Source organism: Lactuca serriola, chromosome 9 (genome assembly GCF_051521515.1).
Source record: "Lactuca serriola cultivar US96UC23 chromosome 9, Lser_US96UC23_V15, whole genome shotgun sequence".
In the NCBI taxonomy this organism is placed as follows: domain Eukaryota; kingdom Viridiplantae; phylum Streptophyta; class Magnoliopsida; order Asterales; family Asteraceae; genus Lactuca; species Lactuca serriola.
Window position 1 is genome coordinate 18,835,520 of NC_136416.1, and position 72,089 is coordinate 18,907,608.

The following is a 72,089-nucleotide window of genomic DNA, read 5'->3' on the forward strand; positions in this document are numbered from 1 at the left end:
CTATTTTCCGTATGACTTCAGAACCTGATCAGCAATCGTAGCTTTCAAAATCCGCTGTCAACTCTGATGTATGGGCCAGTTTTGAGAAGGTGGCCGTACAAGAAAGCATTTTTGACATCTAACTGACGTATGGGCCAGTTTTGAGAAACTGCAAGAGAAAGTACTGTACGGATGGTGGCCGGTTTAACAACCGGGCTAAAGGTCTGATCACAATCAATGCCAGGGCGCTGGGCTTTTCCATTAGCAACAAGTCGGGCTTTATACCTGGATAAGGAGCCATCTGCATGAAATTTCTTTCAAAATAGCCAAATACAATTAATAACATTAGCATGAGACGGTCTCGGGACTAAGGTCCAAGTTCCATTTGAAATAAGTGCTTTATATTCCTCTGTCATGGCATTACGCCGGTTGGGGTCCGAGAAAGCCTGAGAATAAGATTTGGGAAGAGGTGAAATAGAATCCACATGAAGGTTTAATTTGTTAACCTTCTTGACAATACCACGAGATGACCGAGTGGCCATGGGATGACACGAAGTGGTCGGGTGGGGGGCATGGGTTGTGGAGGTGTGTCAGTGACAGGAGGGGACGCAGAAGAGGGCATCTCGGGTGGTGTGGTCGGTCTTGATTCGGATATGGATGGGGAAACCTGAGTATTTGGTTGTGTGCGAGAGTGGAGGAAGCGATAGGATATAGCATTAGGAGCATCATCAATAATGTGATCAAGGAACTTGTAGGAAGGAGGCTGGTCCGGAGTCATGGAACCAAATGGGAAAGATGTCTCGTCAAAGGTTACATGACGAGAGATGATGATTTTGTTGGTGGCGAGGTTTAAGCATCGATACCCACGGTGTTGTGTCGAGTATCCCAAAAAGACACATGGTATGGTGCGAGGGGATAGTTTACGAGGAGTGACTATATGGGGGAAACAGAGGCATCCAAAAACTCGTAAATGATCATACTTGGGTGTTTGGTTAAATAGTTTCTGAAATGGGGAAATGTTGTGGAGAGTGGTGGAGGGTAGAATATTTATAATGTGAACTGCCATGTGTAATGCTTCAACCCAGTATTTTGGTGGAACATGAGCATGAAAGAGAAGGGTGCGTATGACATTATTGATGGTGCGTAGCATGCGTTCTGATTTGCCATTCTGTTGGGATGTATGAGGACATGAAAAACGAAGCTGAATACCGTGAGAATCGCAGAAGGTGTGAAAATTAGTATTATTGTATTCACCGCCATTATCGGTTTGAAAAGCTTGGATTTTAACACGGAACTGGGTTAAAACATATTGATAAAAGTGTTGAAATTTTCCATTCACATCAGACTTTTTATGCAAAGGATACACCCACAAAAAATGAGAGAAGCTATCTAAGAAAATAACATAATATTTGATTCCACTCAAACTAGTAATCGGGGATGTCCAAACATCGGAATGAATAATTTGGAAAGGAAATTCAACAACAAATTGAGACATTTGAAATGGTAATCTAACATGTTTTCCTAACTGACACGACTGACATAAACTATTTTTGGTTTTGTTGACACAAGGAATTAAAGAACGAGAAACTAAATGCTGAAACACATGATGACCAGGATGACCGAGTCTTTGATGCCAAAGTTGCGGTCCAAAAGAGAGGAGAGCTTAAGCAGAAGGCTTCGTGACCGGATAGAGATCGTCGGTACTGTCACATCGAAGGAGGGTGCGTTTGGTCTGAAAATCATGAGCAGAAAAACCAAACTCATCAAATTCAATAGAACATTTGTTGTCACGGGCAAGACGACGAACATACACAAGATTTTTAATGATATCGGGAGTTATTAACACACTATTTAAACGTAAAGGACGGAAAGAGTATGACCTAGGAAGAAAAGAGTCACTCGTGGCTTTTACCGGGATGCGGGACCCATTACCAATATAGACAGAGGAAGTAGGCAAATTATTTTTAACAGAACTTAGGATACCTTGGTTCGTGTGTAGATGAGCGGTGGCGCCGGTGTCCATATACCAATCGGCGTGGGTGGGGTCATTCAAAGTCATAGTGTTAAAGCTCTGAGGAAGAGTCGTGGCCTGATCCGAAGGGGCTTGTTGTGCCGAGTGCAAGGCTTGGTGAGTAGGTGGAGCGTGCCAGAACGGCTGTTGGCGATTTGGGCCAGGAGAAAAAGAGGAGCGTTGGTGGGCTTGAGCTCCTTGCGGTGTGGGCAGCAACCCATTTGAGCCATACGGTGGTCCGTTAACCACAAATTGGTGAGATGAGATATTATTTGGACCAAGAGAGCATGGCATTGGACCCCAGGGGGTATGTATAATTAATTGTTGACCATTTAAATGTTGACCAAAACCACTTGAAAAACTTTGTTTATGTCCGATACGTCCACCCCCACGTTGAAACCTACCTCCTCTATTAAATCTTCCACCGGTCCTACCACCACCACGTGATTGATTAGAAAAATTATTTCTATAATTTTGAGATTGATTAACATTCCCAGTGGCTTGAACCGAAAGAGCAGTTGGAGAAGAGGGATGATCGGTGTGTGTAACAGAAACGGGCTTGGATGCGTTGACCTTCATGAGTTTTTCTTCAATGGTAAGGGTGGAACGGACCTCCGCAAAAGTTGGAAACGGCTTGCTGTTGCAGATTAGAAGGGAGAGATTGTCATATTTAGTAGGTAAACCATTGAGTGTGTGTATGATCAGATTCCGATCAGTAAGTTTGGCTCCTAGATTCTCAAGCATATCCGCCAGTTTAGACACACGGTTGAGATACTCAAGCATGGAGGAATCCCCCATTGATAAGTTCCTGATTTCAGTGTCTAGCTCCATGAGTCGGTGGTCTTTGTTATCGTAAAAAAGATTTTCAAGGGTGATCCATACGTCATATGTTGTGGTATTTTTCTTTATAATGGAATTGAGTAAGGGTTGTGCAAGAGTACCGTAAATCCAAGCTTTCACAATAGCATCAATTTCCTCCCAATCGGCTGGTGGATCTATGGCAGCAGCTTTGTCTTTAGGTTGGTCGGCTGGGGTTGATGTCGATTCAGTGGTGGGTTTGGGAAGTAGATGAAGGTAAATGCCAAATCCCTTGCAATGATTCTGGAAGAGTTCACGCCATGAGTCATAGTTCTGATGTTCTTGATCAAGGATAAGTGGAACGTGGGTCTTGACGTTTGTGATGCCATATGGTTTCTCAGAATTAGAAGAAGACATGATAGAGCAGCGATCGACAAAAGAGTATCAGGTAAGATTAAATAGGAGAACGAGCTGGAAGAAAATAGTGGCGGCAAAGAGAAGGCGACGACCTGATCGGTACACACACGGGATTTTTACGTTATGAGATCTTGGGATTGATATATGTTATGAATTGAGTTTTAAACAATGATGGTTTTTATGAGTAATGAATGAATTATGTTTTTATAAAATGCGAAAAATTGTTTTGAAATTTACGGTGTTACATACACCCCCTCCCCAACTTTGAGTCTTGCATCGTCCTCGATGCATCCAAAGATAAATTCCTAACATAATAACAAACAAAAAAAACTACAAGCACACAAATCAAATCAAATAAAAATAAATCACACTAACTAGACCTCAATTTCCCTGGGGTCCACGATTGCATTTGGCACGAGCAACAAGCCTTTTAAAACCCTAGGTTACCCATAGTGGGCGAGTGAAGTCTCGTGAAGGTTTGCAATGAACACACCCACAAAGTACCAAAATTGCCAAGTGTAACGTCATTAGCGGGACCATTTACCTCGACCGATATCTATGGAGGATCATATGTTAGTTGGCTTCCCTGAAAGTCAGCCATGAGGTTGTTCACCTTACTTTGAGGAATCACATCATGTGGAATGCATTCTTTGACCTTATGTAAATAAACCATTTTGCATTTAATCTTTCCATGATGACGCTTAAACCTTGATTTGAACAGCCAAGCATAACTTTTACTAATAGACTTCTCGACTTGATGTTTGATATCATGAAACATCTTTATCTTTGATTTGTAGGCAAGTGTGCCATCATGTTTCATGGTCCGTAATTTTTCTTCACTCTAGACTGTCCCTACAAAAAAACAATAAAAGAGTGGAGATTCTGAACTAAAAATAAAACAAAACAAAAAATCAAAAAATGCGTTGACTACTTCAACACAATAGTTTAAGTGCACAATCTCCCCGGAAACGGCGCCAAATTTTGATCGAAGTCGTTGTATCAATCAAAAATAACCTCAAAAACCACTAGATAGCTAGGGTAAGTAAAGGTCGAATCCACAAGGAGTTTGTGGTCAAACTTTGTGCTATAGTAGTCAATGAAAAAGAACTAATACTTGCAATTGTCACGAAAAATATTAAACTAAGATTTAAAAAAAAAAAAAAAAAAAAAAAAAAAAAAACTAGAAACTTTATATTGCAAATGATTACCAATGAAAAAAAGGGTTATTTCAGGTTCAGTGTCGGATGATTAAGACTCACGTGTTTATCTTCCCGTAAATTCCAAATTAATTATGAAAACATAACTAAGGTTAATTAACATGCAATAAATAACTTTGGGCACACAATATGTTGTTCCTACTAATTGTCTTACTCCATGTGTCTAAATGGATTAGGAACAATGAGTGGCTTGACAATATTGTGTCTTGTGATTACCAATTACAATGTTTTGCATTTAAAATCACAAGTTTGAAATAGTATATGTTGATTCAACCGATCGTCTTAGTTCCTAAACTATATGCATTCAGCACGATTAGTGAATTGACAATAAACTATCTTAATTGTAAAATTAAACACATGAATAAAACCCAACTTCAAATATCATAGAAATCATAAATATAAGAACATATAATAACCAAAGTTAATTGGAATAGAAGTAATAATCAAAACATATTCATCAAATCATCCTAAACATTTCCGGAAGTAACCATAAATGGTTTAGCTTTTCATAACAATCAAAAAGCATACAACTTGGATAAAAACAAAGAAATCTGGTATAAAATCCATAAACAAACTAAAAATCATAAAACGAATGATATTTGATGATCAATAAATCATAGAACAATGGAACCTTAGAGAACAAGTAATAGAAGTTGGGTGTGTGTTTGATGGACGCAAGCGTATGATGGCAAAAAAAAAGGGCTAGACATATCTTTTGTTCTTTTCAGATGGGTCTTATCATCTGATTCGATAAGTGATTATTTTCAGATTCAAACCACATATTAAGTGGTAAACAAAGATTTTGAATTGTATAGATTTAGAGCTATCTTTTATTAAGACCTATATCTTTTATTAAGAGTTATTAAGTTGTAAACAAAGGGCCTAAGTAACCCTAACATAGAGTAGATAATTATTTTATAGATTAAAAAAATAGAAAAATGCTCTTTAATTTGATGCACACATGTTGCGCGACCTCAACTAAAATCAAATTTGTAGCTATCTACTTGGTATTAAAATCATAAATAAATAATAAAGTTGTGTGTTTCTACTTTCTAATTTACTTTAATACTAACAAAGTATAAATTTTAAATGTCAATGGTAGGCTTTTCAACGCCTTAAAACATATCTCAATTTGATGCACACATGTTGCTGGATCTCATTTAAAAAACATATTTATATGAACTACTTGGTATTAAAAACAATGATAAATAAATAGTAAAGAAATATGTATTTAATTTATATGGCAATGGTAGTTTCTTCGACACCTACGTCGACATATTAATTTTCCATAAATTTACATTATTACAACGCTCTCAAATAACTTTTTCTTTGAGAAAACTAAGATGATCGATCTTTTATAAGAATATTTAAATAATGATGAAATGTAGATCTGCCAAATTGTAAATCCCTGACTAGGTTTCTAAAGTCGTGGTCGAGTTTGAGTATAATATGAATATGTTGCAAAAACGTGAATAAAAAATTGGAGTCGCAATCCAAGTTGAGTTGAGGCGTCCTGTGTAATTCATACCCAAAACTAAGAACCAATCTAAACCACTCACTGATCAATGGGCGCCGTCCCACCTAACCCCGATCCAACCCAGCTTCTTTCCACCTACTCACTTTTTTCTTTTCTTTTTTTTTTTTTTTTTTTTTTTTTTTATTAGAGTAAATTACACGAATGGTCCCTGTCGTTTGAGATAATTTGTACGTTTGGTTCCTAACTTATTTATTTAAAACTTAGACGGTCCCTACTGTTTGTTTTGTTGAACACTTGGTCTCTATCTTATATAAAAAGACTATTATACCCTTATTAATTTCTTTTTTAATTAGTTTTATTACTTATGTATTTATCAGTGTTGCAGAAATCAGCTTTGGCGGCCGATTAATCGGTGACTAATCGTTTGATGTCCTTGAACCGATTACGATTAGAGTGATTGATGAAAATTTGTCAAACTCGGGCTTGGCGGTCATTGGCAGCCATTGGTGGTCCTCGACGATCATAGGTGGAAAATATTTAAAAAATTCAAATTTTTTAATTTTCAAATACTACACTAATATTTTAAGTTTTCAAATTTTAAAATATTATACTAAAACTTTCAAATTTTCAAAATTTTAAAATTTAAAATTTTTAAATACTTACTTTTTTAGGATATATTAATTTTTTAAATAATTTCATTAATAATTTACGGTCACCAATTAATCGTCGTGTAGTCCGATTAATCGTTTAATGCTTGTCGACCGCCGAACGATTTTCACAACCTTGGTATTTATATTAATTTATTATTGTATATGTATTATTTAAATTATTAAAAGGACCATGCTCTCTTCTCCGCTTTTAAACTAGGTATCTCTCTCTTCTAACCCAACACTAAATTATTGGAGTGACTTGGAAGATTACAGCCACAAAAAACCAAAATAATGTCGAAAACCTCCACAGCAGCCAGAAATCACCTTAGCCGCCCAAATTCTCCTCCATCAACGACCTCTCACCATCGCCTTCCAACGTATACTTCATCCTCTCGTTTCCATCCTTGCATCCAACCTCACCATCTTCCCCATCACATTCTTCCTTCGGTGATCAATAGTCGAAGGTTCTCCTTCCCTGATATCTTCTCATTTTCGTTCTTATAACTAATTTGTAAGTTCAATATGCATCTAGGGCTTTGATCGAAAGAGGGGTTTGATACCCATGTCTCATTCTTGTAAACCACCTGTTAAATGAAGTCTGGTGCGTCTGGTTCTTCAGACCAATCATCCGAAACTAAGATATAGGGTTTTGATTTCATGATGGCAACTTTAGGTGGTCTAGAAATCGTTGTTTGCACTTGAATCAGAATGAGGAAGGGAAGGTTAATATCTTGATGTCTTCTTTTCTGCATCTGGATGTTGAAAGGGAAAACGACGGAGCCACCACCATCAAATGTAAAATCCGATATGGTTCCTTCTTCTCCGTTTATGTGGTTCTAACTTCTTCTTTCCCCTTATTTCATTGGAGCCACCATCATGATTTTCTAGAATATGTTTCATGATTCTTCTTAATTTTGGTTTAATTCGGTGTTGATTTTGATTCATCAGGTTTGTTCTTGATTCTGGATTTGTTTTCAAGAATCCGACCATGGTTAGTGGTGGTTGATAGTGGATAGCGGTTGTTTAGTAGGAATGAAGGAGGAGGTGGTGATTTTTGGTTATTTTAGTGGTAGTGGGTGGGTTTAATATGATGTTGGCATGAAAGGTGGTAATTTACTACGATGTCATACTCCAACAAACAGGAATGGATGGAAGACTGGGTTTTGAGTTTTAGATTAATAATAAATATACAATATAAATTAATATATATTCATAAATAATAAAATTATTTAAAAAAGAAATTTACAAGGGCATAATAGTTTTTTTAGGTAAGACAGAAACTAAGCATGCAACAAAAACAAACAGTAGGGGCATTCAGAGTTAAAAAAATAAGTTAGGGACTAAACACGCAAATTACCCCAAACCATAGGGACCATACGTGTAATTTACTTTGCCATATTTTATCCACAATTTGTCATTAGGACGGTTAGGAGTTGTGTCGTCGTTGTCACATCAACTTTGCCATATTTTATCCATAATTTGTCATTTACATAGTATGGATTGTGAAACATTCCGTTAAAAATAAATAAATAAAATAAAATAAGATAATAAATAAATAATAACAATAATAATAATAATATAAATAAATAAATAAATAAATAAATAAATAATAAGCCCTAAAACCCCGAGATATATTTTATATTTTATTTTATTTTAGCCCTAAATTCGTGATAATTTATTAGTGATACCCATGAGGAGTTAAATGATATATTTTTCAGAATTTGGGGTCTATATTGTAACATTAGGTGTTGAAATGTAAAGAATTTAGTGAAGCAAGGGTTGTTAGGTAAATAATGAATTTGATATGAAAATGAATAGAACCCTGGGCCGGAAGTGTAAACTCGCCATAGTTGGAGTTGGAGATGGGTTAAGACCAGTCACCCCTCTCTTTTCCTCTTGTTGCATACTCACCCGAAGAAAATCCTAACCCTAAAAACCTTGCAACCGCCACCTTATCTCCCCCTCATCTCCAGTCGTCGTCGTCAACCACGTCGCCATCGCAAGTCGCCCGGTACCTTCATTTCTACTTTCATTGTCGCCGCCGCCGACGAACCGTGGTTGTCGTTGCTGTCGTTCGTGGTTAAGGGCGTACAAAGCTCTCCCCTCTCCTTCTCTGTTTTTTTTTCGATGCTACATCGCCCCTGCCGCTCCAATGGCTGTTCCATTTCCACCATTTCGTCCGACTCCCACACGTCACCGCAAGGGTGGCTAAGATTGGGTGCGTATTCGTTAATAGATGCTCATGTTTTGGTGTTGTGTGTGTGATTTTCGTGCATATGGATGCGTGTTTCAGTCGATGGGTGGGTGTAGATGGCCGAAATATGTGAATAACCACCATGGCAGCCAACCATGGTGGTTGCCGCCATGTTACCTTCTTCTGTCGCCACCAGCCACCGTGATAGGTGATTATGTGTGTGTGTGATATGGTGTAAATATGTGTGTATTGGCATGATGTTGTAGGAACGATTATTGGCTCGAAAATCAAGGAAAACCCCCACCACCACCGTGAGATGGTGGCTGCCACCTCATGCTTCCGTTCTACCACTACCAGCCGCCACCTTGGGTGGTTGTGTGCGTATGTATGTGTTTGGACCTAAAACCTTATTACCCCCACCATAACAATGGTGGTTGCCGCCTCCTACCGCCATGGACCGTCGCCGACCACCACTGTCGAGGTGGTAGTGGGTGGTGCCCAGCTTATTAAATGCTAATTAACCTTAAAGCCTAACCTGTAACCTAGTTGGCTAGTAATTGGGTTGGAAACCCTAATTAGGGTTTAGAAAATCCTAATATCAAGAAACCCTTATTTTGGAGTTCATGAGGACCCACATAAAACTATTAATTAAACTTAAATAATACTTAATAATGCCCCTACAATTAAATTAATTCAATATTGGACTTAATGGATTAAGTCCTTAAGAGATTAAGTGTGGAACACTTACCCTAGTTATCATTTTATGTGAAACCCTAATCGTCATTTCATGTGAGGTGGTCACTGTTGCAAGTGACTGTGACCTGGGATTGGGTATTGACTCAAGTATCTTCCTGTAGGTGTTTGGAAGTGAGTTGAAGTTAGTAGAGTCCTTCATTGCTACAGTGGTTATCTACATGCATATCAAGGTGAGTTTCGCCTTACTGTACTCGTGGGTCGAAGGCACCAATGTCGGCCCACTAGTTTTGGTTATTTGTTAGTAGAGGATGCCCTAAGGACTGTATATAGTCATGTAGGATAGACTAAGGACTCTTGTTCTAATCTCTCTTACTTGTTCCTTGTCTGGTTGTGGTTCTAGAGTAGGATCACCTGTCTGGGTGATTGTCTCGCCTCTGAGTACATATGCCATGCATTCCTTGGATTGTTGAAATTTAGTATGTTGCTATGTTGTAGTGATTTGTTAGATTTGTGTTCTGTTATTGAGTATGCTGCTATGTTGTAATGATCTGTTAGATCTGTGTTTTGGTATCGGGTATGTTGTTATGATGTAGTGATCAGTTAGATCTATCTCCTGGTATTAAGTAAGTTGTTTTATGGTAATAATTTGTAGAATTGTATGTTATCTGTGCTTGTTGGTTATCATCTATGGAGTGCTCTTAAGGATTGTCGGTGGTCATGTAGGATAGCCTGAGAACTCTTGGTATAGGCTCTCTTTCCTGTTCCTTGTTTGGTTGTGGCTCTAGAGTAGGAGCATCTGTTCAGGTGGCTATCTCACCTCTGGTTACTTATGGTTACGCATTCTATAGGGGTTAGCTGGTAGTGGGATTGTATATTGTGAGAGAATTAGTAGGCAGTAGTGAGATGTATGATTGTTGTTTGCATGTATTATGTGCCTACTTGATCTTGATTGTTTATATGTCGACATATTGTGTTTAGTTTGGATTGAGGCGGTCCTGCTTTGTGTGGTAGGCCAAGATACCCGGTGTGGGCAGACTGTAAGTCGTAGGCATGGAGGCTCAGGAAGAGCGGTAGGGTTAAGGCGGTAGGCCAACAAACCCGGAGTATTCCAGCCCGATGGCTGGTTGGACCTGTTGTATATTGGCATTCCAACCTGGGGTATTCTATCCTGAGGATGAATGGACCCAGAGATTGACTAGGCCTGGGGTATTCCAACCCAATGGTTGACTGGACCCGATATGTTTGATTGTATTTATGATATGTTTATATGGGGGTATTTTGGGGAAAAACTCACTAAGCTATGCTTACCTAGTTGTTTATGGTTCCAGGTATCATCGGTTATTACTGGAATGCGAAGGCGGGAGTGTGCACACTCATCAACAACATTTAAGATTCCTTGTTTATATAATACTCTGATTTTTAAATGAATGCAACTCAGAATGAATGGCTTTCTTAATTAATAGACTAATAAATTGGGAAGTTTTTATCTTAATAAAAATAGAAAATTTTGGTTGTAAAAATTGGTCGTTACAGATTGTCACACTTGTCATGCTATTTTTTTTTGTAAAATAAATTAATATATAAAATGAACATTTCAAACATATTATTTTGTTTTTTAAATCTTAAATTTCATAAAACTTAAAAAAAATTACAACACACCAAAAAGAACAAGAATTTCAAATTACAAACCTAGAAATTTAAATAACGAAACCATGAAAATAAAATAACGGAACCAATATGTTATATTTTTTTCACGACGTCCTATTTTTCTTTTATCAACACTTCTTTTTCACGTCTGGTGAGAGTGCTAATGTCTCTCGTTAAGATCGCTATGGCATGGTTTTTTTTTCTTTCTCTTGTGCAACCATCAAATATTGTTCCAAAGACGACTTCAAGTTGTTCATTTTGCTTGTTAGTTGGTCGATGTCACTCGAACCACTTGCCGCCGCTTTTCCCTTTCGTTTGGCTCGGTCTCTTCCCATGGGACGAGTGACTCTTGGAGCCTCAAAATGCTCCTCCTCATTGAGGTCAATACCGATATGTGCATCAAACGATTGATTATGCGTCGTTCCGGATGTTTTAGTTCTTTTAAAAGAACCACCCGTAAAGACCTTTTGTCATTTTTTTAACAATTCCAAAATATTCCAAACATGTAGAAAATTGAAATTGACCTCTTTTTTATTCTGGTACACTTCAAGAGCTTTTTGCAAAATAGTTTTGTCGTTTGCACTACTTCACCATTGTCATTTGACACTCGAAAACGCCCCATTAAACTTTGTCACCACTTTGTTTACATTTCTCTACTTCGAATAAATTTGGTCTTTTTCCGATACTCTCCAAGATTCATCTCTGTGAGAAAACGCCATGTAATTTTTTTGGGAAAAAAAAGTTGGACAATCTTGGTTGTTTCCAACCACCGGATCTTCAGAAACATCCACCCACGCACGAGCTAATGCCTTTTATTTGAAAAATGTTCATTGCTTGCCGCCCTTCCACTTTTTTTGGGTTATGGTCGATTCTCTTCTGGCTCCAATTCCATTTTAGAGACGACTTCGGCTTCCCCTTGAGTTTGGAAATCATTGGGGAGTCGGGAAGATCATCAAATAGATTGAAGTCATTTTCCATTTGGGATGGGAAGTTTATTTGTGGCTAGTTTTGAAATTGGAGTTGTCTTTGAAGTTGTGGTTGGCTTTGGTATTAAGGTTGGTTTTGGTATTGTGCTTGATTTTGGTATTGGGGTTGGTTTTTGTTTTGAAATGGGTAGTAAACACCACCAAAGTGTAAATTTGGTGGAGAATAAATTGGCGATCACTTTGATTTTGAACGAAATTTGGTGAAAATGTGTGATGTGTTGGGTTTTGAGTGTTTCTTTTGGTATTTTTTTTTTGAGCTTTTGGGTTGGAAAGGGAAGCCATTTTTCTCACAAAATTGTGTTGTTTTGAGTGAAAAAATGAAGATAGTGAAGTGTGATAAAATATCATATGTAGTCGTATTTATATAGGGTAAAAATGGAGGATTTTTTGAAGAAAAAAAAAACAATCACAAAGACCCTTCCAACGTTCAAATCATTCAAACCCCCACACACTCCTCGGCCATGTGTTTGTCGGGTTAGCCGAGACAACTCTCGAGTCCACTTCGAGAAGCCTTACCTCACTAAAAGTGATTGGTATTGCATTTCAACAAAAAAAATACTCATGAGGTTGGGATGTGGCCTCGACACACACCTTCATGTGGCTTCAACATGTCGAGCAAAGACATCCTCTATGGCAAGTGGCTGCAGAGTCTCCATCTTCTCTCCTCTCTTTTACTTTATTTTTCTTCTTCTTTTCAACTTAATCTACCTCTTTTAAAAAATAAGTTAAATGTAACATCCAAAAAATCAAGGTAAATTTTTCATTTTTAAAACCAAGCCAAAAACCATAAATGTTTACAACACATAGTTTCCAAAAATTATAATCACGAATCAGAGTATCCCAAAATCAAATATCATAAAATCTGAAGGATGTGCACGATCAAGCCTTTGCCTTGCCCTTGTCCTCAGAAGCACCTGAAATCATACCCATCAAACTGCAAGCCAAAGCTTAGTGATTTCACCCAAAGTACCACACACAACCATACAGATACACCATGCATATATAAGCCATCAGCTTGACTGGATCGCCTCGCAGGGCCTACAACCTATCTTGATCGCTCTCTGGGCCTTTGGCCTGACTGGACCACCTCTCGGGCCTTCAGTTTATCCGGACCGCCCTAGGTATCTTGGCCTTCAGCACAAAGTAGGACCGCCTCAACCCAACAAACCATAATATGTCTACATAGACAATAACAATCATTAACCAACAAGTATATGTAATCATACAAATCTACCATTCTAACACATACTCAGTGAATGCAGCTAATCATATAGATCTACCAGTCTATCATATAACCATCATAACATCAATCCAATATACCAAGATACATAATTCAGTGGGCCGACATTGATGCCTTCGACCCATAAGTACAATGAGGAAGACTTACCTCATAGTCTGAAACGTAGTTGAATAGGTCACAACTCCAACTGCTAACTCTACAGGTTACCTATACATCAAACAGTGACCTAATCTCAAACTACTTCTCAAAATAACCAAAATACCCCTAAGTCAAAATCTTGGTCAAAGCCAAGGTAAAAAAGTCAAAGGTCCCACCTAAGTTGAGTACGCCCTGCGTACTCCCCTTTACTCCCAACGTAGAGGGTGCCTTCTAAATTACATGCTCCAAACATGGTATGTGTAACGTGCCTCCAAGTTCGCCCAGTGTACCATCGATGAATCTACATCTCATCAGTAAGTCCTTAATTCAATAAGACAAAGCACCAAACTTCAGATCTAGGTAATAAGGAACGTCTTAATGGATAAAGTAAACCCTTGGTCCAAAAGTCATCCAAGGCTCCAAAACTTTTGCATGGCTTAATGAGAGTGTCCAAGCTCTCATTTCTATGAATCTATGGGCTCAAAATTACAGAAAACTACATTTCAAGGACCTGGAGTAGCTCATACTCCACTAGACCAAAACTATGGGACCAAAAATGTACACAAACTCTAGACTATCAAGATCTAAGCAAATAACTCATCAAGTTCCAATATTTATACCTTCAAAGGATACTTGAGGGTGAGATACTTCTAGATCTAGGTTGCATTGAGCTTATGATTCCATAATCTTCTCCTTCCTTCAAGAACACAAAATACACACTCTCAAGCTCAAAAATGCTCACATAATGAATTAGGATTTGCAAGGGACGATTTGGGAGATGGAGGCTGATGAAGGAAAGGGTTTTGAGGGGATAAGGATGTTTAAATAGGGCTCAAACCTTAACAATTAAGGTTTGTTTCTCATATAAACATGTGTTCCACTTAAAAGAGCTACGCCAAGCATACGCCCCAAGTCCGCTTAGCGTAAGGACTAACTTTGCAACAAAATAAATACTTAGGGTCAAAATGGAAAATACCTGACGACTAGGTGTTACATTAAACATGTAGTGTAACAAAATCAGTATGATAATAACATTGCAGACAATAAGTTAAGATCACAAGGCACCAAATATAACATCACTCACTTCATCCCAAGGTTATAGGAAATCGTAGCTACAAAGTCAACAACATCCTATTTCGCAAGGGATGCCGCTCCGCACCCACTACATTGATGAGAGATATCAATTCATCAATTCAACCCAATAAAACATGGAACTTTATATCTCCTCAACTTTTCTTCCTATATTCAATGGCTTTCTCTCACGTCAAACTCTTTATCATTATGTTTTTTATTTTTTTGAAAAAATAAAATTTATGGATGGTACGAATAACATTACTTCCTAAATCAAGTATTAAATGTAATAAATTGACAACATCTTAGGTGATAACTACATGAAAGATAATGTTTGAGACATAAAATATCACCAGCCTAAGCAATTATTAACTATATGTTAACCTTTTTAGTATAGTATAAACTTTGGGAATTGATAATTAAAATAAACTCTAAAATAAATATGTTTTCTATTTGAACAAATTACAGAAATCGTCCCCGTGGTTTGTTGAAAATTACGCGTTCGGTCCCTATGTTTTTTTTGCACTCGGATCGTCGTAGGTTTTGATTTTATTGTGTTTTTCATCCCTTGCACAAATAAAAAGACTATATTGCCCTTTTTTTTCTTTTTCATTTTTTTATTATTCATTTGTTATTAAATAAGACAAATTATCAAATAAGCTTGAAATAGGACCCACCCAAAACCCTACACCCCACACTCATGTTCTCTCTCATTTCAATTCATCTGAAGAGCACTGTTACCGCCTCATAGCCACTCCCACTGGAAACACCGCCTCCCCTGAAACCACCTCTCCCCCATCGCCTGAAAATCGCAACTGAACACCGAAATCTTCCAGATATGCTTTTCACTGCCGCCCTGAAGCCACCACCGCCACAGTACCATGAAATCATCACCATCGGATCCACCACACAATGACAAGAAGGGAGGAAAACGGACAAGAGAGAATCACCGACACCCCTTCACCGAAATCTTCCAGAGGAAAACCCTTTTACAAACCCATGAAGGCAGCGGTTACCTTCACCGTCGTCGCAGGGGACGATTCCACAAATACTTATTCATGTAGATGTCGTAGAGGGAAGAACGAGGAGGGAGCAGATACATTCGATGACCGAGCCTCTCAGTGGACTGATGAGCCATATCTTCTTCCTACACTACTTCATATTTTCTTCCAACGGTGGAGAATGTGATGGTATTGGTTCCTAACGGCTTCTAGCAGTGTCCGGTGGTACATATCGATGGTTAATGATACAGACTGATGTGAGTGATATCATTTTCGGTGAGTTTTCCGACGAGTTATATCATTTCTTATATGTTCGTCGGAGATTTGTGCTTTTCAGAGCTGATAAAAAAGAGACAATTTCATGGTGGTGGTTGCTTTGTGCCTTCCACTGCCTCCCCTAAGTTGATGTTCCAGATTTGTAGTTGATTGAGCATCGATAAGTTTTCATAGGATTTAGTTTTGATTTGTGGTTTGATTTGGTTTAGTTAACAGATTGCAAGTTTTGATTTTATAAAGAGTGGTAGGGTAGTAGTTGATGGTGGAGGTTGGTGGTGGTTGTCGGAGGTGAACCGGGGATGAACCATGGTTGAACGAAGATGATGTCGGAGGTGAGCTGTGGTGGTTGAACAAAGGTTGTCAAAGATGGATGATGGAGGTGGAAGGTAGAGGGGAAGGGGAAGGGAGAAGGGTAGTTGGACCTATTTATTTATAACTTACTTATAATTTATTTTTTTGATTAATAAATAATTTATAAATATAGAAAAAATGAAAAAGAAAATGTCAAGGGCAATATAGTCTTTTTATCTTTATAAGGGACTGTAAACGCAACAAAATGGTATGTTAGGGACGGTCCGAATGCAAAAAAAAAAAGGTTAGGCTCCAACATGCAATTTTACCCAAACCATAGAGACGATTTCAGTAATTTGTTCTTTCTATTTTTATTGGTTTGTATTATATATTAACTAAAATAGAGAACGGAATTATCTAATATTGTTCTAAAATTTGATCATTATTTAAGTATAAATAGTATTACGTCAATTTTAGACATGTATTCTTGAATTAATATTATGTATTGACTTTTGGTTGGGTAATTTGCTATTCTTGTTATAAAATCAAGTTTATATTGTCACGGAGTGGGAAGAAGAATTTGCTAGATTTGCCGTCAAATTTGGCTAACGCCGTCAATCGTGTGTTATTGACCAACTCCACGTCTACCTACCCCCTTCTAGCTATCTATCCTCTATATAATAACCTTTCTCCCCACCAGACTCATAACTACAAAATTGCCTGATAAACACCACCACCATTCACCGGCATCGGCCACCAAGAACCACCATGGATCTTCTCCTCGTAGAGAAAGCTCTCATAGCTCTTTTTGCAGCCATTATCGGCGCAATCTTTATCTCTAAGCTACGTGGCAAGAAATTCAAACTTCCTCCGGGACCCATTCCAGTTCCCATTTTTGGTAACTGGCTCCAAGTTGGTGATGATCTCAACCACCGGAACTTAACTGATCTAGCCAAAAAATTCGGTGAGATCTTCCTCCTTCGCATGGGACAGCGCAACCTCGTTGTAGTGTCGTCGCCTGACCTCGCCAAAGAGGTACTCCATACCCAGGGCGTTGAGTTCGGGTCTCGAACACGAAACGTCGTGTTCGATATATTCACCGGAAAAGGGCAGGACATGGTGTTTACAGTCTACGGCGAGCACTGGCGCAAGATGCGACGGATCATGACGGTGCCGTTCTTCACCAACAAAGTTGTGCAGCAGTACAGGCACGGATGGGAGGCTGAGGCGGCTGCGGTTGTGGAGGATGTGAAGAAGAATCCAGCGTCTGCAACGGAAGGTATTGTGATCAGGAGACGGTTACAGCTCATGATGTACAACAACATGTTTAGAATCATGTTCGATAGGAGATTCGAAAGCGAAGATGATCCGTTGTTTTTGAAGCTGAAGGCATTGAATGGTGAGAGGAGTCGATTGGCACAGAGCTTCGAGTATAACTATGGCGATTTCATCCCTATTCTGAGGCCGTTTTTGAGAAGCTATTTGAAATTGTGCAAGGAAGTGAAAGAGAAAAGGCTTCAGCTCTTCAAGGACTACTTTGTTGATGAAAGGAAGTAAGTATTTCTTCTTCTTCGACTCTAATTGCTTCGTGATTTGGTCACTTTCAGAATTCAAGAACACACATGACACATCTGTGATCAAATTTAATATTACAGATTCAATCACTCAATGATTCAATTTCGAGTGATTTGATATTCAATTCGATTCAAACACTGATTCTAATCCAAACTACCATGATTCAATTACGGATCCTTTGATTATTAATTGCTTGTGGCATAGATTCTGTCATCTAGACTCGTGGAGCTAATTAGTGTTCAATTTTTGGGGGTAATACAGGAAGCTTGGAAGCACGAAGAAATTGGAGAACAATCAACTGAAATGCGCCATTGATCACATTCTTGAAGCTAAGGACAAGGGAGAGATTAACGAAGACAATGTTCTTTACATTGTTGAAAACATCAATGTTGCTGGTATGCCTATTTAGTCTCTAGTCTCTTTCATCATCTAAATGTCATAATTATATTCATTAAACATTAATTTATCGGAAAAACATTAGTTCAACTTTCTAAAACCTTCTATTAATAGATATCATGGTAAAGAAAAAAGTTATTTTACTACAGTAATATTTCTTTTTTCGAATTAATAACTAAATAAAAGATTGTGGATATATTAATTAGCCCATTTTAAACGACTCCTTTATACTTTTTGTTTTAGTCGACTTTTTTATAATACGAAGTTAACTGAATCAAATTGTCACTTTAAAGTGTCCCCAATGACAGAAAGTTCATGGCTTTTTATTGACAACTTTTATAGATGCGACATAAATAAACGTCAACATCGGAATTAATGATACATATATTTTATTATCACAAGTGGTCTTGTACCTAACACCTCTTGAAAGCCGTGCCATCTTGAAGTGGATCCAATCTTGGATTCCACTTTGACTATTTCATATTAAAAGCCAAAATTAAAATTCATGTTTAATTTACTTCACCATTTTGTTTATAAAACAGCAATCGAAACTACTCTATGGTCAATCGAATGGGGAATCGCCGAGCTCGTGAACCACCCTGACATTCAGTCAAAGCTCAGGCACGAGCTCGACACGAAACTTGGGCCGGGTGTTCAGATCACCGAGCCTGATGTTCAGAACCTCCCTTACCTCCAAGCAGTCGTCAAAGAAACCCTACGTCTCCGCATGGCGATCCCACTCCTGGTCCCACACATGAACCTCCACGATGCCAAGCTGGCGGGCCATGACATTCCGGCCGAAAGCAAGATCTTGGTCAATGCGTGGTGGCTAGCCAACAACCCTGAACAATGGAAAAAGCCCGAGGAGTTTAGGCCCGAGAGGTTTTTGGAAGAGGAAGCAAAGGTTGAGGCTAACGGGAACGATTTCAGATACTTACCTTTTGGAGTTGGGCGTAGGAGCTGTCCTGGGATTATACTGGCGTTACCAATTCTTGGTATTACAATCGGGCGTTTGATACAGAACTTTGAGTTGTTGCCACCTCCCGGACAGACTAAGATTGATACGAGTGAGAAAGGTGGACAATTTAGTTTGCATATCTTGAAGCACTCTACTGTCGTTGCTAAGCCACGGTCCTTTTAATGAATTTTGTTTATGTTTTTTGTTTTGTTAACCACGTGTTAGAGTGTTGTTGTGTGATGTGGAGATTTTGAATTTGATTTGTATATCGTTTTCTTTACTTTGTATTTGTAATCATGATATACTAATAAGTCGTCACACACACGTTTTATGTATTCCGGGTTCTCACAAACACTTGAAAAATGAAAAACGTTGATAACAAGTAAATGTGTGAAATGAGTGGGTCGAAGAAAATGGATTTCACCGGATGATCATGTTACTTATAACAATTGGTACAAGAAAATTCTATAATAACCCAATCTATTACTATTATTAAGAGCGCAAAATCATGGTGTTTTTATTTTATAAAACCATTTTATGTTATGATCAATGCTTAAAGTGATTCTTCATACGACAAACCCTAAAGAGCTCATTAAAGCATTCGCAATAGGAAATTTTCCACTACAAAAAACTCATAAAACTTGAAAAAGCTAATTGAAGAGTTTTTTCAAACTTAAAACTTTTCAATGAGTTTGTTAATTAATATGTTTTTGGTATAAGCTTTTCTAATGATTCAGTAGGTTCCATAGGTTTCAACAAATTACAACTTACACAAGAATCCTTAAATTATTAGTTGAAAAAGCTCGGCTAGTGTGGTTATAAAATGAACTATTTTATTTTAAACTTTTTCTCATTAAAAAACTCTATTAAAAATCTCTTTATATTATGGAAAAATTTCAAAAAAACCCAACGTATTTTTATCAAATGTTAAAAAAAAAACCATTATTATTTTTTAATGTACTAAAATCCTTATATTTTCTGAAGTTCTTGTTTAATATTTTTTGACCATAGAAAAACATAATCTATTTTCATGAAATGATTAAAAAAATCAATATATATATATATATATATATATATATATATATATATATATATATATATATATATATATTAGTTCATTTAAACTCTCATATTTTTTGAAAATTTTTAATATAATGAGTTATAACAATCAAAACGTTGAAAATCGATTACCTAGCATTTTCGGCTATCTAAACGTTACCGAGCTCAATGCTTTAAATGATATATATATATATATATATATATATATATATATATATATATGGTTTTTATAAGATTTTTCCTTTTATTATAGATGCTATTATCTTACCTATGATATTTTAGAAAAAGTCAACTTGTTGTCCTCCTATACGTTAAAAACCATTATGAATTTATTTACAGTAAATTACACAAATGGTTCATATGGTTTGGGATAATTTCTACATTTGGTCCCTAACTTATTTTTTTAACTCGGAATGTCCCTACAGTTTGTTTTTGTTGCGCGGTTGGTCCTTGTCTTACCTAAAAAGACTATTTTGCCCTTGATTTTTTTAATTTATTTAAATAAGGTGGAGTAAGTAAGGTGAGGTAATGTGGGGTGGAAGTGGGGTTAAGGTGTGTTTATTTAAATAAATTAAAAAATCAAGGGCAAACTAGTCTTTTTAGGTAAGACAAGGACCAAGATAGCAACAAAAACAAACTGTAGGGATTTTTTGAGTTAAAAAAATAAATTAGGGATCAAACGTGCAAATTACCCCAAATCATAGAGACCATTCGTGTAATTTACTCATTTATTTAACACACACAAAAAAAAACTATTTTATGTTCTAATCACGTCTAAAATAATATTTTATAACGGGCAAACCATTAAGAACCGATTACTTATCAGGTGGAGACCATCTAGCTATTCATTAAGAAATGCTTGCTTTAAGCCTCGTACGAAAACCCCACACGCACCTTTCACCCCTCGAAAATACCCTGATAATGAAAGTCAGCGCCCTTTGAATGGACAATGGGGGATGGTTTGAAATATTGTACCGGTCGAGCTTTTTTCGATTGTTCCTCCTGGTTCGAATACAAAATTTTGTGGTATATCGTATAATAAAATCAAGGTTGCACGTAAATCTGACATGACATTATTAATGTCGTTTATAAGCTTACGTGAAAATCAGAGGTCAAATTCTAGTATACCACCAACTAGCCATTGACAAGACTTTCTTTAAGTGTTTAGAAAGCACTATAGTTTTATTGTAGTTAGATCTAAGCTAGACCTGTCCCATAGGTTTGGCAACAGGAACGATCGTCCAGTCTTAGTCTTTTATTAGGGTCTAAATTTTTTAAGGAATTCATTATATATATATATATATATATATATATATATATATATATATATATATATATATAGGGTTAAGTTATTTTGTTTTTAGTAACTATTGTGTGCCAGAATGCACAGATCTGGATCATTGGATGGAATATAATCAAAGGTCATGATCTGAGGGTCTATGATAATAGAATAGAATAACATGTACCATATAATCACACAAATTTGAGCATAAGGGCATTCTAGTCAATTAACCTATATTAAAAAAGGAAATTTTCGGATTTTTAGGGATAATTAATTCTTTTATTTTTAAAAATCTAAATATTTTAAATTAATTTAAAATTAAAAATCCAATTTTTATTCTGTCATAATGATAGAATTTTAACCATAAAGTAGTAACCATATTTTTCGATTTTATTCTGTCATAATGACAGAATGTCAACCATAAACTAGTAAATATATTCTGAAAAAATACACAAAATCGATTCTTGAACTAATAATATACCAAATAATTACATTGTACGATTGTGATTCATTGAATTATAACAAACATTCTGAAAGAATAACAAATATAATTCTTAAAAAATAACAACATTCTAAATGTCTTGTGTATGTTTGACCTCTAAGCCAATTCAAAATATGCTAGCATTCTATGAGATTGACATTTTGTGACATTGACATTCTGTCAGAATTGTATTGCATGAGAATGATTTTATACAAGGAGTCTTTCCCATCAGGTCTTCAAGCCATTCTTCAAGCCATTTCTATCACAAATTCATTGCCAAATACTTTATAGTGATACACTTGTAACAACTGCACATTAAACATATAATTAATTAACTACAAATTCTATCAGAATAAAACAATAATATTCTTATATAATAAACTATTCTTTCAGAATGGAAATATTATAAAAAGGTAAACAAGGTAAAAGCTATGATCAGCCCATATGTCTGTTTGCTTCAACATCATAAACATAAGGAAAAGTCAGTTTGCTTCAACATCAAATCTATGATCATGATAGATGTTTGCTTCAACATCATAAACATAGATTGAATCATCAATACTTCCCGCTACAAGTTCTCTGCCATCAAAAAATGGTAATTTCTGGAAAAAAAATTACAAAAACCCGACTCAAAAAACTTAATCAAAGATCAATAAAGTTCATGTAATGAAGATAGATGCAAACTTTTCTTCGGCGGAATGATGGTGTGTGTGAACGGCAGCGGCGACGATAAATAATTTTTTTGGTGAATAGTTTCTTATGGTGAAATAATTATTAGATTTTATTATTAATAATATTAAATAATAAATTAACATTTTTAATAAAATATTTATGTTTATACCTTATATTTATATTGTCTGTTTATACTATTGATGTAAATTAATTAATATTTGTGTGTAAATAAATTTATATACTTGAATTTAATATTTTAAAATTTTTATTTTCTTCAAATTGAATTTCTTAATTAGTTTCCTTAATTCAGATATTAAAACTTTTGGCAAGTATTAATGATCTATTTATACATAATTGATTTGTGCACAAAGCTTTGTAACTTACACCTCTTAAAATTCGAGATATGATTAATATGCTTTATAATATAGTATAATATATATATACTAGTTTAAAACCCGTGGAAACCATGGTTATAAAATTAATTAAACTTTAATAGTGAGAACTCAAAATAATTAATCAGTTATTTTAAATAAATTATTAATTAACTGATATTTTTTTAGTTATATAAAATTTAATCGTTAATTTAAATAAATATATGAAATTCTATCACCTTATAATTTATATTAATTTTATTTTAATTTTTTTCTAGTGTTATTAATTTAATGTAATTAGAGTGAGAAATTTAAATTTTAAAATTTGAAATTAAGAATTAGTAAGTTGACAAGTGGCATACATTAATTATGAGGTATAATAGGATGACAAATGGCATAAGAAGAATAAAATCTACATTAATTATGAGGCTTAATATGATGACACATGTCAAAAGGAGATTAAAACTATTATGTTATTAGAATAGGGATATATATATATATATATATATATATATATATATATATATATATATTCAGATATTGAATTATTATAAAAAAAACTTGATGAAATTTGTGTATTTGAAGGTCTTTTTTTTCTCTTGTTTTGGACCCAAAATATGTTTGAAACGACTCTGATCTAAGCTAATGAACTTTATCAATTTTTAGTTGTAATATCTATTTTTCTTCATCGTGTACATATTGTTTATAAATTTCTTTTAACAAAATATTTTGTTGTACGCCGACAAGCACCGGTCAGACCTGGAGTTTCAGGTATGGGATATGGTTCTCCTGAAGGTGTCACCTTGGAAATGTGTCATCCGGTTCAGGAAGCGGGGTAAGCTGGGCCCCCGGTACATTGGTCCATTCAAGGTTTTGGCTCGGGTGGGCTGATTTGCGTATCGACTGGATCTGCCAGCCAAGCTTAGTCAGATCCACAACATTTTTCTTGTCTCCCAACTGCGGAACTGCTTAGTGGATGACTCTACAGTTGTGCCTTTAGAGGATATTCAGGTGGATGACCGCCTGAACTACGTTGAGAAGCCAGTGGCGATTCTGGATCGGAAGATAAAAACCTTGAGGAACAAGGTTGTGCAGTTAGTGAAGGTGTAGTGGCTGCACCGCAAGGGGTCAGAGTGGACATGGGAGCCAGAGGAGGAGACGGGGAGCATTATCCAGGATTATTTGAGACAACGGATTTCAAGGACGAAGTATGAGACAAGTGGGGGAGAATTGTAACACCTGGTTCCTGGTATGTATTTAACTTATAATTATGCATTTTTTATAGTAACTCAACGAGTTTGAGGCCCCAAGCTCGTTGAGTAGAGATGTTTTGGACCGCTCGTTTTGTTGACCAACTCGATGAGTTGGTAGGTCTTAACTCAACGAGTTGGCTAGGTAAAATGAACCCCTAATTCCAGGGTTTTGCACCCTATTTAAACACCTTAACCCCAAGGTGTTGGCCTCACTTCCAACCTCAACTGTCCTAACCCTAAATCCCAAAACCCTAAAGCTACTTTGAGTGATTGTGATCCATTTTGGGTGTTTTTGGTGTGTGTTGAAGCCTTTGGTAGAAGGAAAAGCTTGTAGATACAAGAGAGAGCTTATAGATGTAGAATCCTAGCCTCATCCATGACACTTTTCTGGTATAAAGCGTGAACCTTGCCTTGTAGTTGTTTAGATCTTCTTTTAGGGTTATTTTGTTTGGGTTTTGTCCAAATATCATGGTCTTTGGAAGTTGGACGTCCCAAATGGGTTAACACTTATAATATAGGGTCTTGAGGGGTTTTCATGGCATAAAGGTGCCAACTTTATGGCCATGATAGTCCCATGCAACCTTTAGACCATCGTTTTGGCCTTTTGGAGCTTCTAATGGCCATGCATGTGGAGAAAGCTGGAACGTTACGTGATCTTTTTGTCCCTAGAGTCCAAATCTATGACCTCATGGTCTATCTTGTAGTTTTGGTGGTTTTTGGATTAAGACTTTGGCCTTTTTGGGTTAGGGTTTGAGCTTAATCTTTTTAGGAAAGGTATTAATGGGTAAAGTTGGAAACTTTACCCTTCTGGAGGCATTTCCAGTCTAGATCTGGAGTATAGGGTATATATCTGAATAATAATGGCTTAATGCATTAAGAAGGGTTAACAGACTGAAGAACTCGACGAGTTCATGGAAGAACTCAACGAGTTGTATTGAGAAGTCCTGATTCTATTGAAAAGGAAGAACTCAGTGAGTTGTAGGAAAACTCGACGAGTTGGATCGCGATATCATGATTCTATGATTCATGGAAACTCGGCGAGTTGAAGGGCAACTCGACGAGTTGAGTCAACTCGGATCATTGACTTTGACTTTGACCAATGTTGACCCTTAAGGGGTTATGAGTATGAAGGGGTACTTAAGGAAATCTTTTATGTTTAGGGGATTGAGTCGGGTTGATATTCGGAGCCAGGGACTGTTCGACTACTTTGTAGTATTCGAGGTGAGTTACCTTCCCTATATAAGTGGGTCGAAGGCACCAATGTCGGCCCACTAGCAGTTGTTTATAGTAGAGAATATTGTATTTGTGATAATTGTCTGGTATGCCACAATCTGTAACATTTTGTTTATTTAATAAATAAATGGATAAAAATTGATGAATGAATAGTCGCCCTAAATCTATATTATTTAGTGGATTGTTGGTTGTGGGGAGTCGAATGTTATAAATTGGATTATTCGGGGGTTAAAGTGTAATTTCAGATTAATTTTGCAAAGGAAGTTAGAAGTCAGGGGGTAATTGGTATCTTTTGGACTGAACATGTAAGGATCTATGGGAACAGGGGTTAAAAAGTAAATTATGGACCTAAGATGAAAGGATTTTGAAAAAGAGGGACCATTTGGTAATTTTCGGACTTAGGTTGAAAGAAAAGAGAGAAAGAGGGATCATTTATGTCATTATGGGTTGAAATTTGAAGGAACTGGGTATATAATCTAAAACCACCACAGTGAGGTGTTGGCTCCCGCCTTCTGCCGCCACCAGCCGTCGTGTTGGGTGGCGGTGTGCTTAGTTTGCATTTTGACTCGTTTGGGATGCTTGGACAAAATGGGCCTGACGAAACCTTAATGGGCCCAATGAAACCTTAATGGGCCCAATGAAGCCCAAAGTGACCTAAAATCCCAGCCAATTGACTAATGAGCTAGTATTGGGTTGGAAACCCTAATTAGGGTTTGGTAAACCCTAATGGCATAAAACCCTAATTTTGGGAATTGATCGGGACACACACGGAAATTATTTAATAAACCTAAAATAATAATTAATAATCATTGGCAAATTAACCTAAGGCAATACTGGACTTAATGGATTAAGTCCTTAATGGGTTAAGTAAGAAACACTGAAACACTTAACCCTAATCGTCATTTCATGTGGAAACCCTAATTTCACTTCGGCCTTGAGTTATGCCTTTCTATTGGGCTTTGGTGATTGGACTATTAATGGGCTTTCCAAGAATAAGTAAATATACTAAATAATTGTGTAGGTTTTAGGATAAGGCCCATGTGAGAGTCTTTGGCCCAATTTGGAAAATTAGGCCATAGGCGAACCATATTTGGGCCTTTATAATTATGTAATATTAGGCCATGGGAATACTAAGAGTTTGGACTAGAATAATTGGATGGGCCTTAAGGAAAGACCATGTAGAGGTATGGGCCCAATTTTAAAAATTAGGCCATATGTTAGGCTTTAGTCCATTGGTTTACTATTATGCCTTTAGAGTGTGAGTTGGACCTTGGGCTTGGAACCCAATTATTAATTGGGTGTTGTTTGATGTTGACAGCTCGGGAATCTGTCAACCAACAGATGGAGTTTTATCAGTGGGACTTCAACAGTGTGAGGTGAGTTTTCCTCACTATACTCAAGGATCTAAGGCACCAAAGCTGACCCTTTTTGATTGTTATCCTGATATGTTATACTAGTATGATCTGTTAGATCGATATCCTGGTAGATAGGATGGTATATGCTATTATGATCTGTTAGATCAGTATCCTGGTAGATAGGATGTCATTATGCTGCTATTGTAACGCCCGCTATTCCAGGCTAGGCATTTTCGTTGATGTAATAGTCTAGGTTAACCTTTGTAACCCGTTTTGAAATAATAAAAGTGTATTATTTGAGTATTATGTGTTTTGTGCTTAATTGCTTAATTATGTGGTTTGATTAATTAAGAATAAAAATAAGCGTCAAAATTAAAGTGTGAGATAAGCCCGATATCTTTTCATAAAGTTGTAGTGGTCGAAACAAGGATTCCGGAGATATAAGGAATGCCGAAATCCGAGTTATAACGAAGAAGTTATGACCTGTCGAAGTTTCACGACAGAACCGGCACGACCCAACGCGACCCAACGCGACGTAAATAGTGAATTTAAGGTAGATAGATATCTATCCTTAGTGACCTAAATGAGAATTGAATATCTCATCGATAGTAGTGCAACGACGGAAAGACGGACGGAATCGGAATTCAGATGAAGGAGTTATGAATTTCGAACGGAGTTTTCCTGTCCCGGCCTACTAAAGATATTATATAAGTAATATACTTATAATATATTAAAAATAAAGTCAAAATTAGCCAATGGAGTCTAAACGAGAGTTGTAGAGCATAATCTCACCTTCGCGGCGATAAAAAGAACGTCGAAAACGGAGTTCGTATGCGAAAGTTATGAATTTCTGAAGTTCGGAGCGCGAAACCCCAAAACTGTCAGAGACCACGACGTGGCAAGCAGTGCCACGACGTGGCAAGTGTCCTGACACCTCCGGGAGGCCCCCAGATGCAACTTGGGATGACGCATGCAGTGACGACCAAGCCCACGACGTGGAAAAAGGTTGCCACGACGTGGCAAGGGCCAAATTTGCCCTATAAATAGATTTGATGGGCCAGCCGTTTAGGGTTGCTATTTTCTCTCTTCTCTCTCCCGTTTTGCATCGTTTTGCATGCCAGAAATATCCCGAAGCCCCGGTATTGTTCCCGAGCCCCGAGGCAAGTCCCGAGATCCCGAAGATCCCGAGAAGTACGGTTCCCGAGCCGAAGCTCTGCCCGCGAGAAGTTCGATTTTTGAAGAGATCTTCCAGATCTGCTGAGGATTACTACTTTTGCAAGTCGTAGTGCTGTCCGATCATCTTCTAATCAAGTGAGTGTGTAGTTATTTTCTTCCAACTCATTGGTATAAAGTATTATATATAAAATACGTGCTATGTGTATATATTTTGTTGTTATATGTGTGAATGTATATTCACTCTCTTCTATCTCATAGATCTGAGTTATTCTCTATGAAATATGTGTTATGTGTGTGTGTGCCTCATCTGTTATGTGGATTATGTGTTGATTAAAGCATGCTATACAGGTTTTCAAAACTATGTATAAAAATGTATATTTTATCTACTAATATGTTGGGTAGAACATGGGTAGATAGTTGGTGTGTAATAAACAGATGAGAGGCCTCGTTGTTGTTTGATTTAGTCATCTAGCGGAGTTTAGATGACGACCACTGGCTATTCTAGACAGTTTTGTGGAAACATTAGCAGGTTCGCCACCTGTAGGTGTTAATGAACTTGGGTGTTTATTCGCTGTACTCCATCCCCCCCACGGTTGCCTTATTTGACATATATTGCCGGGAAACCCCCGAAGCATGTGTTGTCGCTCCGATGAAATATTCTTAGACTAGGTCCCTTGTGTTAGTTGTTTTAGGGACATAAAGTGAGAATAACGGGAATGGGTAATTGGGTTATTGTTGGTTGGTGAAAAATTAAATATGATTATTTATTGTGGGTTGAAAACCCTATATGTTCACCAGGCTCCCAAGCCTGACCCACTCAGTTTCTTTGTATTACAGGAAGTGGCGCAAGGGCATGAGATGGATAATCATCAAGTTGTTTTTGTTTACAAGTTTGTATATGTATATATTTGTTGAATGACTTGTAATGTTTATCGTTTATGCTTTATGGTCTGTATCGGAACATGACATCCCGAGTTTTGGTTATATAATGAAAATGCATTTCTTTATGAAATGCTTTGGTAAATATTATTTTATCATACTTTGTTTTTGGGAACAAATTCCGCATCTCTTTTAAAATCAAAAGAATTTACTCTGAAAATGTTTAAAAAGCATAAATGAAACCGGTCTTTTCTGGCCGAGATTTTGGGGATGTCACAGTTGGTATCAGAGCATTAGTTTAAGCGAACTAGGAATTTGTAGGATTTCTAGACTTAAACTTAGAATGCTAAGTGAAATTTTGAGATGTGTGTCTGTGATATTTTAGACACGAGCACTAGTTTATTTTAGGAAGGTTGCCTAAAATGCTTTATGTGCTAAATGTTATATGTTGTCATATATGATATTATTTGTTCGGATCTATGGTCTGTTGCCGACCGGATCTAGAAACTTTATGTGTGTAGGATTCTTAGCGTGCGTCTACGATATTAGAACTAGCATGTAAACGTTTCGGAGTGATAAGGATGATTTGAATATCTATCATGATTGAGGATCTAATTTCACCTTATTCGGTGTGTAGATCAAAATGGTGAGAACAAGAAGTGGAGTTGGAAATGTTGACGAAAACAGGAATCAACCACCAGTGATTGAGCAAGTACCTGTCGTAGCAGCAGCACCTGAGCCAATAACCATGGCTGGTGTGCAATTGATGATTCAAACGATGTTGGATCGTCAGATGGATGAAACTAGACGGTTGCTTCAGCAGAATCGTGAAGAACTGTCAATTCGTGTGGAAGAGCCTGAATTAAATGAAGGGCACTCGGAAGGTGGAAACTTCAGTGGGTCTGTTGGTCCAGCCAACCCACCGATAGTTAGGCAAGACAACCATGATAGAAGGAATGATGGAATGAGATGCAAGTACAAGGACTTTTTGACTTGCAAACCATCGACCTTTAATGGAAAGGAGGATCCGATTGGGGTTATGGATTGGATCTCCGAAATGGACCTAGCCTTCATGACTTGTGGCTGCAGAGGTAAGTTGCAGACTATCTATGCCATGCGTCAATTCCGAGGTGGAGCCGTTCGTTGGTGGAACACTCTAGGGAAGACATTAAGCCCTAATGAGCCACTGCAATTGTCATGGGCAGAGTTCTTGGTGCAGTTCAAGCGCAAGTTCTGCTCGACTCAAAATCTGTTGGAACTAGAGAACAAGTTTCTGACATTGACGAAAGGCAGCATGTCAGTTGATGAATACACCAATAACTTCACAGATAAGATGGAGTTTGCTTTGCGCATCGTTCCAGATGAGCTGACAAAGGTGGATCGGTATGTGAAGGGACTCCCATGGGAGTACGAGGTGCCAATACGTCAGGCACTTACTCTAGAGGCAGCTATTTGGGCTGCCAAGTCTGTGGAGAACATGATCAAGGGGAGAACCACCGACAAGGTTGATGTTGGTGAGAAAAGGAAGTTTGAGGGAACATCTGGTTCCGGTAAGAAAGGCAAATTTTCGAAATCTGATTCGAAAAAGTTTGGGGGAAAAGGAGGCGAAGCGAAGTGGTGTGATAAGTGTAAGAACAAGCACTTTGGGAAATGTAGCGAGGATGTAACCTGCTACAAGTGTGGAAAGGTTGGACATTTTGCCAATGAATGTTCGAACAACAAAAGGATGTGTTTTGGGTGCAATGAAGAGGGGCATATTTTGAATTACTGTCCAAAGAAGAAGGAGGCAGCTAGGCCCAACATTCCACCAAAGCCGAAGGCGAGAGCCTTCCAGATGACACTTGAGGTTGCGAAAGATGAAGCTGATGTCGCTTTAGGTACCTTTCTCGTAAACGAATTACCTGCTCAAATGTTGTTTGATTCGGGAGCCAACTACTCCTTTATTTCGCATGAGTTTGGTAGAAAGCTAGCTTTGCCTGTTGATAGACTAGATGATGCTTTATTAGTCGAAGAAGCTAGTGGCAAGTTTGTACCTGTTAGCCATCGTATGAAAAACATCTTAATTGATCTGAATGGGAATAAGTTTCACGAGGAATTATTGCCTATCGAGCTTAATGGTTTCAACATCGTTTTGGGAATGGATTGGCTTAGCGCCAATGATGTCGAAATTTTATGCAAGAAGAAGATAGTTAAAGTAAACCCGCCTAGTAAAGATTCATTTATGGTGTATGGGGACAAACGCAGAGTGAATTCTAGAATAATTTCCCTAATGAAAGCCAGAAAGTGTTTGACCAAGGGATGTACATCATATTTAGCATTCGTGATTGATGCTAAGAAGGAAAAGAAGGTGATCCAGAATATTCCAATGGTGTGCGATTATCCGGAAGTATTTCCCAAAGATCTTCCTGGATTTCCACCTGATAGACAAGTGGAGTTCAGAATAGACTTGTTACCAGGGACCACGCCAATAGCAAAAGCACCTTATCAATTAGCACCGACGGAGGTGAAGGAGCTGATGATGCAACTTCAGGAATTATTGGACAAAGGTTTCATTAGACCTAGTTCATCGCCCTGGGGAGCTCCGGTGTTATTCGTGAAGAAGAAAGATGGAAGTATGAGAATGTGCATCGATTACAGAGAGCTGAACAAGGCAACAATAAAGAATAGATATCCGTTGCCAAGGATTGATGACCTGTTTGATCAATTGCAAGGTTCGAGCTATTTCTCGAAGATCGATCTAAGGTCAGGATATCATCAGCTGAAAGTAAGAGAGCAAGATATCGAGAAGACTGCATTCAGAACTAGATATGGACACTACGAGTTCTTGGTTATGTCGTTTGGACTAACCAATGCTCCGGCAGCGTTCATGGATTTAATGAATAGGGTTTGTAATCCTTTCCTTGATAAATCCATGATAGTGTTCATAGACGACATTCTGATTTACTCGAAAAGCCAGGAGGAGCATGGCAGACACTTGCGAGAAGTGTTAGAAGTTTTGAAGCAGGAGAAGTTGTATGCGAAGTTCTCCAAATGTGATTTTTGGATTTGTGAAGTCCAATTCTTGGGTCACGTGGTCAACCAAGAGGGGATAATGGTTGATCCAGCGAAGATCGAAGCTGTGACGAAGTGGGAACAATCGAAAAGTCCCACGGAGATTCGAAGCTTTTTAGGATTAGCCGGATATTACCGAAGGTTTATCCAAGGCTTTTCTTTGATCGCTAGTCCATTAACAGCTTTGACCCACAAAGGAGCTACTTATGCTTGGAGTGATAAGCATAAAGAAGCATTCGAGAAGCTAAAGAAGAAGCTATGCGAGGCACTGATACTTTCTCTACCCGATGGAGTTGAAGACTTTGTTGTTTATAGCGATGCGTCTGGTGTTGGATTGGGTTGTGTTTTGACCCAAAGAGATAAGGTGATCGCATATGCGTCTCGACAGCTGAAAGAGCATGAAAAGAATTACCCGACTCACGATTTGGAGTTGGCATCGGTAGTTTTCGCTCTGAAAATATGGAGACATTACCTCTATGGCACGAAGTGCAAACTTTTCACTGATCATAAGAGTCTCCAATATCTCTTTAATCAGAAGGAATTAAATATGAGGCAACGACACTGGCTAGAATTACTTAAAGACTACGACTGTGAGATACTTTACCACCCCGGTAAAGCTAATGTTGTTGCTGATGCTCTCAGTCGGAAGGTCAATCTTGAAAGGAAAAGGCCAAGAGCGTTGAGAATTGAAGTTGTCTCGACCATTGTGGAGAGTATAAAGAAAGCTCAAGAGGAAGCTTCTGAAAAGAATGACCGAAAGGAGGAACGTTTGGGTAAAACGTTGGTGTTCGGTGTAAACAGTCATGGACTGAAGGTATTCCAAGATCGTATTTGGGTACCTAAGTCAGGAGGAATTAGGGATCTTCTGATGGAAGAAGCTCACAAAACCATGTACTCGATTCATCCTGGTAGCACTAAAATGTATAGGGACCTGAAACCCTACTACTGGTGGCCGACGATGAAGCTTGATGTTGCAAAGTATGTGGCTGAGTGTGTGACTTGTGCGAGAGTAAAGACACAACATCAGAAAACGTACGGGAGTTTAGAACCATTGCATGTGCCTATGGGTAAGTGGGAAGACATTGCTATGGATTTTGTCACTAAACTGCCCAGAACAAAGAATGGTCACGACATGATTTGGGTGGTCGTACGCCGTCTTGTTGGCTTGAGGCAGGGGAAAAGCAGTTTATGGGACCAGAGATGGTTCATCAAACTGCTGAAAAGTTAAAAATAATTAGGGAAAGAATGTTAGCGGCTCAGGATCGTCAAAAGAGTTATGCTAACAAAAAGCGAAGACTGATGACTTTTGAGGTTGGAGATTCGGTTTTACTTAAAGTCTCGCCGTGGAAGGGACTTATAAGATTTGGTAAAAGGGGAAAATTGAGTCCAAGGTTTATTGGACCGTTTAAAGTTCTTCAGAGGATTGGGAACCAGGCTTACAAGCTCGAATTACCCGAAGAACTGAATGGAATTCACAACACTTTTCATGTGTGTTATTTGAGGAAGTTCATGGGAGAAGTTCCCGATATAATTCCAATTTCTGAATTGAGAATTGATGAAAACAAGAGGTTAATTGAAGAACCAGAGGCAATTGTTGACCGTAAGACTAAGAAGCTTCGACGCAAGATGGTCGAATTAGTACTTGTTCGTTGGAAACATTCGAATGGGCCAAATGTCACCTGGGAAACGGAGAGTGACATGTTGAGTCGCTATCCGCATTTGTTTGTTGATGTGTGATTCCGGGGACGGAATCATCCTAAGGGGGAGAGAATTGTAACGCCCGCGTTTCCAGGCTAGGCATTTTCATTGATGTAATAGTCTAGGTTAACCTTTGTAACCCGTTTTGAAATAATAAAAGTGTATTATTTGAGTATTATGTGTTTTGTGCTTAATTGCTTAATTATGTGGTTTGATTAATTAAGAATAAAAATAAGCATCAAAATTAAAGTGTGAGATAAGCCCGATATCTTTTCATAAAGTTTTAGTGGTCGAAACAAGGATTCCGAAGATATAAGGAATGCCGAAATCCGAGTTATAACGAAGAAGTTATGACCTGTCGAAGTTTCGCGACAGAACCGGCACGACCCAACGCGACCTAACGCGACGTAAATAGTGAATTTAAGGTAGATAGATATCTATCCTTAGTGACCTAAATGAGAATTGAATATCTCATCGATAGTAGTGCAACGATGGAAAGACGGACGGAATCGGAGTTCAGATGAAGGAGTTATGAATTTCGAACGGAGTTTTCTGTCCCGGCCTACTAAAGATATTATATAAGTAATATACTTATAATATATTAAAAATAAAGTCAAAATTAGCCAATGTAGTCTAAACGAGAGTTGTAGAGCATAATCTCACCTTCGCGGCGATAAAAAGAACGTCGAAAACGGAGTTCGTATTCGAAAGTTATGAATTTCTGAAGTTCGGAGCGCGAAACCCCAAAACTGTCAGAGACCACGACGTGGCAAGCAGTGCCACGACGTGGCAAGTGTCCTGACACCTCCGGGAGGCCCCCAGATGCAACTTGGGATGACGCATGCAGTGACGACCAAGCCCACGACGTGGAAAAAGGTTGCCACGACGTGGCAAGGGCCAAATTTGCCCTATAAATAGATTTGATGGGCCAGCCGTTTAGGGTTGCTATTTTCTCTCTTCTCTCTCCCGTTTTGCATCGTTTTGCATGCCAGAAATATCCCGAAGCCCCGGTATTGTTCCCGAGCCCCGAGGCAAGTCCCGAGATCCCGAAGATCCCGAGAAGTACGGTTCCCGAGCCGAAGCTCTGCCCGCGAGAAGTTCGATTTTTGAAGAGATCTTCCAGATCTGCTGAGGATTACTACTTTTGCAAGTCGTAGTGCTGTCCGATCATCTTCTAATCAAGTGAGTGTGTAGTTATTTTCTTCCAACTCATTGGTATAAAGTATTATATATAAAATACGTGCTATGTGTATATATTTTGTTGTTATATGTGTGAATGTATATTCACTCTCTTCTATCTCATAGATCTGAGTTATTCTCTATGAAATATGTGTTATGTGTGTGTGTGCCTCATCTGTTATGTGGATTATGTGTTGATTAAAGCATGCTATACAGGTTTTCAAAACTATGTATAAAAATGTATATTTTATCTACTAATATGTTGGGTAGAACATGGGTAGATAGTTGGTGTGTAATAAACAGATGAGAGGCCTCGTTGTTGTTTGATTTAGTCATCTAGCGGAGTTTAGATGACGACCACTGGCTATTCTAGACAGTTTTGTGGAAACATTAGCAGGTTCGCCACCTGTAGGTGTTAATGAACTTGGGTGTTTATTCGCTGTACTCCATCCCCCCCACGGTTGCCTTATTTGACATATATTGCCGGGAAACCCCCGAAGCATGTGTTGTCGCTCCGATGAAATATTCTTAGACTAGGTCCCTTGTGTTAGTTGTTTTAGGGACATAAAGTGAGAATAACGGGAATGGGTAATTGGGTTATTGTTGGTTGGTGAAAAATTAAATATGATTATTTATTGTGGGTTGAAAACCCTATATGTTCACCAGGCTCCCAAGCCTGACCCACTCAGTTTCTTTGTATTACAGGAAGTGGCGCAAGGGCATGAGATGGATAATCATCAAGTTGTTTTTGTTTACAAGTTTGTATATGTATATATTTGTTGAATGACTTGTAATGTTTATCGTTTATGCTTTATGGTCTGTATCGGAACATGACATCCCGAGTTTTGGTTATATAATGAAAATGCATTTCTTTATGAAATGCTTTGGTAAATATTATTTTATCATACTTTGTTTTTGGGAACAAATTCCGCATCTCTTTTAAAATCAAAAGGATTTACTCTGAAAATGTTTAAAAAGCATAAATGAAACCGGTCTTTTCTGGCCGAGATTTTGGGGATGTCACAGCTATGATCAGTTAGATCGGTTTATCTGTCTATAGATTGTTATGTGATTATTTGTTATATGTGCACATGTTTTTTGATTGGTGGCTGTGGTGATATGTTATGCTAGTATGATCTGTTGGATCGGTATCCTGGTAAATAGGATGGTATATGCTATTATGATATGTTAGATCGATATCCTAGTAGATAGGATGTCATTATGCTGCTATGATCAGTTAGATTGGTTTATCTGTCTATAGATTGTTATGTGATTATTTGTTATATGTGCACATGTTTTTTGATTGGTGGTTAAGGTTTATCTGTTTTGCGCAAAAGCCAATAGACATGGGCATTCCAACCTGATGGTTGTGGGCCGTGAGTATTACATCCCGAGTATGATTGGACTCGTAGTATGTGGGCATTCCAACCTGTTGGACTGTTGGTTGTGGGTCTGGGGTATTCCATCCCGAGGATGATTGGACCCATAGTATGTTGGCATTCCAACCGGATGGTTGAGGGCCTGGGGTATTCCAACCCGAGGGTTGATTGGACCCATAGTATGTTGTTTATGATTATATGTGTATTGTTGTGTGTATGGGTATTTTGGGGGAACTCACTAAGCTTTGTGTTTACGGTTTTAGTTTATTGTTTCAGGTGTTTCAGATGAATCGGTAAGGCGAAGGCGTGACTGTACACATCCTCGTGTTTTAGGCTTATGGTTTCTGGGATACTCTGATATTAAACTATTTTGAAAACATTTTGTAATAACTAATGGCTTTTGGATGATTGAAAAAGTTTTAAATTGGCTTGATTTTTATGGGTGTTACACTATCTGTTAAGATTTATATGCTTGTATGCTATGTTATTATATGGTAGTGGTAGGGGTGAAATAGATCCCGTAACCGGTTGAAATACACCGAAGGGTAGGTCGGGCACCCAGATATGCCTGACAGGGTAGGTCGAGCACCCAGATATGCCTGATAGGGTAGGTCGAGCACCCATATGTGCCTGACACAATAGGTCGGGCACCCAGATATGCCTGGCAATATGTGACTATGTGGTATGATGGGGAAACTCACTAAGCTTTATGCTTACAGTTTTCAGTTTTGGTTTCAGATACTTCTTCTTCAAAAGGAAAGAAGTCGACATGATCGCAACGCATCACACTATGATTTTCCGCATTATGAGATTCTTGGGGATTGTACTATGATATTATTTTCCTATGACATGTTGTGGTTTTTGACAATTGGGTTTGATCATGATATGGATGACATTATTGATGTTTTCAGACTACTGTCTTTATGAATTACTTAATTAAAAATAAATTTTTGGTTATAAATTTTGGGATGATACAATACAGTCCCTAAGGCATCCCTCTACTAACAGATAACCGAAAACTAGTGGGCCAACATTGGTGTCTTCTACCCACGGTACAATGAGTCGAAACTCACCTGAAATGAATAAACCCGAGAACACCGCGATACACTCCCTGCTACTCTGCTTGCTCCCGCGGATCTACTAGCATCAGAACCAATAAAATCTAAATTATCAGTAAAAAACCTTCAAGTTTGACCTAAAGTTAAAATTGGTCAAAGTCAAAATCAGGAAAAGTCAACCCTGAGCGAGTACGCCCCGCGTACTCAAGATCCAGATCGAGCTCCCTTCAGGCGTACGCCCAATGTACTACAGTTACGCCTAACGTACACAATGGCTTAACAATTTCGTTTTGGGGGCTTAATTCCTTAAGACACTACGTCTAACTTTCAGTCTTAACCCCAAATGGCATCCCAAACCATAAAGTTTCCAACTTTATGGTTTTACATACCTAGATCAAGCCCAACAACAAAACCCTAACTTGTCTTAACCACTAAAGCTCTTAATGGCTTGCATGAAGGAATCTTAGGGGCCAAGCTCATATTTTTGTGGCTCAAGACATGGAAATACGTCCAAAAGGACAACCTAAACATTCCATAACATGTCATACACAAGAAAGGCCATATTTGGGACAAAAGCGTATATTTTCATCATGCAAGCTAAATCTAGCAACTTATTCATTAAGGTTGGAACTTTTTACCTTCTAGAGATGGATAATGATACAAAACTTTCAGATCCAAGCTTGCTTCTAGCTTCCAAACTTCACCACCACCTCCGTCTTCCTTTGGAACACACAAAACACACAATCAAGCTTCAAAATGCAAGAATGGGGCTAGGGTTTGCAAGAGAAGACGTTTCTAAGGATGGAGGCTCAAAATGAGGTGGAGAAATGAAACTTAAGGATCAATAAATAGGGTCCAAACCCTCAAGAGAAATTAAAGAAAAGAAAAACAAGAAATAAAAATGGAAGAAAGAATAAAGGGAGACTCATTTTCTTTTTCTTCCAATGTGTGTGTGTGTGTGAGAGAGAGGTCCTTTATATATTTAATTATTATAAAATATTTAAGAAAAAAGAAAGAAAAATAAAAAATAAATATACTAAAGTTATAATAGTCTTTTCAGTTTTCTAAGGGACAGAAACACAACAAAACTACTTAAAAAAACATCAAACCAAAAAAATAAACTTTAGAAAGAAAAAAAAAAGTACGGGACCATTCTTGCTTGTCAAATATATATACATCTACACTAATAAATGAAAGTTTTTTTGCCACATGTCCTCTTCTTATTCATTTGTACACATGTCATTTTCTAAAATTTTTAAATTTTTTATTTTCCACTTGTCATTTCATTGTATTTTTCATTTTGATAAATTAAAATTTCACATTTAATATTTAAGGCAATATATATAAGATATTTATTAGAAATGATTTATATATGTAATGTATTTAATATATTAAAACCTCATTAATTTTAATAATTCAAAATTTTTCTTTTTTTTCTTATAAATTCAAAATTTTTCAAATTGTTAAAATTTTATATTTAATTCTCTTTTTTAAATAAACTCATGTAATACAACTAGTAAATTATAAACTGAAAACTAATTACTTTTTAATCACTCTCCCTCCCTAAATAACTGACAATAATTACTTTTTAATCACTCTCCCTAAATAACTGACAATAAACCGGGCGAAGCGACATCGGCTTTTTATATTCCAAAGGATTCAAATCTGGTACCAAAAGTCCCATGAGCGCGCTCGTCGTTCTGTGAGCAATTTGTAGTTCTCTTGGTAATTCCTTTACTATCAATTGACGATCTCTATTTTCGTGGTTTCATCAATTTAGGAACGTTGATATTTGTGTATTCATTGGATCCTCGATCATCGAGATAAAACATCTAGTTTTGTAACAGAGCTAGTGATTTTGTAAGCATTCTGACATCGGATATGTTTATTTGGTGTGATTTTTATTTAAGTTCTAATCGTTCACAAATTTTTCTGTGCATTTGATATGGACAAAGTCACATTCTACACACACTGCGTGTGTCAATAAGATCAATTGACATTGTTGTTGCATGAATTATATCTTCTTGATGCACTTGAATTTGATGTTATGCTTACAAAAACAATGGCTGGTGGACTCTGTAAACTAGAGGAACTTTTATAATTTTTATTCGTGCATGAAATCCAGAATTCCGGATATTTTACCTTTTCCTTCTTAGGATGAGTGACAAAGTGATGCGATCGTCCAATTTTGGATTCAATTGGCAGCTAGGCTTATTCAATTCGCAATAAAAGCTTTGGTTACGCTCATCTTATCCCAATTCCGAAGACAGATGACCATTTTTTCCAATTATAGAAGGATTTGGTATTATCTTACATGGGATGCAGTAAGATAATAAACTTTGGAAGCTCTAGAAACCAACACATTTCACCATCTTAGACTAGTTATTTATGTATGAATAAGCTTAACTTGATTCCTTGGCGTTCTTGCATGTGATTATTATGTCTTATTCTTTTATTTACCTTGCATTTGTGCTGTTTCAGTTGTGTTATTTAGGGTCTGCACATTTGGCGATGTTACAATGGATGGGAGGATCAAGGCGGAAAGTCACAACTGTAAGTATCAGCCAACACATCACTTTCCCTTATAATTTTGACATGTCTTCAGTTTGTAAACTGGTTTGCAACTCATGGTTCACTACAGATCAATTTTAACTCTTTGATATTTTTTATCCAACTGTTCTGGACCTCTTATAGTGCACAGAGTTTCTTAGAGCATCTTATCATGTTATTATGAGCATCAGTTTCATCTCGAGTTTTTTGATTGTAAGCTTGCTTGCAAGACTTCACCCACACTAGCATGTTTTTAGACTTTTAGGTAATGAAACATCATTAATTTATGATACGCCCACACATCTAAGGTTCCTATCTTGTGGCATGCTTAAACAGTTTTTATATGCAACTTATTCCTTTTGGTGGCTGGACAAAGGTATTACATCCAAGGTGACTACTAGCCATATATTGATTTGGGAGATAGTAGAGATTTAGGCATCCAAAGATGTTAAAAAATCATAATGACTTATGTCTGTGAACATATTGTTGGTTTGATCAAGATTATGTAAAAAATGTCAAAAGTACAACCATTGCCTCCGAATAGATTAATACGAAACTATGACTATGAAAATAAGGATATGCATGTGAGTGTGTGCCTATATGTGGTATTTATCAAAGCCAACAATAAGTTTATGGCAAATACAGAGCTGGATATTAGTTGCTGTTGCAATAGCTTTGATCCTTAAACATACTGATAATCATTTAGACTGCATCAACATTTTGATAGTAATATAGGGTGTATAACATGGTTGCATAACTTAAATTGGCATAGTATGCTTCTGATAATGAAGATTGTTTCTGGTAAGCTCATGTTTCATTTCTATCGCTTACACTGAAAATCTTTTCTTGTTTCCTGAAATGTCCTGGTTGTGCTTAAATGAGGAAATTTTCAGTCAAGAAAGTCAACACAAAAGAGGTATGTTATGTCTTCCATTTGGTTCTATAACAAGCCGGATGTCCTCAAAGATATTGTGGAAAAGATTTTATCAAGTAATATATCTAGTTGGTTCCTACCCTCAACCTACCAGGCAAAAACAGTATTTTGAACAAAGAAAAAGGCAACAGCAACAGCAAAATTCCAATGGCCTAGAGAGCTATTCTGATAAAAAGGCTCCATGCACACAATGTCCCGAAAATAATAGATCGCTGGATATTCTCAGTCTGCTAAACTTATCAACGAATGGCCAGGATTTCACTTCCAGATTCTCAGAAGGTACTATTTTTGTGTTGTGGCTTTCTGCTAGTTTGTGCTCTCTTAATTGTTTGCAGTAGCCTTTTGAACTGTTATCCTGTTTCTGTGTCATTTTCCACCCAAATGTGCAACTTAGTGAAAAGTGAAAAGCCTAGTGAAAAGTGATGTCTTTATCTAGATGCCTAGTGGTGCATCATACATCTTCAAGCAAATTGGTTAAAAATCTTTATGAAAATTTTAATTCATATTTTGATAAGTCTTGTAATAAAAATATAACATGATCATGTCGCTAAGCAATCAGCATATTTTGTATTAGTTTGTGAAATATGGAAAGTAAAACAAGACAACACAAAGTGAAAACAAAGGGAAGAAGTGTTCAGCACCTCTAGAACAGCAGAACACTGGTTTTACATGTATGATATGACTTATGATGTTGGTAGTGGTTACTAATTGTATTATTTGTTCTTCATGAAAACAAAAGGCAATAATTACGACACTATATATGACAGCAAAATTTATAGGAAGCTCTTTTAAGTTTGGGCATAAAAGTTTTGCTTCAAGTATGTCTTATTGATAAATGAATCTTTATACTGTTTATGACCTTGTAAGCTCAAGGAAGAGGAAGTTCGAATGGTCAACATACAACACAAAACTCTCAAACTGCACTTCAAATGGAAAATGAAAACATCTATCCATCTGAACATGTTGAAATCAGAGAAACAAGTACGTATTTCTGAACTATTCCCTACTATCACTCTTCCTTATTTGTAGACATCTCTTTTATTCTACCTGATCCTCAATTGTGTGAGCTGTATCAGGAAATGTGTCTAATCACCTGGAGGAGGCAGGATGTCAACAGGAGTAAGTGGGATCTTGTACTTCAATTTGTTCAACCCTGATATAAAGCCATGTTCAGTTATCATAGACTATTGATAATTTTAGTAAGCTGTATGCATCAGTCTCTTTTGGGGTGGAACAAATACATGGTCTGTAGTATGCTATTATGCTTTCATAGTGTGTATAGTTTACTGCCCATTGTACATTAAAGATTACTGTTTTGTCTTGTGTATATCTGATGTCCTGATGCTTTTCAGGTTTTTATTTGATTTCTCTTCTAGTAATCATGATGCTTCAAAAGGGAACAATGAGAAAGATCCAATGAAGATGACTACAGACCGCAGTAAGTAGAAAATACTGAAGACATCGTTTCTCTTTTTACCAACTTTTCTTTCTCTTTAAAGTCAATATCCTAAATGGACTTTTAACACTAAGTGGTTATTGCAGCTACTGTGTTTTAGACCCTTTACCTTATAGAAAGCTCCTATTTTCATCTAATAAGTTTTGGGTTCTGTATTTCCTTGTTTGTCTTCCAGAGTTGTCTGTCGTTGATATGCTTGGTGATGATGGACAAAATAGCAGTTCGAGAGGAAATTTAGTACATGAGAATCATGTTGCATTCTCAGTTGAAGGTACATAATGGATTATGTGAGAGATTCACCTTTGGTTACTTAAGTGAGCCAAATGGTTTTGTGAGCTTGCCATTGTTTAATTGTTTTCATGTTCATGCATGCATCTGAAGTAAGCTCTTTCCCAGCAGGTTTAGGAAAAGTGGAAATGGAAACTCCAGTTCATTCACCACAACATCCTACAAGGTATCAATTGGACTCAAAATCTTACTTATTAATAAGTTTCAGTATTGAAATTGAGAAGCAACTGAGAATTAAACATACATTTCATAATTGTTTTGCTTATGGTCAAATGTGACACATCTGTTTAACCTGCCAAATTTTATAAATGGAGAATTTCAATAAATTGACACGTTACCTGGTTTCTATGAGGGTTTTTTAATTCCTCTTCTCAAATCTGTAGACAATTTTGATGACTCATTATTCTTCAGCTGCCAGTGAAGCTCATGAGCTCTTTTGTGTTAACTTTTTCCACATATTTGTCACAGAAAATTCGCCTATGGATGCCCTGGACCTTCCAAAAATTTCAAGGGATCTTACTCTTCCAAGAATCTTAATTGCAGTCTAGAGGACCAGTTTCATGAATTGGTAAGAGATTCTTTATGGTGGCTGATTCCCACCTTTTATTTACAGTCTCCTTGTTTAGCATCTTGGACTTGACTTGTAATCTTTTTTTTTTTCCCCTTCTAATATCACATATTTTACTAATCAATACTTGTAATTCCTGTTATCAATTCAGGATGATATGGCTGTTGGTGGTGACATACCAACTGATGCCTGTTCTTTAGAGCTCCCTCCTTATTTAGGAGAACTACATCGTAACCCAAAGCAGAAAACAATGGTTGATAAGGAATGCTTGTTGCATGATGCTGAGGATTTTTTAAGCAATGATGCATTTTATGATAGCAGGGTGGAGCATGACAGGTTTAAATGGCATGGTAGATATCTCTTCACTCTTCCTCTACTACTTTTAGCATTAGGATGTTTAAGGTAACATGTTTCAATATCTTTTTGTGTGTGTGTATTGGTAATGACCCATTCTTCAATTCCCTGTTTTTTCCAGAAAAATCTAGCTTCTTGGATGAGAAATTTCTGGAAGATAATACAGTATCATGGAAAAACTGGTCATGTGATTTGGATTATATGAGAAGTAGGAAGTGTGAAAAGTCAGACTTCTCTTTTGAAGGTGGTCATATGCAAAAAAGGAGGTCTATTTTCAACTGATACTTTTTATCTATCAAAGCTTTTCTTTATTCTAGTAAAATTCTTCACCAATGAGTCATATTTGCAGAGCTAGAGTGGACTCAGCAGGCTGCTTCAATGTTTCAGGTAATGATATTTACTAAGGGCATGTCAAATTAACATACGATTTCATCTCTGTGCACCTACCAAAATGCTACTTATACCAGAGGTCACCTATGGAAGTAATCTCTCTACCTTTGGGTGAAGGTTTACCACCCCCCTTACCCCATTCCTATGGGAATAGGAATGGTGTTGTTATGTCATTGTTCCATTAGGCCTTTGTTAACAGTTGTAAAGATTATTATATCTTTTTCCCTTGCTTCATTTCTACTTCCTCTTGTTAATCAGGGTTATCTTCTCCATATAAGCACCAAATCAATCATCGTTATGATTTCATGACATCTGACATGACACGGTATACTTTTTCTTCTAACTTCATATATGATTTACTTTCAAACGTTTAACAAATATCAATAATGCCAGTTACCCAACTTAACTACAGGTGTAACTCCCAGTTTAGTGAAACGACCCATTCTTCAGATTGGCCTTCCTTCGCAACACAAGATGCAAGAAACGATTTACACTTGTTGAGGTTAACATCTTCTGCACTATGCTTTTCATCTCTCATCTTATATGAATAATCTTTTTTAAAAATTAAAACCATCATATTCACGTTCACTTCATTATTTTGACCAACTTGTGTACAGCCAAGATTCATTCTTGTCCCATCCAGGTGACGATTTGAAACAATTGCATATTATACCAGTTACCTGATTTTGCTACAACTTGTTGATAACACAGTCATGCTTTTAAATTTAGCATGGCGAGAAGGAACAAAGAATCCATCATCTAACTTCAGAAGGCATGCAACTGATTCCAGAAGCCCTTTCAGTATGAAAAGTAATACATTTTCCAGGGGATTTGGCATGAAGGGTAATATTAACATGATGTCAGATTTTTCAACCCACCGAAGAGATGATTGGTTGTTTGAAGAAAGATGCAATACTGAGAGTTATGATGGTTCTATCAAGGCATCTGAAACCCCAAACCCAAAGGCCTTCCACAAACATTGGGCCGAAGAGCTGTTTGATTCAGATTTCAACTTGAAATTTTGCGTTGATGAACATGGTGGCAACTTTTTCTCAGATGAAGTTGCATTCTCCCAACAAGTTAGTCCTGTAAAAGAAGAATATGGACATGATGATCTTTTCAATGAAGAGAAAGATGACTCTGATATACAGCTTCAGAAGAGTGCCAGCACACGAGAAAGTGAATCTGTAACTCTACCTGCTGTCACCAGCACATTTCATCAGCATATAGAGAATAGTCATGACAGCAATTACTCATCCTCAAAAAATGGCACACCAATAAACAACCTGGAATCTGAAGAATCACAAGTCAAAACTCCAGAAATAGAAATCACCCCAGCTCCAAATGCAGTACTATCTCCAGAACCTTCAGAAGGGGGATCATCTTCTGTTGAGATGCCCCATTGTCATGGCTTAAAAGAGTTAGTCATTATTCTTATGCTTCTTTTTTATATTTCTTTCCTTTTTTTTTTCAAACAAATATAACAAATCATTGTGTCCTAAAATGGCTATATATGGCTTTCCAGATGCCCAGATGCTACCCAAACTTCTCTCCAGACCCAAAATGAACATAAAGGTATAGATCCATTTTATGCCATTGTTTTGTTAAATGTAAATTAATTATCTGCTCTTTTATTAAATACAGAAACAGAGGATTCTGGACCAAACAGTTGCAAAGTCATGATGCTTGGGAGATATGTTGTTCAACTTCTGTGAGTATCAGTATATATAGATACTGAAGAAAGCGTCCAAAGTAGGTACGAATATTAATGATACTTCTCAATTCGCATGCAACTGAGGCTAATAAAATTCATAAAATACAACATAACTTTAGCTAAGCTAGTCCAAAATGTTGCTATTACACGTTGCTAGTAGCTTTTGAAATGACAGGATCAGGACAAATTTAAACCAAGTTAAATCCAACACAATGTTAGCATAGATAGAAAGTTTCAACCATGAGTGTCCATAGATACACATTAACTACAAATATTTTTCTCCTAGAGAAGAAATAATGTCTTCTCCAACACAAGTTTAGTTGCTCTTTTTAGGCCCCAATGCAAAGCCTTCCCTTTATTGATCGCCTGAACTGCATGTGACATCTTAACTTCTTAACATCAGACTGTTTGAGGGGTTTAAGGATGAACTCTTGAGCACCTTCTTCCAAACACCTAATTCAAAACAGAAATGTCAAGCACATCCATACATCATAACCAAATTTTTATTTCATAATAAAGATCGATCAATGGTGGTTACTTCTCAATTCGAGTGGGGACATTCTCTGATGAGACTACAATCACCGGGATCTCTTTTATATCAGATGATTCCTGTTACAAAAATTAAGGTTTAATGTTACAAAAAAAAAAAAGTACTACTAGGCACTAGCTACTTATATAAAAATGTTACATAATGTTAATGCTATATTACCTTAACCTTTCTAAGGAGATCGTACCCTGTCATTCCTGGCATACAGTAATCCGTAACAACTAAATTTATCTTAGGGCCCTGCTTTTAATATCCATTTACCAAAAAAGAAAAAAAAAATCATTAATTTGGTAGGTGTGTTACGACAATGCATGTTATGAGAAATGTAAATTTAGGAATTGTGTCCATTAAGTAGTACTACAGTAACTTACTTTGTTCATATGAGTGTGTTTGTCTTCTCCTTGGCCTAAAAGCTCCAACGCCTTCTGCCCACTTTCTGCTGTAGTCACTGCCACATTGACAAAATGACTAGTAAATTCCTTGTAAGGCTTTCTTGATCTACAACTTTATTTTGTTTTCAAATAATATGGATGATGGATAGCAGATAACTTTTTTTTTTCCTTTCGTAAGTGTCCCACCTTAAAAGATGTAAAGTCGGAATATTAGGCAGGTATGCGGTGATTGTCATGGACTCATATTCTACTTTCACAAAAAAGATCGCAGTGTCCCCAAAAACAGTTCATTTATTTTTAAATGCTACTTATTTCTAATGGACTAAATGTAAATAGCAACATATATTTATTTATTTGTGTATAGTAATATGCTACTTTTATTTCTTATCTTGGTAAAGGAGGGCTGCAAACATTGTGCTTATAATTTATATTCTTATCAATGGTGTATTTGGTAGAATATATGAAAATATAAGGCTGTTAATTTCTTTTATTAGGCTTGGTTATATCCTTTTAAACTTTCATAATTATGTGTATATCCTATATATCCAAATATTTTATTTAATTATATATAATATATTAAAAAATAAAAACACTATCTTTAAATTGATTTTTTATTATTAAATTTATAATTAGCTTGTAATATTATAATATTACCATTCTTCCACATTGTTATTCTCAGCCTATTTACTTTATGAATCCTTATAAAATATTGACATCCACATTGAAATTAATTTTTTTTTGTCATTTACTTGTAAGTATAACTAAAGAACCAAAGGAATAATAAAATTGTTTAGAAGAAAATAATTGTAGGTCTCATAAATTGATTATAGGAGATGAATTATACTGTTTAAGAATCGGCTAGGAATATACAATCAATGGATTTTACTAATCGATTATTTAAAATATGAAATGACAAAAAATCATGTCGTGGATAACTATATTGTGAATAAGATCGATTATGGGAAGAATTGCAAATATGTATTTTAGTAATTTGGTTATAATTTAATTTAAAGATATTGTTTTTAGTTTATATATTAATTATCACTTAATTAAGTATTTGGATATATATATATATATATATATATATATATATATATATGAATTTATAGCTTTTATAAGGATATATATGTAATTTAAAAATTTATAAGGACATAGACTTAATTATGAAAGTTTATAAGGATATAGATGATTTTTTTTTTTTTAAAAAAAAAAATATATGTTATAATAAACAAATTGATAAAAAAGAATATATGACGTGTTTAATCCAATTTTAATTATTAAAAAAAACTAATACGGTTGAGATAGAGAAACATGGTTCATAAATCTTGGGTATGTATTTTGGTTGTGTCATATAGGCTGTCATATAAACTTTTATCATTCTTGCTAATATTTGTCTATAAATAGAATGTGATGTTATTATTATCTAACAATAAAAAGAAAAATGTTAAATGAAAATATCAATTAAATGTGTTTATTCGTCTCTTCGTTATTGGCTAGCAAGTATTACAGATGAAAACTCATCTGCACATATACACCGTTCAAAATTACCGACGGCAACAAAAACTCTGAAGGGACGGCAATTAACGGCAGCAATACATGCTATGTCACGTTACCGGTGGCAATTGTCACACCGTCCAGCCTAACTATACATATACAGGTGTGGGCGTGTGGCTATACCTTTTGAAAATAATGAAAAAATGTGTATAATAGATATGTTTTGCTTTTTTGGAACGAGCAAATAACTATATATAAAAAATGTGTTATAATAGATGCGATAGGCATCGAGCCTTTGACCCACAAACAGAGTCCAGATATGATTGATGAGGCTAAGCTTAGCTTTTGGATACCCCTAGGCTAGGAGGTCAGAGTTCAAGAATCTTCTCTTGTACTTTTTTAAAAGACATAGCAAATTGAATCTTGCTGTTACAATATTAACGTACACCTATTAACTTATCAAATAATAAAATAAATACGACTGTAAAAATTGACCTTAACTACATAGCGTATTATTTAAGTTCTAACCAATGACATGTTAGACTCTCATGAAAAAAAATATAAAAAAATACATGCTATATTCTTCCTAAACAAAGGTGTAAAACATGATTTGAAAGCGGCCATTGTCCTATTAACGAAAGGTACATGGGAAGAAATTTGGTGGTTGATGCCAGATGGTACTATCTATGGTAAAGCCAGGTCTTTCCTTCCACTTTTGTCACTTTTCGTATATTACAAATCTACCCAATTCTTTTCATACTAACTGTGTGGCTCTACAATCAAAACAGTACCTTTTTAAAACAATTAATGTGCATTTTAAATATTTTATGCTTAAATAATGAGCTTTATTTACAGAGAATTTGAAGTTATCATCCCCCCAAGGAGGGCGGGGCCCACTTTTTAGCTTCTGAATGGATAAGATTTGTGTATTTTCCTAGTTCCTACCCTTTCCAGCCTGGATCTATCGATATACCGAAACAAAATATAACTATTAACATTTTAATCCCCCCCCCCCCCCCCCCCCCTTTACTTTTTCTGTCTATATGTACTGAAAATGTAACAAAGATGACCAAGCATCGGTTTAATTTCATAACATTATAATTCCAATAAAAAAATTTATGCTTTTTCTTTGTGGAAAGTAATCCGAAATGGGCACTTCGTTGCTACGGGCGGCTTTTTTTTTTTCCCTCAAGTTTAGGTGGTTTTTCATTACTTTATGGCTACATAATACATTATTCGTGTAGTTATTTAGTATTTTTTTTCAAAACTGTTAACATCGCATCTCTCTAATTTGCCTCTAAAAGAATATACTATGGTTTTTCATTACTTAATCATTTTATATTTACTATTGAGTCGATTTTTTGGTTTTTTTTTTATTTTTTTTTATTTTTTATGTTTCTATTTTCTAATACTTAAATGAGACAATCTACTTAATCATTTTATATTTACTATTGAGTCGATTTTTTGGTTTTATTATTATTTTTTTATGTTTCTATTTTCTAATACTTAAAACAAATAAAATCAAAATATTTAACTAAAAATAAAACATAATCAACAAAATGTATATAATCTCTTAAATAGTGTTTTTATACAATATTTGTTTACAATCCAAGTATCCCAATAGAGCGGATGAAATATATATGGATAAACTCAACTTATTTTGGGCCAAAATTTTATAATTTTCAATTAGTCAAGTAACTTGCATGGATACATTATTTAAAAAAAAAAGTTATTAAGTATAAGGCTTGGATTGGATCGGATCCAATTCTTAAATAAAAATTTATAAAATTGTTAAGGTGTAGAGTAGTAGGTCAAATTCAATATAATAATACTAATAACCATGTGAGTACTAAAAACTCAGATCTAATTCAATGTACCTAGTGGTTAAATGAAAAAACTCAAAATATTATATACAAAATGACAGCAAATACAATATAATACCTTTACATGCAGAGTTGGTAAAAAGCTTTTCCATGATTTTACGATCAATCAAGCTATCATCCACAACCAAAACATGAGGCCTTTCTTCTTCTTCTTTCATTCCGACTGTTGTTGATGAAGAATCCATGGAGAAATCACACACTCACTGTGTGTGTGTTTTTTATGTTTCAGTGTAAAACTAGCAAAACCCAGGAAGAGAATAAAGGAGATATGTAGACAGAGAGATAGAATATAAATGCCAAAAGAGGGAAGAAAAGTCAATGTGTGTGTTTTGGTGAAAAGAAAAGAGAGTGTTTGTTTGTGTGTGTGTGTGTGAATTGAAGAGAAATAATAAAAGGAGAGAGTGTAGAAGAGGGAGGGGTGGTGATGAAATCGGGGGACAGATATTTGGAGATCTTTTTGGGTGATTGGGATACGATTACGATTTGCAGAGAAACCTGCACAGAGTCAAACAGAGTAGACACACACAAACTCACATCAGATGTCTTGTTACCAAAATACATTTTGATTCGATACCCCTACTATACTTATTTCCCCTCAACTATTATTGTACGTTGTGAAAAGGTCTTCTGTCTCCGTATTCTGGAAATGAATATATTTGCTTGCTTGTAAAATAATAGGCACATATAAGGTATTTTAATACGTAAATTTTGCAAAGTTTAGTGTGTACGTTTGCGTCTTATGGATTTTATTTATCATATTTGATCGTTGATCATGTAGGATAGGCTCCACAATAAAGATACGGTATACCTCCAAACATAAAAAATTAGAATGATGCTGCATATCCTCTTTGTAACAACTACTGTGAAAAGGAAGACACTGAAAAACCTACGTTTGTTTTTTAACTACCAACACACTTTTAAATTTTACTTTTTTTTTGTGCATTGCTAGACTTGAATCAGGAAACCTAGGTATTTAGAATACTAGGATGGAACGAATTAAAAGCATTTTCAATGGTTAGGTTATTTTATAATTTAAAATTATTGCAAATTCATAATTATATTAGTTTTAAGTGTCTTTTTAACCAACCTTTACCTAAATGATCTCAATCTATATAAAATGTTTCATAAAACCTACACATCTTTATAGTATATTAACCGCTCAATAATATATTATTGAGTGGTAAATAAAAAAAAAACTATCATCTCCAATGGTATTTGAGGATATTAAGTTGTTAAACAAATAGTAAAACCTATTAAAAAAACTTACATCGGAGATGCTCTATTGCTAACCTATTTTGAAAATTAATTGCAAAAGCTAGCCAATTTTTCATGGTCCAATATATTATATTAAAAAAAGTATTATTTTTTTTAATTTTATTATCATAATTAATTATTTAATTTAAACAAAATTAAATGATTGGTTCATGTGGGAGTTGGAAAGAGTTGAATAAGACCATCTCCAACCGTTAACACTACCTATTTTTTATAGTATACTTATAATTATAGTGTAGAAGATAATATAAATATTAAATTCCTCCAACTCATTACATTATATTTAGGGAAAATTTTATTTATATCCTTGTAAATTCATAATATTACTTTAATATTCTTATAAACTTTAATATTACGATGTATATCCCTCTAACCCTATAAAAATAACATTCACATATCAATATTCATGACTAAAGATATATAAATATGAAGAGAGTTTTTATAGAAAATATAATCATAGATATTCAAAAAAAAAAAAGTTTATTGAGTTCCTCAAAATAACCAAATCATTCAAGCAATTACATCCATTGTCAGCCAAGATGAACTTATCCTAACATGGCTAAGCTTATACAAAAGGAAAAAAGTATAAAATACCACACATTACTCCAAGAAAACAAGATGAAAAATCCTAATATTCAAGTGTTCTTCATGTGCCTTCAAAGCTCAAAAACTCTAGATAATGTCCCCAAAAATCTGATCTAAGAATGTGTAACAACCCAAAATTTAGAAGATTGAACTTTTAGTCAAAATTGACCAAAAATGACAATTTGGTCATTTATGAGAAAACGATGAGAATATAAAGTTGTAACTTCATGAATATGTCCAAAATAAGTTAATGTTACTATAAAAGGATTAAAAGAGTAAATTACTAAGAAGGAATGCATGAGAAATGCATTTTTGATAAAAAAAAAAAAAAAGGGTAAAATTGGTATTTTTATGCTTTTTAGCCTAACTTCTTGACTTAATAGGTTAAGATATGAGTCAATTTAGTGATATATGACTTAAAGAACATGTAGAGCATGTTTCCACCTTCGCATGGTTATAATATCATCAAAATCGGATAAGAAATGAAGGAGATATGAGTGTTTCAAGATGGGATAAAAATGCCTAAAGCTGGAATGGAGATAGCAACGTACTTTATTGATTTCTAGAACTCACGACGTGATATTAAGTGCTCAGGACGCGGGAACGAACTAATTAAAAGATATTAGCATCCTGTTTACGACATAATACACCCAAATACGCCTACACTTGAGCTCCAACGATTTTGACGATGGAGGAGGATCCAAAAGGCGATTTCAAGCGATAATGGCTTGAATTGAGTACCAAAATCACATGCGGTAATTGATTTCATTTTTGATCAAATTAGGGTTTAATGATGATTTGATGATTTGAGCAAATTGATTAAGTTTATGTTATGAAAGCTTGTTAGTGATGTCAATAAGAGTGATTAGATGTTAATAACAAGCTTTTAATGTAACCCCATAAGTGGAATCAGTTCAATGAGAATTAGGGTTTGAAACCCTCATTGATGATTTTGGGAAATTGATACTTTAGAGTTAAATTATAATGAATTAAGTATTGGAGAGAGAGAGAGAGAGAGAGAGAGATAAACACACATACAGAAAGAAAAAAAGAAAGAGAGAGAGAGAGAGAGAGAGAGCTTAATTCATTAACTGATTGAAATTTTGAGATATGGAATGAAAGATGGAGTTTCAACCTATTGAGTGATTATTTTGATCTTAAGAGTAAGTAAGCTCTTACTAGTTTAAAACAAGTATTATGATGTTTGTGAATATATGAACAGGCCTAAGAGCAAAAGATGGATCAATATGTAGAAATTGATGAAAGGCACTAAAGTGGGACAATTAGTGTTCACTAACTGATAAAGTGAGTTACTAATCTCACTTTTCTTATGATTTTTATATGCATAAAGTTTATACTTATGCATGTATATGTGTGATCTTTGAGGCACTAAGTGAATGTCATCAAATGATGAGTTAAAAATAGAGCATGAATATACATAGATATCATATATCTGAGCATGTATGTATATGATTGAAATATATGTATGAGATATACATATTGACATGTAGTAGAGCATGTGATGAGCATACGTCCTTCAGGAAATGAGATTGATATTCCTTTGGTAATATGTGTATTTTCCTTTAGGATTGATGATGAGATATGAGTATCTTTCCTTCGAGATTGATAATGAGATATGAGAATCTTTTCTTCGGTTTGAGATCAAGATATTAGTGTGTGTGTGTGTGTATATATATATATATATATATATATATATATATATATATATATATATAGATGACGTACCTAAGTCGGCATGGAAGAGTCACGCCTACCCAAGATACCTGGCGCTTCGGCCGAGTCAAGAGGAGTGGGCTCAGCACCCGCCAGCGCCCCTTAGAGCAGGGCGCCCCGGCAAAAGGCTCGCACCCGCCAGAGGCGCTCCCAGTGTCAAGACAAAGGATACGGTCAAGCGACAAGGCAGAGAGTCGGAGCATTACCGCCGGAGCCAATGGCAGTACTCTGACATAAAGAGGCTCACAACCCTCCAATCAGCGCCTCTGACCCTGTCCCCTAAAAAGCGATCTTGTCCCGTACGGACAAGCAGGATCGCTAGGTATAAAAGGGCGCACTCAGGAGCCCTAAAGGTAAGCCATCCTTTCTAAGAGCAATTTCCTTAAGAAATACCTAAAACCCCATCTAACTTGACCGTCGTAGCGTTCTTCTGGAAGCCTCCTCCCGGGAAGCGGCTAACGGCTGTTCCTTCGTGTGGCCTTGCAGATACCTTCTAACACCATACCGGAGAGCGAGCAGTAGGTCAAGGTCAAGGTCACATCACACACACACACACACACACACATATATATATATATATATATATATATCCCTTGGGAATAAGAGTGAGGTATGAGTATGTTTCCTTTGGGAACATATTGAAATATGAGCGTACTTCTTTTGGGGACAAGACTGGGAAAAAGTATAATACCAAAGATATTAGTGAATATTTGATTATATGAATAAATATAATGTTTATATATAAGTATAGGTATTAAAAGATAGATAAAAATGTTAAAATAAATAATTAGACCAAAGAAAGTATTTTGGTCATTTTGTGAGTTTTATGAGAATGATAAAGGGTTGGTGTAATCCTAGAGTATAAATAAGCTCTTAATGGGAAGGAATTAATGTTATGAGAGTGGGATAAGATGAGAGTAAGTGGGTAAAATTGTGGAAGTCGCAGGATTGCAATATTCATGATGTGACACAGATGGGTCATGACGTGAAAAAGTACATTACCATTTTCTTTTGTGATGAAACTTTTAACAACGAATCAGAAATGACATATAACATAGCATACAAGATTAAATAAAGATGAGATATTTAGATTATATGAGATTGAGTATAAGGTGATGTAACATCCCAAGTTCAGAAGCAAGAAGTTGAAGGGTGTTATGTGAAAATTAAGTGGCCTGACTCGCCGAGTTGGTGGTTGGACTCGACGAGTCAGTGTTGAAAGAGGAAAACCCTAATATTAGGTTTTGCACCCTATTTAAAGGACTTAATGTCCTCCCCTCAGCCCCTTTAGCGCCCTTTGAGATCCAGAAGCCCTAAATTCGTGTGTGAGAGTCCTTGGGAAGCAAATTGGAGCTTAGATAAGTGATTCGTGAAGTGATTTTGAAGATTAAGAAGCTTGGATCAAGGAGATTTGTGGAGATTCGGATTATTTTCCGTAGGAGGCTGTTTTGGAGGTAATGAATCGTTATCCTTGGCCTTCTCCTTCCTAGATCCATCTTTCATGGAGTTTTAGGGTTTGTTTGGAGATATTTTGATGAGATCTTGGTACATGAGTTAGATGTAGAGTTGAAACTCCAGATCTGAGTTCTATTTGGATCAAATATGCCGAAAGCCCTTTTAGTTGTTATGCAAAAGCCATTCCCCATGAGATAAGTTCCTTTCTAGCTTGGTTTTTGGAATTATGGGACATGAAGCACGTAAAGGTAGCAACTTTATGTTGCTAAAGCACTCTAGGGACCCAGATCTATTGTTTGGAGCAAATGAGTAGCTCTGCATCTTTCGAATATGAGAATGCATGTATGAACTCGGCGAGTCTGGGAGATGACTCGGCGAGTTGGGCCAGGGTTTCAGGCATTGAGTCACGTAGTGACTCGGCGAGTCGCATGTGTGACTTGGCGAGTCATATGATAATAAGCTTGGACTCGACGAGTTGGAAGAACAACTCGGCGAGTCTGATGAAGATTGTCGTGGACTCGGCGAGTCTGTTCTTGGACTCGGCGAGTCACGACGCAGAACCTCCAACCTCTTCTGGTTAAGACTTAGAGCAGTGAGTTGAGTGGTGATTTAGTGAGTTGGGCAGGATAGGACTCAGAGAATGTTGAACTCGACGAGTCATGGGGTGGCTCGGCAAGTAGAGTCAATCAAAAGGTTGACTTTGACTAAGGACTTTGACTTTGACCTTCACAGGTATTATGGTAATTTGGATATTTATGTCAATAGATCATTAATGGCTATAGGTGTTGGAGTTGGAGGCAATGCTTCGGGATTCAGCTTTCGTGGTTCGGTTCGGCAGATTTCATGTGAGTTATCCTCACTATATCAACATGGTCTACGGCACCAAGGCCGACCCTTTATCGGATGGTTCTGGGGATACTCTGATGTTTAAACTCTTTTGAAAACAAGTTGTAATAACTTAATGGCTTTTGAATGAATTAAAATGTTTTAAATTGGTGCAATTTTTATGAGTGTTACAGGTGAGTTATATAGAGCATATGAGTTTTAGTATGAGATGATATATATATATATATATATATATATATATATATAAAGTATTTGAGGTTGAGCATGAAGTAAGATATACTAAGCATATAAGCTTGACCTGAGAAAAGATATACTAGATGCGACACATACATATTTATGAAGCACAAGAGATCGAGAAGGGATACATAGAGTGAGTGAGACTTAACACAAATGAGATATAACAAAGTATATTATTCTAAATACATATGAAATTAAATAGAATATAAGAGACAGAATAGAAAGGAGACAAAGTCAAAACAGAATCAAGATATGTGCAGAATATATGATGAGCCAGATGAGTAACTATGAGGACGAATCATAATTACGAGAGAGAAAGTAATAAAAGATAGGAGAACAACTCACTAGACCTGGTGTCTAACGTAGAAGAGATTTATGTTTTTCAGGTTCATCTATTAGCACTTGTGTTACTGGAAGAGAAGACAGAAGCACATGAACAAGATTTACAAGTAGGATGCTATTGTTGTATTCTTCATTTTATATAAACACATAAATTTTTATTATGTTCAATAAATTAAAACTAGGATGTAAATGTTTTAAAATATGAATATATTTTCCGTATGTATAAATAAAATTTGATAATTCTTATTGAGTAGATGTTTTAGACCGTGGGTGTCTCGGAATTCCCCAAAAACTCCCACCAAACTACCTTCAAATAGCCATAAAACTTGAAAAATTCTAAAATGCCTCTGAAAGAGCCACACGGCTGCGTGAGCTACAGTGTAAAAACTCACACGGCCTCATGAATCATGTTGATCGAGAATACTTTGCTTGTCTCCTTTTCCTCTTTGGTCCATATTTTCCTTTAGTCTTGACTTTGTTGACTGGTCTAAAAGGCCTAATTGAAATACTAAGTAATCTAAAACAGGTAGTGTCACAACTAGGAATTTTGGTGCCTTGTAACTACAACATTTATAACAACTATGAATCAATAACAAGAAAGCATGTATGATGCTTATTCTATAACAACAAAACTTCATCAAATACTTCATTCTAGCCCTACAAATGGTCAACAAAGAATTGGAAACCTTTGAAATTCCAATTTGAGTTCACTTGGAAGTAGGACTTCCTTATTGGACCTAATGGACTAATGAGCTTCCAATTTAACTATCTTGAACCTAGAAATCTCAAATGGGCCCTAATTGGACCCATATACATGAAACTTAACATTTTTGGGACTTATGAACCCAAAATAAACTAGATTAACTTTAATGGGCCCTATTGGACCAAAACAAATTTATATTAGCCCTAATAGGTCATAAAAATCATTCTTTGATTTTTATTGGGCCAAAAATCATCTAACATAACCATATAATGGGCTTAAGCATACAAGGCCCAATTCTTTCATTTTCCCCTCTCCATTCTCGGCCCAAATGTAACACCCCGAGATTCAGGTGCATTTATTTCACCCTTATTCTTTGTCAATTGGTCATGATTAGTCCTTAAGTTGAGGGAAACTAGCAAGTGAGTACGCTAGGCGTACCAGAGGGGTACGCTGCGCGTACTCATGCACTTAGTTTGGATGCGGAGTCGCCAAGGTACGCTGGGCGTACCCAGAATTACGCCGGGCGTACCTGGCCCAGGAGCAAAAACCCTAATCCGTCTTGTGCACTATTTAAAGGGTGCTAAGGCTCATTTCTCAGCCTCCATATCAGTGAGTGAAACCCTAAAAGAGAGCCTCCCATCGTCCTTAGTGTGTGTGAGTGTTGTTGGAGCTAATTGTGTTTTGGTTGCTTAGTGAAGAAGAAGGAAAGGAGCTCTTGGAAGCTAAAGCTTTAAGTGCCAATTTGGATCTGAGATCTACAGAGAAAGGGGCTACACTTAGAGGTATAAAGTTCAAAACTTTCCTCTTCTTTTGGTTGTTTTTGCATGTGCCATTTCTAGGGTTAAAAACCCCAAAGGTGGAGACTTTATGAGTATAAGGCGCTCCATGGTCCGAGATCTGTCCCTTTTCAGTGGTATTAGTGATTTAGAACCATAAAGTTTCCATCTTGGCTGTTAGTTTGAGGTCATGCTTGAGTATTAAGCCTTCTAGAGTTAGAGGATGGAATATTATGGGAGTTGGTGGCTTGTTCAGCCATGTAAAGGCTTAAAGTCATCAACTTTATGGATTAAGAGGCTTAGATGTGGTCAGATCTAGAAATTGGACGTGGGTCTTAACTGTTTAAGACCTCAAGAGCTAAGGGGCTGAAGTTGGGAAGTACGTCGGGCGTAATCCCAATACGCGCCGCGTACTGGGTGGCGTTCCCCGATTCTGAGAGGCAGCCGGGTACGCTCAGCGTACACATGTGGTACGCGCAGCGTAACCTGGAAAGTTGACTTTTGGTTGACTTTTAGGGTATGGTCTATTGAGGGGCCTTTTGAGTTATGAGAGGGGTAAAATGGTCTTTTACCCTTCTGAGAGTGTCATAAGAGGACATAGTCTAGCCTTTGAGAGTTATATTAAATAGGGTATTTATTTCATATGATTAGGCGGAGGCTAGGCCAGCGTTTACCGAGACAAAGATTTACCGAGATACGAGAGGTGAGTCTTCTCACTATACTTTACCTAGTGTGGTAACAGAGTCATGTGACAGTGTAATTTAGAGCCGTGTGCTAGTGTATTTGCATGTTATTTATGTGTTGTGATTTATTATGATACGTGATATGCATGATTTAGAGTTTACAGAGCAGGACCAGTGGGTCCATAGAGTTAGGACCTTTGGGTCCATAGAGTTAGGGCCAGAGAGCCCACAGAGAGTTGGGGCTGGAGGGTCCCACTGAGACACATTGACCATAGGGTCAACAGAGTTATAGCCTCGAGTGGCTAATATATGTTAGAGTGGTATTTTGGGGAACTCACTAAGCTTTATGCTTACAGTGTTACGTGTTATGTGTTTAAGGTACCAGTGATGACCGTGGGAAGGCGCCGGCATGATTCGTACCCACACACATGGGATTTTGTGTATTTCGATCTTGGGGGATGTTTTGTGAAACAAGGATATGATACAATGACATTTTATTGATAAATGTGTTTGGAAAATGTGTTTGAAAATGCGAAAAATTGTTTTAATTTTTACGGTGTTACAAGTTGGTATCAGAGCCTTGGTTTGAGGGATTCGGGTGCACCTTCGGGCGTATCTGAACTCAAACAGAGGATTTGAGGAAATTTCGATAATAAAATAGTTTTCAAAAGAGTAAAAAGAGCTTTCAAGACAAAACAGAGCAGAGTCGTGTGTACGAACAGCCAGCGCCCGAACGGTGATTTCCCAAAATACCATTACAATAAGTGTTATGAGATATGATATGATATGTTATATGATGAGTTATATTATGCATGCTAGAATAGACTATGTATTCTTATTCGGACTAGAGTGGCCTGATATGTGATGCCTTAGTCTAGGAGTCTTGTTGCTAGGGATGCTTCAGAGTGTTTAGATAGCAGCAAGGAAGTTAGGAGAGTTCTGCTAGCGAGTATCATATGATTAGAGAGCGTAGAATGCTTGGGATTGGGACTCTGGGAGGAGGACTTGGGGTGAATGCTGATGTGGTGTGGACGGTAGTATTGGGCCCGTACTACTGAAGACACCGGGTCAGTGCACAGTCCAAGTAAGAATCCTTAGAGTACCAAGAAACAAGTAGGGTGGAGTATTCGAGTGTGAGTATACTCGAGCAAGTCCCTAATATGTTTTTATGTTGTATTTCAGAGAGAGGGGGACCATGGTTGGGACACGCCACACACCAGAGAGCAGCGGTACGAGTGACGAGGAGATCCGTAGGATCATCCACGAGGAGGTGGTTGCGGCCATCAGGGCAGAGATACCAGAGATGTTCGGGTCTATCAAGACCACACAGATAGAGACATTTGATGAGAGATACGCTGCTCTTTCTGAGGTTGCTTTTGCTGCGGCCACTGCAGCTATAGCTGCGACTAGGCCGTACGGTGGTGATGCGTTGCTGTTCCGAGAGTTAAGCAACACAAAACCACCAGAGTTTGACGGGACCCAGGATCCGATTGCGGCGATGAGGTGGATTTCAGACATAGAGGGGTGTTTCTTTACTTGCTCATCTCCAGAGCATTTGAGAGTCCGGTTCGCGCTAAACCAGCTTCGCTTGGGAGCGAAGGATTGGTGGAAGTTTGTGACGGCACACTATACGCCTGATGAGCTTGCTGCAGTGACCTGGGAGAGGTTCATTGCTATGTTCCGAGATGAGTACGTTCCCCAGGTGGAGAGGGAGCGTTTGGCCCAGAAGTTTCTGACCCTTAAGCAGGGTACTGAGTCTGTTACAGTGATTACGAGGATGTTCCATGAGCGGGCGATGTTCTGCCCAGAGCACGTGTCCTCCGAGCAGGCACGTATGAGCCGATATCTGAGCATTTTGAGGAGGGACATACGAGAGTTCGTGGCGAACTCGACGTACCGGACATTTTCCGAGCTTCAGTCAAATGCCCGAAAGAGGGAGATAGAGCTGGAGACCAGGCTAGGGAAGAGGCTGAGTCTCAGGGGAGGGATCGGCGACCGGTGCAGTCTCAGACGGTAGCCAAGCGGGCCAAGCCCGCTGATTTGAGACCAGGGAGTCAGAGGGGCTGCACTTGTGGTAAGTGCGGCAAGAGCCACGATGGGGTGTGCAGAGCAGGGTCTTGCTACAAATGTGGCAAGGAGGGGCATATGGCCAAGGATTGCCCCAAGGGGTTTGCAGTATGTTTCACTGCAACCAGACCGGACACCGGAAGGCAGAGTGTCCACAGCTGCGGGGATCAGCACAGGGAGCATCTCAAGGATCTTCCCCTGCTGCTATCAGAGCTACTGAGAGCCGGCCAGTGAAGGCCGAGGCACCGAAGGCACGAGGGAGAGCCTTTCAGTTGACCGCGGAGGAGGTCCGTGCAGCGCCCGATGTCGTGGTTGGTATGTATTCTTTCGTATATTTATTTTGATGTTGATATATTGTGCTTATATTATGTTATGCGTAGGTACTTTTCTTGTGAGTTAAGTACCTGCCTTGGTGTTATTTGACTCGGTGCGAGTCGGTCTTTTGTATCTTTGGCTTTTAGTCAGCACATCAGTGTTAGTCGTGAGGCATTGAGTCGACCTCTGAGAGTTTCCATAGCTGACGAGATGGCGGTGTATGCCACAGAGTTGATCCGAGGGTGTGTACTCGAGATTTTCGGTGTTGAATTCCCGATTGATTTAGTTCCTATTGCGATGGGGGATGTCTGTGTCATCGTGGGCATGGACTGGTTGAGCAGATTCGGAGCGGTTATCGACTGCGAGCGACAACTGGTGACCGTATGAGACCCTATTGGGGGAGTTCTTACGGTGTACGGCGAGGGTACACATTCTGGGTCAGCATTTTGTTCGGCCGCTAGAGCGAGACAGTGTATACAGCAGGGTTGTAGGGGCTTTGTAGCGTATGTGATGGATACAAGGATTGATTCAGAGAGACCGAGGTCAGTTGATGAGGTTCCGATAGTACGTGAGTTCCCGGACGTATTTCCGGAGGAGTTGTCGGGTGTGCCTCACGTGAGGCAGGTGGAGTTCAGTATCGATTTGGTTACGGGGGCCGCGCCTATCGCCAAGGTGCCCTATCGCCTTGCGCCTCCAGAGATGCAGGAGTTATCCTCGCAACTTCAGGAGTTGCTGGGGAAGGGGTTTATTCGGCCGAGCAGCTCGCCGTGGAGAGCGCCTATCCTTTTTGTCAAGAAAAAGGATGGTTCACACCGGATGTGCATTGATTACCGGGAGTTGAACAAGCTGACGGTCAAGAACCGTTACCCGTTGCCAAGGATTGATGATTTGTTCAATTAGTTGCAGGGAGCATCTTGGTTCTCCAATATCGATTTGAGGTATGGGTATCATCAGGTGAGGGTGCGAGATGAGGACATCCAGAAGACAGCGTTCAGGACTTATTATGGGCATTACGAGTTTGTGGTGATGCCTTTCGGACTCACCAATGCACCGGCGGTGTTCATGGATCTCATGAACAGAGTGTGCAGGCCGATGTTGGATCGCTCGGTGATCGTATTCATCGATGATATTTTGGTGTATTCGAGATTCAGAGAGCAGCATGAGAAGCATTTGAGGGAGATCCTCGGAGTTCTGAGATCGGAGAGGCTTTATGCCAAATTCTCCAAGTGTGATTTCTGGTTGCGAGAGGTCCAGTTCCTAGGGCAACTCGTTAACCAGAAAGGGATATTGGTCGACCCGGCCAAGATTGAGGCAGTGATGAGTTGGGAGGTGCCGAGGTCACCCACCGAGATCAGGAGTTTCTTAGGGCTGGCAGGCTATTATCGGAGATTTATCAGGGATTTCTCCAAGATCGTCGTGCCACTCACCAGGTTGACCCGGAAGGGTGTTGCTTTTTCTTGGGGCCCAGAGCAGCAGGCCTCCTTCGAGACACTTCGCTAGAGACTGTGCGAAGCCCCAGTTTTAGTCCTTCCGAAGGGGGTGGAGGACTTTGTGGTGTATTGTGATGCGTCGATATCAGGGTTGGGAGCGGTACTGATGCAGAGAGGGCATGTGATAGCATACGCATCGAGGCAGCTGAAGCCTCATGAGATGAGGTATCCCACCCACGATCTAGAGTTGGGGGCAGTGGTGTTCGCCCTCAAGATCTGGCGTCATTATCTGTATGGGGTTCGGTGTACCATATACACGGACCACAAGAGCTTGAAGTACTTGATGGATCAGCCCAACCTGAATATGCGACAGAGGAGATGGTTGGATGTGGTAAAGGATTATGACTGCGAGATCCTGTACCACTTGGGTATGGCTAATGTTGTAGCCGATGCACTGAGCCGAAGGGCGGAGAGCGCCCCGATGCGAGATGTTTGTTTGAGGTTGACAGTGATGACTCCGGTGTTGGACACCATTCGTGGGGCCCAGGATGAGGCCGTGAGATCAGAAAACCAGAAGAGAGAACGAGTTTTCGGGTTGGTATCAGAGTTCGTTACCAATAGCCGGGGGCTTATGACATTCCAGGGTCGTATCTGGGTACCGTTTGTGGGCGGGACGCGTACCATTTTGATGGAAGAGGCTCATCGATCGAAGTTCTCAATCCATCTTGAGGCCACTAAGATGTATTTGGACCTAAAGAGAGAGTATTGGTGGCTCTGTATGAAGAGGGATGTCGCGTGGTTTGTTGAGAGGTGCTTAACCTGTCGTAAGGTTAAGGCCGAGCACCAGATACCGCACGGAATTTTCCTGTCCAGGCCTACTAAAAATAAATAATAAAAATAAAGTCAAAATTAGCCGAATGAGTCTAAACGAAAGTTGTAGATCGTAGTCTCACCTACGCGTGGATATAAAGAACGTTGAAAACGGAGTTCGTATGAGGAAGATATGAAAATTTTGAAGTTTATTAAATATTTTCGATATTTTATTTATATATATATTCCGATATTATCCGAAGGGGGGGGGGGGGAGTCAGCGATCTTATTGTCGTTACGCCCAGCTTAATCTCAAGTTACGCCCAGCGTAATTCGACCTTCCAACCCCTATAAAAGGATGTCGATGGCAGCCGATTCTTTTGCTCATTTCTTCCCTTTCTCTCGCGTTTTTGCATCGTTTTTCGTGCAAGAATTGTCCTGAATCCCCGGTATCATTCCCGAGCCCCGAAGCAAGTCCCGAGGCCCCGAAAATCCCGAGAAGTGAAGTTCCCGAGCCGAAGCTCTGCCCGCGAGGAGCCCGGTTTTTGTGAAGATCTTCCAGATCTACCGAAGAATACTACTTCTACAAGCCGTAGTGTTGTCCGATCATCTTCTAATCAAGTGAGTGTGTAGTTACTTTCTTCTAACGCATAAATTATGAAGTATCTTATACGAAATACGTGTTATGTGTATAATATAAAGTTGTTTATATGTGTGAGTGTATAGTCACTTTCATCTTACACATAGATATGAAGTATTTTATAAAATACGTGCTATGTATATATATATATATATATATATATATATATATATATATATATATATATATTGTTGTTTATATGTATGAGTGTGTGGTTACTCTCTTCTAAACACATAAATATAAAGTATTAGCTATGAAATACGTGCTATGTGTTATATATTAATTGTCTATATGATATGGGCTTGGAATTGATGTTTTTATATGGGTGTTAAATGATTTAAACTATATATGTAATTTATATCTACAAATATGTTGGGTAGAACATGGGTAGATGAAATAGTTGATGTGTGTTGAAAGAATGTGATAAGAGAAAGGTGAGGATATAATGGTGATGATAATTAGGTGATGATAGATAGGTGATGAATTACGAGTCCAGGCGATGTTGTGGCTACGTATTCATGCGATGATAGTTTATCCCTTATTATGAATTACGAGTCCAGGCGATGTTGTGGCTGCGTATTCATGCGATGATAGTCTAACCCTTACTATGAATTACGAGTCTAGGCGATGTTGTGGCTGCGTATTCATGCGATGATAGTCTAACCCTTACTATGAATTACGAGTCCAGGCGATGTTGTGGCTGCGTATTCATGCGATGATAGTCTAACCCTTACTATGAATTACTAGTCCAGGCGATGTTGTGACTACGTATTCATGCGATGATCCTTAGGAAAAAGTCCTTAGGAACAAACATATAAGGAAATGTGATGTAAGGAGATGAGGGGTAAATACGATGTAGGAGATAACCCTTAGGATAATTCCTTAGGGAAGGTACTTAAGAATAAACGAAGATAATGGGGATGGGTAAATGGGTTGATTGTTTGATGATTATATATATATATATATATATATATATATATATATATATATATATATATATATATGATATAATATTGTGGGTTGAAAACCCTATATGCTCACCAGGCTCCCAAGCCTGACCCACTCAGTTTAGTTGTATCACAGGTATCGATACGAAGCTGCTTTGCACTGAGAGATTAAAGGAGATGTAAATCATTAGTGTAATTGAATGTAAGTTCTGTTTATGCTTATATGTCTGTATCGGAACATGACATCCCGAGGTTTTATTATTAAATGAAAATACATTCTCTTTGAGAAATGTTTTGATAAGTTATTATCATATCTTGTTTTGGGAACAAATTCCGCAACCGTTTTCTTTAAACGAATACTCTGATTTATAAAACAAAGCATAAACAAATCGGTCTTTTCTGGCCGTGAAATTGGGGATGTCACAACAGAGATTTACCGAGATACCAGAGGTGAGTCTTCTCACTATACTTTACCTAGTGTGGTAACAGAGTCATGTGACAGTGTAATTTAGAGTTGTGTGCTAGTGTATTTGCATGTTATTTATGTGTTGTGATTTATTGTGATACGTGATATGCATGATTCAGAGTTTACAGAGTAGGACCAGTGGGTCCATAGAGTTAGGACCTTTGGGTCCATAGAGTTAGGGCCAGAGGGCCCACAGAGAGTTGGGGCTGGAGGTGTCCCACTGAGACACATTGACCAGAGGGTCAACAGAGTTATAACCTCGAGTGGCTAATATATGTTAGAGTGGTATTTTGGGGAATTCACTAAGCTTTATGCTTACAGTGTTACGTGTTATGTGTTTCAGGTACCAGTGATGACCTTGGGAAGGCGCCGACATGATTCGTACCCACACACATGGGATTTTATGTATTTCGATCTTGGGGGATGTTTTGTGAAACAAGGATATGATACAATGACATTGTTTTAGTTGACTTCTCATGGCCACCTCACTATTATTTGTGGGGTTTCCATGCAAAATCCCATGCTTCTATACAACCATCACCTCACTCACTCCTTCTTCTCTCCTCTCTTTCCTTCTCTCAGCCGAACACAACACAAACACACACACACACACCTCACAAAAATTCTCTCTAAACCACTCTCAAGACCATCTTCTTCTCCTTTGAAGATCTCGAAATTTTGGCTTGAAATCTAAGGATTTTCATCAAGTAGTTCACATCTTTGGTAAGTTATTTCTTTGATTCATAACATATCTTCTTCATCTTACCAACAATCTTCCTTAACTCATGCAAAATCATGATCACACTCTTAGAAATCATCTAAACTCGAGATCCTCCAAGAAGACTTGCTAGGATCGAAACTTCTCCTTCTAGTCTTCTTCAAAACCGAAACTACAAATAAAGGTGAGCTTCATACCCTCTATTTTCGGTTTTCATATGTTTTATGGGGGAGAATACAAGAAAATGTGTAGATTTATATGTATGTGTATGCTATGTGTGATTATATGCATGTATGTGTGTGATGTTATGTGTTTTTGTGATAAATATGTAACAAAAAGGGGTGATAATTCAAGATCTATGACATGAGAGAAGATACAAACAAAAACTAAGTTCTTTTACACTAAGCTAGTTAAGAAAAATAGCTTATAAGTGATGGGTTTTGGTCATAAGACATCCTATGTGCTCATACAAACCCTAATGCTTGGATCTAGGTTTCTCTATTGTACATGCAAGTTATCCAAGGCTATAAACCCTAATTCTAGCATATGGGAATCAATATTAACATATAATTAGGTTTAAGATATTACCTTGATTGTTATGTAGCAATAACAATCCCAATTCCTCCTTGAATTGACTTTGGAAGGCTTAGAGTCACAAGTGTCACTCCTCTAATGGCTTACAAACACCATAAGCAAGAGGATGAAGAGGAGAGAGGATGGAGGCTGCCAAAACCGTGTTCTAACCGTAGAAAAGTTGTTTCCCCACGTTTTTGAGCCTTAAGGGTTCTATATATAGTGAGGCTATTAGGGTTATCTAACAAGGAAACCCTAATTTGGTTGCTTAAGCCCTAAGCAACCCATAGACTCCTTTAATCAAGCCCTTGGACGATTTCCTTATGGGCTTCCCATAAGAATTCGTCCACCTCTTGATTTAAGACAATCCATGGCCCAAATTGCAATTATCTTATAATTACAATTCCAGTCCCTTAAGTTTAATTAATCTCTTTTAGTCACAAAACTAATTACCAATTAATTATTGACTAATATTAATTAAACAATATGATTTCTCCTTTAATATATTATTCCCATAATATATTAATAAATCATATTTAATCCTTTCTCTCCATAATTCATCCTATCAAGTTGCTTTGGTGAAGGCAACCCAAAAGGACCATGCATCATCGGGTCAAGTACATACCAAAATAGTTATGGACTTAGACACTAATCCAACAATAAGGTTATGAGGAACATACTTTAACATAAAACCCATTTTAGGACTTAAAATGTTAAAAATACAAAACTTGGGGTAAAAACTGTCAAGTCATGGTTTCTTGAGGGTCAAAAGAGTCAAAACAGTTTTTGTAATCATTTTTCTGAATATTGGAATTTTCAAAGGACATAAAATGCAAAAATTTGAGTTATTGGGCTAAATATGGGCTTTTCGGCCCCACAAGCCCAAAATTGCGAAAATTGATGTTTTTAAGGGGCTGAATTGTAACATTCTGTAAAACAGGGGACATGAAGTGAAATAAAACTATTTCTAAGGTCAAAAATGCTTTTAAACTCCAAAAAGGACCAAAAATGTAAACTTTTTGTATTTTGGGCCAAAACTGTAAAAATTGCAAAATTTGGGGTTCTAACCGAGAAACACCTTTCTGGAAGGGCTAAAACTGTTTACTAAATACAATTTGGATTAAAAATGTCTTTTCAACAAGTTTATGATACAAAAGTGTCAAGAAAATGTTTTTAAGGACTAAAAATGAAATTCTTTTAGATAAAGGACTAAAAGTGTTATTTTTATAAAAGAAAGGTTGTGAAAAGATAAAAATCTTACTTTTAAACAAATTAATTCATTAAGACAAAATACAAGATGTCCGACTAGCGACAAAACGGAAAACAAATACAACCTCAATATCAAATATCGTTATAAACGAATTGATTCGGTCTCATATCAATACAAAACAATAATCGTTAAATCAAAAACTCTCCAAATGAGTTATGTGACGACTAAAATGAACCTACAAACTTTGGGCTTATGAGTTTCAAATCACGCTTGTTGGGCCTTGCAAGCCCACCAACATGATCTTTGGGCCCAAAGGGACAACGCTTATATGTTATTGGGCCTTCAATGACCCAATATTTTATAAAAGGACTTTCAATAGCTTTGTGTGCTAGTGGTCCTAAGTGTCCCGCTAGAAAAGCTAGTAAGGTCACAGTAATCAAATGCGTGTTGGACCATCGTGTCTTTCACATCCACGACAGCCTAAGGAACTTACGATAGTAGTGGGACATAATACTCCCCTTCTCTTCATTTGTTAAGGCTTACGAGAAATCAAAGTAGACAAAATTAGGACGATATACAATATGGATTAATTCAATATTCATTCGTTAAGGCAATACAAAAATCAGTAATCACGAATACATTTCAGCATCGGGAAACATCGGGTTTTCCGAGGAATTCAATACTACTCGTTCGAAATATTATAAATATAACACAAAATGCCCTTCATATATATATATATATATATATATATATATATATATATATATATATATATATATATATATATATATATGTTTTTAAAATCATTCATGCATCAACTTATGGATCTCACACTTTAATAAACAAAAGTCTTTTAAGAAAACATCAGATATTCTGGGTTTTTACAAACTACACAAATCATTTTATCACAACATTGCTTATGAACTCACCAACATTTCATATGTTGACGTTTTTCCAAAATAACTTGTATTCTCAGGTAACAGGTAAACGGAAGAGTATTATGAAGTAATGTTAGATGTTATGTTGTTAAAAACACTTGAACTATTTATGTTATGAATGTGTAATGTACAACAATGTCCTTGATGTGAACAATTTCAGTTGTAATATATTGATGCATGGTGACGTTTATGTTATGATTCATGTATATTCATTGTGACGATATTCAATTTAAGTCACGCGAGCCCTCAGACGTTTCCGTCGTCTGGTTCGAGGGTGTGACAGGTTGGTATCAGAGCATTGTTTATAGTGAACTAGCATATCTAACCACACATTGATATGCAACTATAAACCAAAAAGGGGACTAACCCAACTCTGAACAAAACAAAACAAATAAAAACACAACTATAAAACATCTATGCTTGTGTGAATTAGGAAACAAAACATAAAACCGAACCAAACAAGATAATGCTAGCATCTCGGTTAAGCCAGGACTGTTCATAGTCGTATCAAGGAGTGGATGTAGCCTGATCAACTACATTCCTCCAAGGTACAACTATCACATGTCCCGAGGAAATCGTGATGGCTAGGGAACCTAAAAGCATACCCCTTTATCACCAAAAAGAAAACAACAACTTAATCTATACAATAATAGAAGCATCATAGGAGTAACGATAGTTATTCACATGCCTCCTCTCAGTCGCTATGGAAGGGGAGCAGCAGGGCATTCAGTTTCACCAGGTCTTAGTGGCTCACGGGATGATTGAAGATGAGCCTGAAGGAGATCAAGGGGAAGCACACGACGTTGGGCCCGACGAGTACACGCACACTGACTACGAGTTCGATAAGGCCGATGATGACATGGAGGAAGGACAAGACTCAGGCGAGGACTCCGCCACATCACCTGTCAGCGAGTCGCAGCAGGACCACCCCACCCCACCAGTGAATCCCGCAAGGGAGAATCGCTCCCCCGAAGCTGAGATTGCCGCCCTGCGGCAACAGCTATTCTCTATGGAAGCACGTGCAGTGCGAGCTGAGCATGAGAGGGATGAGGTCATTGGAGAAATGACTGAGATGGCTCAGTTGTTGGCTCAACACTTCGGCATATGATCTCGCTACTGTCATAGGGCGCTCCCTAGAGTGTTAGGAATAGACTTATCTTACTAGTACTAGGATCTATGCTATGTACCCCGACTTTATGTTTAAGTGATTAAATTACTCATAGAGCCATTATGCTGCCGAATTTGCACCACTTATGTATTGCTCTTTCGAGCAAAATTGTCATATATCGAAAAATACGGATAATATTAATGAAAGGTTTTATGTGTTCCACTGTGATGTTGTAATCTGCTATATGTTATATATCCATGATTGTATGTTAAATTGTGAAATTACTTAAGTTCGCGCCACACACCTAGTTTATAGGATCACAATCTCACAAAAGCACAGACACTCAACATCTTTCCGTTCCATGACAGAAAGATGCCTCGACGAACAACTCGCGGTAACCCTGGACCAACCCCTCCAGAGGTTGACTCAGCTGCATTCCAAGCAGTTGTGTCTGCTGCGGTCACCGCAGCTATGACACAAATTCACCAAGGGAACAATGGAGGAGTCAACGGACAAGGGGCCGAAAGTTCAAACAACGGGATAAATCAAGGACCGACCAAAACATGCTCCTACAATGATTTCACCAATGCCAAGCCGCAAACCTTTAATGGCACGGGTGGTGTGTAACGCTCGCAGATCCGGGCTAGTCCATTTAGAGGCAATAGCGGTCGAAAACGGCTTTTCGAAAAAATACTATTTATAATAAATAATCTTAACCAAGTTGTAGTATATGTTACAATGTTTCCGTACATATAAAGAACGCCAAAATCCGAGTTATAACGAAGAAGTTATGGCCCGCCGAAGTTTTACGGCAAAACCGGCACGGCACCGGGAGACGTAAATAGTGAATTTACGATGGAGGACTTTTTAGCCTTAGTGATCTAAACGAAAGTCGTAGAATATGTTAAACCGAGAAAATCCATAAAAAGAACGCCCAAATCTGACTTCGTATGAAGAAGTTATGATTTTTCTAAGATTCGGCTTAGCAGTGCACGGCCCGAAACTCGAATTTTAGTTCGAGCGGTTTTTGGCTTACGTGACCTAAATGAGAGTTGAAGATCTCATTAATAGGAACTCAATGGTAAAAAGATGGACGAAAACGGAGTTCGTATGAAGGAGTTACGAATTCTTCGCGGTCATTTAACAGTCTAAACGCCTCCTACTGTTAAATTTGAGATCGGTCGAGAATTAGCCGACGGAGTCTAAACAAAAGTTGTAGATCTTGATTTTACCTACGCGTGGATATAAAGAACGTCGAAAACGGAACGCGATAGGGGGTGACATGGCACCACCAGAATTGGACACGTGGCACCACCAGAAGGTTGCCACATGCACCAACTCGGCGAGTAGGTACTCCTACTCGGCGAGTCCATCAGTCAGCACCACTATAAATAGAGGTGTCGGGTTTCATTCATTCTCACACCTTCAAACCCTTCTTTCTCTCTCTATAACTTCTCTCTAAGCCCCCTAACCCCCCCCCCCTAAAAACCTAAGTAAACCCCCTAGCACCCGAAGGAAACCCCGAGGCTCCCGGAGTCTCGAGAAAAGAGCCTTTTGGCTCGGGAACGTTGCTCCAGCAAAGCCCGGTTTTGCGAAAAAACCCGCTGTAAGTGAGTTGTACCTATCCTATCTTTAGTATAGCTTATGTTACAATAAAGTAATGTTATTAGGACTTGATAAGGAGTATTTGGGCTATTATTATGGGTTATATAAGTATTGTTTAACGCTTATATAATAATAATAATAGCTAGACTATTAAATTAGTCTCGTCAAACGTTAGACTAAACTCTAGTGGTAATGATACTAGGTTCCGTCAATGGATAATTGTTTTAAGAGTATCAAAGTGTTGTCTGAGTGCCGAGTCACCACCTTCCCAGGTGAGTGCATAGTTACTTTCATCTTACACATAGATATGAAGTATTTTATATAAACTACTTGCTATGTGTGCATATTATCTGAATACTTGTTGTCTATGCTGGATGAACGTTTTATACACGTTTTAAATGATTTAAATTGTATACGTAATTTATATATACGAATATGTTGGGTATGACATGGGTAGATGAATGATGAGAGATAAAAGATGGTGTGAGTAAACATAGGCAGCTATAGACTTGGTGCCTAATAAATAACCTCGGCAGATATGGACTTAGTGCCTATTGGACAAACACAGGTAGCTATGGATTTAGTACCTGTTAGGAATTGGTAGTTATGAACTTAGTACCTATTAGATAAATGCTGGTAGCTATGGATTTAGTACTTGTTAGGAATTGGTAGCTATGGACTTAGTACCTATTAGATAAACACTGGTAGCTATGGATTTAGTACCCAATGAATAAACTATAGCAGCTATGGAATTAGTGCTTTACGAACGAGCATTGGCAGCTATGGATTTAGTGCCAGTCCTATAACCCTGGAAGTAAGGGACTTCGGAATAAACGAATGCAGGATAGATGACTCTTAGGATAAATTCTTAAGAGTAAAGAAGATAATGGGGATGGGTAATTGGGTTGATTGTTT

At 37.4% G+C, this 72,089-nt stretch overlaps 5 protein-coding genes across 6 annotated transcripts; 4 read left to right on the forward strand and 1 right to left on the reverse strand.

The window, feature by feature from the left end:
- The first annotated feature begins 16,785 nt into the window (after positions 1-16,785).
- LOC145073738 (trans-cinnamate 4-monooxygenase) lies at positions 16,786-19,353 on the forward strand. Its single transcript, XM_079020245.1, has 3 exons — positions 16,786-17,642; positions 17,926-18,059; positions 18,603-19,353. Exons 1-3 carry the CDS (start codon positions 16,858-16,860, stop codon positions 19,199-19,201), a joined length of 1,518 nt encoding a protein of 505 aa, XP_078876371.1. The 5' UTR covers positions 16,786-16,857; the 3' UTR covers positions 19,202-19,353.
- A 20,061-nt stretch (positions 19,354-39,414) lies between these two features.
- LOC145075405 (uncharacterized) lies at positions 39,415-41,751 on the forward strand. The gene is made up of 6 exons (XM_079021664.1): positions 39,415-39,468; positions 39,626-39,697; positions 40,588-40,610; positions 40,723-40,907; positions 41,496-41,609; positions 41,705-41,751. The coding sequence occupies exons 1-6, from the start codon at positions 39,415-39,417 to the stop codon at positions 41,749-41,751; spliced, it is 495 nt and encodes a 164-aa protein (XP_078877790.1).
- A 733-nt stretch (positions 41,752-42,484) lies between these two features.
- On the forward strand, positions 42,485-43,576 carry LOC145075406 (uncharacterized). Its single transcript, XM_079021665.1, has 4 exons — positions 42,485-42,538; positions 42,841-42,940; positions 43,092-43,290; positions 43,416-43,576. The coding sequence occupies exons 1-4, from the start codon at positions 42,501-42,503 to the stop codon at positions 43,574-43,576; spliced, it is 498 nt and encodes a 165-aa protein (XP_078877791.1). The 5' UTR covers positions 42,485-42,500.
- Positions 43,577-44,101: 525 nt separating this feature from the next.
- LOC145075269 (uncharacterized) lies at positions 44,102-45,447 on the forward strand. The gene is made up of 5 exons (XM_079021568.1): positions 44,102-44,186; positions 44,302-44,327; positions 44,414-45,104; positions 45,210-45,259; positions 45,329-45,447. Exons 3-5 carry the CDS (start codon positions 44,488-44,490, stop codon positions 45,397-45,399), a joined length of 738 nt encoding a protein of 245 aa, XP_078877694.1. The 5' UTR covers positions 44,102-44,186; positions 44,302-44,327; positions 44,414-44,487; the 3' UTR covers positions 45,400-45,447.
- Positions 45,448-45,466: 19 nt separating this feature from the next.
- LOC145075270 (two-component response regulator ARR17-like) lies at positions 45,467-50,349 on the reverse strand. Of its 2 annotated transcripts, none has more exons than XM_079021569.1 (5): positions 49,773-50,349; positions 46,317-46,393; positions 46,108-46,188; positions 45,937-46,007; positions 45,467-45,851 (listed from the first exon to the last, which is right to left on the reverse strand). In XM_079021569.1, the coding sequence occupies exons 1-5, from the start codon at positions 49,897-49,899 to the stop codon at positions 45,728-45,730; spliced, it is 480 nt and encodes a 159-aa protein (XP_078877695.1). In that variant the 5' UTR covers positions 49,900-50,349; the 3' UTR covers positions 45,467-45,727. The 2 variants fall into 2 exon arrangements, with proteins under 2 accessions (XP_078877695.1, XP_078877696.1); XM_079021570.1 differs by having other exon boundaries at positions 46,108-46,185; positions 49,773-50,344.
- Positions 50,350-72,089: the final 21,740 nt, after the last annotated feature.

Coding starts and splice junctions, on each gene's coding strand:
- LOC145073738 (XM_079020245.1), top strand. CDS start 16,858: ATGGATCTTCTCCTCGTAGAGAAAGCTCTCATAGCTCTTTTTGCAGCC. Junction 17,643..17,925: donor TACTTTGTTGATGAAAGGAA/GTAAGTATTTCT, acceptor GGGGTAATACAG/GAAGCTTGGAAGCACGAAGA. Junction 18,060..18,602: donor TGAAAACATCAATGTTGCTG/GTATGCCTATTT, acceptor TTTATAAAACAG/CAATCGAAACTACTCTATGG.
- LOC145075405 (XM_079021664.1), top strand. CDS start 39,415: ATGACCATTTTTTCCAATTATAGAAGGATTTGGTATTATCTTACATGG. Junction 39,469..39,625: donor ATTATCTTACATGGGATGCA/GTAAGATAATAA, acceptor GTGCTGTTTCAG/TTGTGTTATTTAGGGTCTGC. Junction 39,698..40,587: donor CAAGGCGGAAAGTCACAACT/GTAAGTATCAGC, acceptor GGAAATTTTCAG/TCAAGAAAGTCAACACAAAA.
- LOC145075406 (XM_079021665.1), top strand. CDS start 42,501: ATGGAAACTCCAGTTCATTCACCACAACATCCTACAAG. Junction 42,941..43,091: donor AGGACCAGTTTCATGAATTG/GTAAGAGATTCT, acceptor TTATCAATTCAG/GATGATATGGCTGTTGGTGG. Junction 43,291..43,415: donor TGACAGGTTTAAATGGCATG/GTAGATATCTCT, acceptor TGTTTTTTCCAG/AAAAATCTAGCTTCTTGGAT.
- LOC145075269 (XM_079021568.1), top strand. CDS start 44,488: ATGAAAAGTAATACATTTTCCAGGGGATTTGGCATGAAGGGTAATATT. Junction 45,105..45,209: donor CATTGTCATGGCTTAAAAGA/GTTAGTCATTAT, acceptor ATGGCTTTCCAG/ATGCCCAGATGCTACCCAAA. Junction 45,260..45,328: donor GACCCAAAATGAACATAAAG/GTATAGATCCAT, acceptor TATTAAATACAG/AAACAGAGGATTCTGGACCA.
- LOC145075270 (XM_079021569.1), bottom strand. CDS start 49,899: ATGGATTCTTCATCAACAACAGTCGGAATGAAAGAAGAAGAAGAAAGG. Junction 46,189..46,316: donor AACACACTCATATGAACAAA/GTAAGTTACTGT, acceptor GGATATTAAAAG/CAGGGCCCTAAGATAAATTT. Junction 45,852..45,936: donor GTCCCCACTCGAATTGAGAA/GTAACCACCATT, acceptor GTTTTGAATTAG/GTGTTTGGAAGAAGGTGCTC.